At 38.5% G+C, this 51,364-nt stretch overlaps 3 protein-coding genes across 8 annotated transcripts; 1 reads left to right on the top strand and 2 right to left on the bottom strand.

Annotated features, from left to right (window-relative positions):
- Positions 1–15,344: 15,344 nt before the first annotated feature.
- LOC105698462 (fibrous sheath CABYR-binding protein) lies at positions 15,345–25,800 on the bottom strand. Of its 2 annotated transcripts, none has more exons than XM_012422747.2 (4): positions 25,370–25,800; positions 21,718–21,992; positions 20,582–20,639; positions 15,345–19,042 (listed from the first exon to the last, which is right to left on the bottom strand). In XM_012422747.2, the coding sequence occupies exons 2-4, from the start codon at positions 21,840–21,842 to the stop codon at positions 17,726–17,728; spliced, it is 1,500 nt and encodes a 499-aa protein (XP_012278170.1). In that variant the 5' UTR covers positions 21,843–21,992; positions 25,370–25,800; the 3' UTR covers positions 15,345–17,725. The 2 variants fall into 2 exon arrangements, with proteins under 2 accessions (XP_012278170.1, XP_012278171.1); XM_012422748.2 differs by having other exon boundaries at positions 21,863–21,992.
- Positions 25,801–26,670: 870 nt separating this feature from the next.
- LOC105698457 (KAT8 regulatory NSL complex subunit 3) lies at positions 26,671–41,101 on the top strand. 4 transcript variants are annotated; one of them, XM_023433154.1, is made up of 8 exons: positions 26,671–26,963; positions 27,624–27,950; positions 28,464–29,049; positions 29,134–29,415; positions 30,048–30,734; positions 32,249–32,615; positions 32,726–32,917; positions 38,296–41,101. In XM_023433154.1, exons 2-8 carry the CDS (start codon positions 27,649–27,651, stop codon positions 39,423–39,425), a joined length of 3,546 nt encoding a protein of 1,181 aa, XP_023288922.1. In that variant the 5' UTR covers positions 26,671–26,963; positions 27,624–27,648; the 3' UTR covers positions 39,426–41,101. The 4 variants fall into 4 exon arrangements, with proteins under 4 accessions (XP_023288922.1, XP_012278163.1, XP_012278162.1 ...); XM_012422740.1 differs by having other exon boundaries at positions 27,621–27,950; XM_012422739.1 differs by lacking the exon at positions 26,671–26,963 and adding an exon at positions 26,974–27,141 and having other exon boundaries at positions 27,621–27,950; positions 32,249–32,597.
- A 4,824-nt stretch (positions 41,102–45,925) lies between these two features.
- Positions 45,926–49,685, bottom strand: LOC105698472 (crossover junction endonuclease EME1). Of its 2 annotated transcripts, XM_012422760.1 has the most exons (4): positions 48,679–49,683; positions 46,905–48,011; positions 46,729–46,782; positions 45,926–46,542 (listed from the first exon to the last, which is right to left on the bottom strand). In XM_012422760.1, the coding sequence occupies exons 1-4, from the start codon at positions 48,904–48,906 to the stop codon at positions 46,426–46,428; spliced, it is 1,506 nt and encodes a 501-aa protein (XP_012278183.1). In that variant the 5' UTR covers positions 48,907–49,683; the 3' UTR covers positions 45,926–46,425. The 2 variants fall into 2 exon arrangements, with proteins under 2 accessions (XP_012278183.1, XP_012278182.1); XM_012422759.1 differs by having other exon boundaries at positions 45,926–46,782; positions 48,679–49,685.
- Positions 49,686–51,364: the final 1,679 nt, after the last annotated feature.

Below are 51,364 nucleotides of genomic sequence, written 5' to 3'. Positions count from 1 at the left end.
TAGAATGTCAAAATATTGGTGCTAGAAAGCTAGATTATCGTCAAAAGCGTTAATCTGCTACTATCGGATCGCGAGATATCTCGTCAAAAGCGTTGATCGGCCAGTATCGGGTCGCGAGATATCTCGTCAAAAGCGTTGATCGGCCAGTATTGGGTCGCGAGATATCTCGTCCAAGGTAACGAAAGGGTTAATCGGCCAGTACTGGGTCGCGAGATATCTCGTCCAAGGTAACGAAAGGGTTGAAGGTAAATATACCCTAGGTAGAATGATACCCCCTAGGCTCGGCCCAATGTTGAACCAATGCTGAGGATTAGGCCAATATTGGCTATTTATGCATAAAAAATTAATTTTGTGATAATAACGTTTGTTGTATGCGTGTGTTAGTGAGATTATTTTAACACGGTCTTATTTTAATTAGTGGTACGTTATTCAAATGTTCCCAAGTTTTGCTTCCATAATGAAATAGCGCAACGAAAATATTGCAAAACTTTTATCGTGCGCTTTAACATCAAATGAAGTGTTCGACAATACTCGAAAAGTAAAAAGTTTATATATATTATATGTTTATAAATTATTCAAACTAAATACGTCATTGAGATTTTTAGCAAATATTTTAGATATCTTCAAATTAAATCTACAAGATATCTTAAAAAATCGGTCGCTTGAAATATTTGGCAAAGATTTCAGCAAAATATTTATAAATTATTCCGTGCTCCTAGGGATCATTCTCTTCGAACAAGATATCAGTTTGTTGTTTCATACTTTGTCAGATCCAATATTCTGGTAATGTTAAATCTCGTTCCCATTTATCGCAATTTCAGAGAGCGTATTTGCACAAACTGTTAGGATTTTCAAGTCTTCTCTCTTGATCCAGATCCTTGATCCTAAGATTTCCGATCAAAGTATCGAGAATGGTAGGATTAAAATAACTAACAAGGAAGGTACCTGAGGTGTCCCCCTCCGATTTTGTTCATTTTTAAATATGTTATAGAGGACTAAAATCTAAGGGACCCGTGTTTTTTTTTATCGGCGGATAAACACTTTTACGGGTGAAATCAGGATTCAAAGTTGGCCGTGCAAGGGGGTGAGTTGGCTGTTTCATATAGAAGCACTCGACCGATTTTCATGAAACAACCGTCAAAATGTAGGGAATGAAGAATTATGAAACATGCATATCGAATTTTTCGAAAAAGACCAATTACTGCTCGCGTAAGGGGTAAAAGAAGTATTCAAAGGGGTGGCTCACCCCTTAAAAATGAATTTTTTTGAAAAATTCTAAATGCCTGTTTCATAATTCTTCATTCCGTACATTTAGACGGTTGTTTCATGAAAATCAGTCGAGTGCTTCCATATGAAACAGCCAACTCACCCCTTAAAAAATCATTTTTTCGAAAAATTCCACATGCACGTTTCATAATTCTTCATTCCCTACATTTCGACGGTTGTTTCATGAAAATCGGTCGAGTGCTTCTATATGAAACAGCCAGCTCACCCCTTAAAAATGAATTTTTTTGAAAAATTCCAAATGCCTGTTTCATAATTCTTCATTCTCTACATTTAGACGGTTGTTTCATGAAAATCGGTCGAGTGCTTCCATATGAAACAGCCAACTCACCCCTTAAAAAATCATTTTTTCGAAAAATTCCAAATGCACGTTTCATAATTCTTCATTCCCTACATTTCGACGGTTATTTCCTGAAAATCGGTCGAATGCTTCTACATGAAACAGCCAACTCACCCCTTAAAAATGAATTTTTTCGAAAAATTCCAAATGCACGTTTCATAATTCTTCATTCCCTACATATTGACGGTTGTTTCATGAAAATCGGTCGAGTGCTTCTATATGAAACAGCCAACTCACCCCCTTGCACGGCCAACTTTGAAGTCTGATTTCACCCCCTTAAAGTGTTTATCCGCCGATAAAAAAAAAACACGGGTCCCTTAGATTTTAGTCCTCTATAACATATTTAAAAATGAACAAAATCGGAGGGGGACACCTCAGGTACCTTCTTTGTAAGGAGAGCGTACCAAATAAATGTATGATATTAAAATTTGAATCCCATGCATTGTCGCAATTTCAAACGAGGTCCTAAACCTGCGAGAAGAAGTTTTCCTCTCTGATTTTCCGCCCGACGGATTCTGGGGGTCCTTTTCGTTGTTAGGCCAGAATCCCGAATATTTTTATTTCCCGGGAGAGATACGCCGGGATGAATGCAAACGAAATCCAGGTCGTGGAACAGGGAACAGGGAACATCGGGAACAGGCTTCGCCGACCAAAATGCCTGATTGCAAACCGGCCACCGTCTGCGATAATGTTTTCCTCGTTTTGCCCGACCGAAGGCACGTTGGGAATTTATCGGAGCACAATGTGCATCGATCATCGACCTACATCCTGACACATAAAACGTCCACGTTTACCCGAGGTTCGAATTGCAACGACCAACATCTAGCCTAATGTGTCCGCGTAAGATTATTTATAACATTTGTTCCGTGCACCCCAGTGCGATGGATCTCCCGCTAACTTTAAGGTGAAGTGAAACACCCTTCAATTCAGTCGGTACGAATACAACACTTTCTTTTTAAGGGAATTATACCAAACTGTCCGAAACTTTGACACATCACTCCTGATCATCTAAGAATTGTCCCGACACATTGAAAATTTGGATTCTTTAAAAATATTTTTTAACTCAGTCCAGGCCAGAACCAAAATGGCGTCGAGCTCTCATATTTCGATCAATATACAATTATCGAAGGCTCTGATATGAGAAGCGAAAGGGTCAGGACAATTTTACGACAATTTAGAACACTCTGGTAATCGATAAACTCGCATTTGAACGGGATAAAGGCAAAAAAAGTGTTTTATACGCTTCTATGATAAAACGATGGTAATACGAGGTCTCGGACTGAAGATTTAATTCACCTGGAAATCATAGATGGCGCAGGGGGTCCCTCTGCAGTCAATTAGGGCCCCAGAAAACATGAATCCAGAGGATTTCTGGAGTTTTACTTCGATTTCTTTATAATTATTATACGAAAACGACAGGTGGAGTATGCCATTTGGGACAATACCCAATATAATTCGACCCAGCTGTCAATATAAAAACGAACGCCGGCAACGTAGGCATTTAGAAAAATCTTTTTTATCGACGATGATCAAGTTCCTCGAGGTGTTTCACTTCACCTTAACGTTTTCGAGGTTCAGGGAGGCTCTGAATATTCCTAACGTCAGAGAACCAATTAGAGTCGATAGATCCAAAATTTCAGTATTTCAGAATTTGTTTATCCTTTTAAACAGCTCTGGTTTTTGTAAACAAAAAATGCCCGAAACAAAACTCAACGTGACAGAAACGTCTACATCACGGAAACGTTCCAATAAGCCTGTTAATTTTGTTTATGCCTCAAATTGGATTCCAGGTTCATACAGGCTAAAAATGTCCTAAATTCTTTTGAAAACTGTAAGTACACCAAGATTAAGGAATATTTTAGCTTTGCACGCTTTCGAGAAACGCTGCCTCATAAGAGCCTGATTTTCCGTGTATGATACAGCACTTTCGTGATAAGGCGGCAAGTGATAAAAGCGGTAGTCTGTCAGCCCGAGGCTATTACTTTGCATACATACAACTACCTTTCACGAGACCCTGGGAAATCGATGAACTAAAATAAGTAACCACACTGACACTTGAAAGCAGCTCCGACGTGGTCCACTTACTCTTCTCGTGCCTAGAGCTTCTTCCGATCTTAGCTGCGATCGCGTCCTCGATCTCGATATCTTCGGATCACGAATTTTCTATAAATTTATACTTACGATTTCTAAAGTTTCTCTCGCCAAACGATCGACATAAGCGCTTCAATCTTCCTGATTTCTGAGACACTTGAGTGGTACACAATATGAAACGTTGGTTATTTTGATGCCACAATTAAGGTGAAGTGAAACACGTCAAGGAACTTGATCGACGTCGATAAAGAAGGTTTTTCTAAATACCAATGTTGCCAACGTTGGATTCTATATTCTATCTAAATTCTCTTTCTGATTCTAAAGTTTCTCTCACCAAACGATCAACATAAGCGGGTCAATCTTCCTGATTTCTGAGACACTCGAGTGGTACACAATATAAAACGTTATGTACAGTGAAAAACACTTCCAATGTAAACCCTAGATCATTGGTTATTTCGATGCCACAATTAAGGTGAAGTGAAACACGTCAGAGAATTTGATCGACGTCGATAAAGAAGGTTTTTCTAAATACGTATGTTGCCGAGATTGGATTTTATATTGACAGCTGTGTCGAATTATATTGGGTATTGTACTAAATGAAATACAATTGTCGATTTAGTACGATAATTTTAAATTTTGGCATAGAAGCACATAAAACACTTTTCTTGTCTTTATCCTTTAGAGCTTCTTCCGATCTTAGTTGCGATCGCGTCCTCGATCTCGATATCTTCGGATCACGAATTTTCTATAAATTTATACTTACGATTTCTAAAGTTTCTCTCGCCAAACGATCGACATAAGCGACTCAACCTTCCTGATTTCTGAGACACTCGAGTGGTACACAATATGAAACGTTGGTTATTTTGATGCCACAATTAAGGTGAAGTGAAACACGCCAAGGAACTTGATCGACGTCGATAAAGAAGGTTTTTCTAAATACCTATGTTGCCGAGGTTGGATTTTGTATTGACAGCTCTGTCGAATTATATTGGGTATTGTACTAAATGGCATACTCCAATTGTCGTTTTAGTACGATATTCTACGAAAATTAATATAAAAATTGAATTTTCGCCAAACTTTGAGGGGTTGTTTCACCCCTTAAATGTGGACCATTGCAGATAAAAAGAAAACACGTGTCTCTTAGATTTTTGTGTCCTTCAACATACATGAAAACAATAAGATCGGTGGCGGACACTTGGGAATGTTTCCTTGTTAGGATTTCTAAACTGTCCCCCCGTTGAATGACCAGTCTAACAAATGAATTGATCTGAGATTGTTGTGTTCTTCAACATACATTAAAACAATAAGATCGATAGCGGACACTTGGGAACGTTTCCTTGTTAGGATTTTTAAACTGTCCCCCGGTTGAATGACCCGTCTAACAAATGAATTGATCTGAGATTGTTGTGTCCTTCAACATACATGAAAACAATAAGATCGGCGACGGACACTTGGGAACGTTTCCTTGTTAGGATTTCTAAAATGTTCCCTCCGTTGAATAATGAGTCTGACAAATGAATCGATCTTAGATTTTTGTGTCCTTCAACATACATGAAAACAATAAGATCGGTGGCGGACACTTGGGAATGTTTCCTTGTTAGGATTTCTAAACTGTCCCCCCGTTGAATGACCAGTCTAACAAATGAATTGATCTGAGATTGTTGTGTTCTTCAACATACATTAAAACAATAAGATCGGCGGCGGACACTTGGCAATGTTTCCTTGTAAGAATTTCTAAAGTTTCCCCCCGTTGAATGACCAGTCTGACAAATGAATCGAATGGAATCGATCCGAGGAAAAGGCGACCTTAAACGATCTCTCCTTTCGACTGTTCCAGCTATCCTGGCGATTAGCAGGGATCACCCAGGCGTCTAGAAGACTGGAGGCTTTGAGGGTCCTAAGCGGAGTCCCATCTCAGCAAATTGCCTCCTCGAACCTGACGACGTTTCCGGAATTAGAGGACAGCATCAGACGGCAATTGGCGACTTCAGGTTCCAAGAGTGGCACCCAGGAAGTGGCCGATCAAGTGATCAACCAACTCGAGAGGACTCTCTACGATTTTCCATGCCTGAAAAACTGTGCGGAGCTGAAGAGGTACGCCGAGGCGTCCTCCACCTTGGCTTGGGCCTGTCTGGCCAGGAGCACTCCTTTGGTCCTGGATGTCGCTCAGGGTGTCGAATTCAGGAGAGAAGTTCATGCCAGGCATCACGCCTCGACTCACCCAAATGGAACCAAGATCAAGACCGTACTTTGGCCGGGTCTTAGAGAGGGTTGCCAGGGGCCGTGCTTACACAGAGCGGTGGTATTGACTTCCTAAGCCATGTAGGCGACCCCTTTGATGGAGCTGGTCTAAAATATCGAAATATCAATCAAAGTACTAAGGTGGTATAAAAGGCGCTGAGAATCAACATCCATCAAATCAAATTCGTCTATACCCTGTTTCGTGGTAATGCTATTTTGAACACTCAAGTGGTAACATAAGTCGACGCGTTACCTACATTTATATTTATGTGAGCGCCCTTAACGGCGTCTTCGTTGGGATTGCCCCGTGCGAAAGCAGCGCTTCTACAAGCCGATCCGCCGTGGCGAAAAGAGTAACTAACCTAAAACAGTGAAAACGGTAACTAAAGATGCACATAAGAGACGTCCATCCTGCTAATTAAGAATAAATTACCCATGTGAAAAGCAGATAATAATTACCGTGAAACATCGGGAATAAAAGCAGGAGAGGAGCAACTCCCTGAAACATCAAAGTAATCCTGGGCTTGATGAGGAACTTATGCGCAGAGCGGCACAAATTATGCATCTTTCTCGCGCAGGTATTCCATGAACGGAGAGGAGCACCTTATGAAAGAATAATCAAAGTGCACTTTTTGCATACTTAAATCCTTTGCGAGCTCTGCTTTTCTGTCTTCCAACAGAGGGTGGAAAGGTAATGGGATGTTGTAAGAGAATTTGATTTGCGTTAGTGCGCTCATCAACGTATTTCGACCAGATTCTAATAGAGCGTGTTATTATTCCATTACCGTAATTGCACAGATATCCTCCATTTTACTCGGACGTGCCATTTCCGCTTCTGTATATCGATGCTCTGGAAATCCACGCTTCGATTTTCTTGATTACAATTGGCTATTGCTGTATCGTTTGCGAGATGGACGTGTTACGAATTGCTGGCCTGTTCCTGGCCAATTGCATATTACGGAAGGCAAGGTTTTACTGCGAGCGATTTTTTTTTTCCGTTTTACGCTGCTTTTTCTGGGGAGAGGAACAGATTTCCAGTGTATGACCAGATGAGGTAAATAGAAATTCATTTTTCAGAATGGTACTGAACATCTTTTCCGTATTTTTTTCAATTAAGGGGGCAGCCCGATGTAACGAGTCGAAGAAGATGATCTTGTTTTCTTAACATAACTCTTTAGGAGCTTATTTGAAAAATATATTCCCAGTTTTAAATAGAAATTCTACGCAATAACAACCCAGATATGTATTCATGATCATCATGTGATGAAGAAAATTAATATACAAAGATTTGTGGACCATTGCTGCGTGAAATGTCTGCAATGTATGTACATATATTACACAATAAATATCAGGCAAATTTGGTGCAAATTTGGCATCACTTTGTCTGCGTATTTTATCAACAGTCCCCAGACAGAAATTCATGATCATCATGTGAGGAAGAAAATCGATTTACAAACAATTTACGGAACATTGCTGCGTGAAANATTATTCTAACGACTGTTTAGGACCAACGTCGCCATCTGTGACGTTTAGCTGCAACTAAATTTTTGCTCTAAAACACGTGTTAGCCACAAGACAAGCCAGCATTCTCTTACAATCGTTGGTGAAAGTATTTTCCATATTTTCCCATCTGATTCTGTAATATTCCATTCCTACGGTATTCTAAATTGTTCGAGCTAGGTCCCACAGAAATCAAATGATGAAACTGTTTCACCTAAAATTCCATCAGAACAGAAATCAAATGATGAAATGGTTTCACCTAAAATTCCATCAGAACAGAAACTAAATAATGAAACGGTTTCACCTAAAATTCCATCAGAACAGAAACTAAATAATGAAACGGTTTCACCTAAAATTCCATCAGAACAGAAATCAGATGATGAAATAGTTTGAAGCTGTGTCGATTAGTCAACGGGTTGGCAAACTTCTCTCATGGCAGTCCGAGAGCTTTTCAACAACTTTACCATCTCGCCATATATCCTCCCACAACTTGACCAGCGACATTCTAGCGAAGTCCATCTCCTGTCGTGATAAGTGCTCCTCGGATAGCCGCAGAACTGATTGAGTTTCTCTTACTCGTGGCCCGAGAAATCGGATATCAGTTTAGTAGAAGCACCGTCGTGGTCGTGAAACTCACCCCAAAACTCATACCACAGTCCATGCGTCGAAGCGTCCATTAGAACTGGCTTGAAAGGACTTCAGCTTACTACCGTCATGTTAGAGGTGAGTAGGTCGGCCGCCATCAGACGTTAATGTCCACTCCCGGTAGTAAGATCCGTTAAGGGCGCCCACCACTCCAGCGATTTTGCAGGGTCTCACGGGGACAACGATTCCGGACGTATTTCTCAACCCATTGAATTCAACGAGTGCTCATATTAAAGATAAAAAGGTGACCTGTGTTTATACGGGAGCGATTTTCGATAAGTGGTCATTTTCATATAAAAAAGTGCAACGACATATTTGAATGCTCTTTTAACTAGGAAGGAGATGGGAGGAGAGTGGCAATCGACAATTTCATCAGAGTTCAATCGTTTGAATTGTCGACCCTGAACACTAGAGAAATCATAGATCTAGGCTGAAAATTAAGTTTGTTGCCGTTACAATGTCGGTTCAGTGGTTTGCGAACACAAAGGTGACAACCTCTCCCAGGGGGTCCAAATTAGCACCGCCAACAATAAGCAACGTTGGTTGTACCTTCAAAACGAACGGCCTCAAGTAGCAATCGACAATTTTATCAGAGTTCAATCGTTTGAATTGTCGACCCTAAACGTTAGAGAAATCATAGACCTGCATTGAACATTAAATTTGTTGTCGCTGCCTTATTACTTCAGTGGTCCACGAACACAAAGGTGACAACCTCTCCCAGAAGGTCCAAATTAGCACCACCAAGAATAAGCAACGTTGATTGAACCTTGAAAACGAATGGCCTCAGGTGTCCATCAACAATTTTATCAGAATTCAATCATCTGAATTGTTGGCCCTAAACGTTAGAGAAATCATAGATCTACGTTGAACATTAAATTTGTTGTCGCGGCCTTATTAGTTCAGTAGTCAACGAACACAAAGGTGACAACCTCTCCCAGAGGGTCCAAATTAGCACCACCAACAATAAGCAACGTTGGTTGTACCTTGAAAACGAACGGCCTCAAGTAGCAATCGACAATTTCATTAGAGTTCACTCGTTTAAATTGTCGACCCTAAACATTAGAGAAATCATAGATCTACGTTGATCGTTAAATTTGTTGTCGCTGCATTGTTGGTTCAGTGGTCCACGAACACAAAGGTGACAACCCGTCTCAGAAGGTCCAAATTAACACCACCAACAATAAGCAACGTCGCTGGCACCTTGAAAACGAATGGCCTCAGGTGGCAGTCGACAATTTCATCAAAGTTCAATCGTCTGAATTGTCGATCCTAAACGTTAGAGAAATCATAGAACTACGTTGAACATTAAATTTGTTGTCGCTGCCTTGTTGGTTCAGTGGTCTGCGAACACGAAGGTGACAACCTCTCCCAGGGGGTCCAAATTAGCACCACCAACAATAAGCAACGTTGGTGATACCTTGAAAACGAACGGCCTCAGGTGATAATCAACAATGCCATCGGAGATCAATTGTTCCAATTGTCGGCCCTAATTTCTAGAGAAATCGTAGTTATTGTCGCTGCCTTGTTAGTTCAGTGGTCTGCGAACCCAAAGGCAACAACCCCTACCAGGGGGTCCAAATTAGCACCGCCAACAATAAGCAACGTTAGTAGCACCTTGAAAACGAATGGCCTCAGGTGGCAATCGACAATCTCATCAGAGTTCAATCGTTTGAATTGTCGACCCTAAACGTTAGAGAAATCATAGAACTACATTGAACATCAAATTTGTTGTCGCTGCCTCGTTTTGTTCAGTTGTCCACGAACACAAAGGTGACAACCTCTCCCAGAAGGTCCAAATTAGCACCACCAACAATAAGCAACGTTAGTAGCACCTTGAAAACGAATGGCCTCAGGTGGCAATCGGCAATCTCATCAGAGTTCAATCGTCTGAATTGTCGATCCTAAACGTTAGAGAAATCATAGAACTACGTTGAACATTAAATTTGTTGTCGCTGCCTTGTTGGTTCAGTGGTCTGCGAACACGAAGGTGACAACCTCTCCCAGGGGGTCCAAATTAGCACCACCAACAATAAGCAACGTTGGTGGCACCTGAAAACGAATGGCCTCAGATGGCAGTCGACAATTTTATCACAGTTCAATCGTCTGAATTGTCGATCCTAAATGTTAGAGAAATCATAGATCTACGTTGAACGTTAAGTTTGTTGTCGTTGTATTGTTGGTTCAGTGGTCTGCGAACACAAAGATGACAACCCCACCCAGGAGGTCCAAATTAACGCCACCAACAATAAGCAACATTGGTTGTACCTTGAAACGATAGGCCTCAGGTGACAATCGTCTATTTCATCAGAGTTCACTCGTTTAAATTGTCGACCCTAAACGTTAGAGAAATCATAGACCTACGTTGAACGTTAAATTTGTTGTTGTATTGTTGGTTCAGTGGTCTGCGAAGACAAAGGTGACAACCTCTCCCATCAGGTAAAAATTAGCGCCACTAAGCAGCGTCGGATGGCTCTATTTACATACGCAAAATGTTCTCCCCTACATCGGTCTATCCCATAAACAGGTCATTAGGGACCCTCTTCATCTAACCTGCCCTATGCTCTGAAACTAAAAACATTTTCCCTCCGCACCGAGGAAAATCTCCCATCAAAGAGGGTGCAGTGCAGTGTCACAAGGGGGTTTTTATTGCGAACTCATGGTAGGTCGGTCGAGTGTTCAAACACGATGGCTACGAAGGCGTCGCCAACACAACAACGGGTAGCTTTTGCCGACAGAGAAATACCCGATTCCGCCGACATGGATTTTTGAGGGATCAAGGAGGTATATACGTTATAGGAAGGCGGCCAGATATCCGCCATTGCGGTCGCCGCGGTTTCATGGAAAATTCGTTGTATAAACTAACATTTGTTTTAAATGAAATACCTACACAACAAAAACCAGTGCATTAACCCTTTGCGGATGCTTCCCTTTAAGGTGAAGTGAAACACGTCGAGGAACTTGATCGACATCGAACAAGAAGATTTTTCTAAATACCTACGTTGTCGACGTTGGTTTTTATATTGATAGCTGTGTCGAATTATATTGGGTATTGTACCAAGTGGCATACTCCACCTGTCATTTTCGTACAATAATTATAAAGGAATCGAAATAAAACTTCAGAAATCCTCTGGATTCATGCTTTCCGGGGCCCTAATTGAATGCAGAGGGACACTCTGCGCCATCTGTGATTTCCAGGTCAATTAAATTTTCACTCCGAGACCTCGTATTCCCATCGTTTGAGCATAGAAGTGTATAAGCAGGTATAAGACACTTTTTTTGCCTTTATCCCGTTCAAATGCGAGTTTATCGATTACCAGAGGGTTCTAAATTGTCGTAAAATTGTCCTGACCCTTTCGTTTCTCATATCAGAGCCTTCGATAATTGTATATCGATCGAAATATAAGAGCTCGACGCCATTTTAGTTCTGATCTGGGCTAAGTTAAGAAAAATTAAAAAAAAATCCAACTTTTGAATGTGTCAGGACAATTCTTACATGATCACGAGTCATGTGTCAAAGTTTCGGGCAGTTTGGTCTAATACCCTTAAAAAAAAAAGTGTTGTATTCTAATCGACTGATTTGAGTGGGGTTTCACTTCACCTTTCCTATCTATTTCATGTTGATAGGAATTCTATTTCATGTTGATAAGAATTCTATTTCATGTTGATAAGAATTCTATTTCATGTTGATAAGAATTCTATTTCACGTTGATAAGAATTCTATTTCGTGTTGATAAGAATTATATTTTGTGTTGATAAGAATTCTATTTTGTGTTGATAAGAATTCTATTTCGTGTTGATAAGAATTCTATTTCGTGTTGATAAGAATTCTATTCCATGTTGATAAGAATTCTGTTTCACGTTGATAAGAATTCTATTTCATCACATTATTTAATATTTTACCATTATATGCTAAGAATTATTTAAAGTATACTGTTACCCCCTGAACGCACCATATAAAAAGTGCGTGGCAGTCAACGTGTTAACGGGACAAGAGAAAGACCAGTACAACTGTAGTTTCGCAATTTATTATAAATCTTATACTTCCTATGTACATGCTTTATACTTTTGCCTGACAGTTCTGTATCTATAAATTCAATGACGTAAAAAAGTAAGACGTCCTGTTCATTGTTTAGTCCAGAGCGATTTGCGGGCCTTATACCGCCCAGACAAATGGAACCGCGAACATTACCGAGGCTAATACTTGGCAATAATAAAATCACACATTCCCCATAGAAAAAATACACTCTCTTTTCTATGGACCGCGCGGGACTAAACGCAAAAAACGGCCGTTTGAAAATCTGGCTTTGGTCGAATAATTCACCCTCTACGCTTTCTACGCCTCTAACACGTAATCGCGGGATCGTATTGCAGAATTCGAAATGTGAGCTCGCGAGCTACACTTCCACTTGCTACAATCCAGTTACCGACTGTAATCACTCGTCATGATACCACGCAAGGATTCATATTATCAGCGCTCGACTTCGCAAAGGCTGAAACAGTATATAGTGAAATTTGGAAGGTCTTCTTACGAGCGAATCTTTTCAAACGTGTTCCATCAAATGCCTAAATGGTCGTATTATAAAATATCTACTTCATTTATCAGGATTAAGAAAGAATGGAACGTTTCAAAAAAGCCCGCGCTGACCGTGCTGCCACGTGACGGCAAGCAGGGGCAACACTCGTGACGTTTGAGTCAGTGAAGTTTTGAAAGTTTCCTTTTGAACGAATCTTTTCAAACGCGCCCTATCAAATGCCTAAATAGTCGCATTATAAAACATCTACTTCTTTTAACGAGATTAAGGGAGAATGGAACGTTTCAAAAAAGCCCGCGCTGACCGTGCTGCCACGTAACGGCAAGCAACGGCAACACTTGTGACGTATGGGCCAGTGAAATTTGGAAAGTTTTCTTACGAACGAATCTTTTCAAACGCGTTCCATCAAATGCTAGCTAACAATGGATCATTCACCATGTATAGATAACTCTGCCTTGAATAACAGATTAATAATAGTCACTTATCAAGTTCAATTCAAGAAAAAGGGCTGCTAGAATCGTTTATAGTATTATAACAGCATTTCGTCCTAAAACATTGTTAGCGAAAGGTGACTACAACGGCGTTTCACTTCGGAAGATCACCAAAGAGATAAATAAATGTAGCAATTACTCACTTCTCTATGTCCCATATCAAGTCAAGTACAATTATCTATCTGAAAATACTATCTCACATGAAACGTTCCAAACGGAAACTGTCCAATAATTGCTTCCACCAAAGTTTACACGAAATACGTTCATATCGATTATTTTCAAGACAGAAAGCCTTAATAATCTCAAAAGAAAACGAGAAAAACAGTTACTATCTCTTCACAAGGTAGATTTCCATATTCGTGCCACAAATTTATGAAGACAATACTACAGAAGATTGAAAAAAAATTCTTTCATCGAACATCCCAAATTTCATCTATACGTGCGGAATAATAGCGATCGGACCTCCCATCTTACTTAAAAGTAGAAAAAACTTAAGGTGATATGAAAGGGTTATTCTATATATAAAAACATAAAAATATATATAAAGCTTTTCTCCAAACCGGATGCACCGAATCATTTGAAACGTTAACACGTGATTATGGAGGCCCTAAGAAAAAACGCAATGCTCGTAAAATTTCATTTTTCAACCAAAAAATTTATTTCATTTAGCCCAGACTAGAACCAAAATCACATTTTCTTGTGAAAAATGAAATTTCACGAGGATCGCGTTCTTCCTTAGGGTCTCCATGATCACGCGTTAAAGTTTCAAATTATTCGACGCAGCCAGTTTAAAAAAAAGTTTTATAAACATTTTGACGTTTCATATACATGAAATGACACTTTAATATCGCCTTAAGCGTCTCGTTCTACCGTATAAATGTATAAACGTGGAGGCTGCGCCCTTAAGATGACATGAAAGGGTCATTCTACAAATATAAAACAAGAAAATGTTTATAAAACTTATCTGCAAACTGGGTGCATCAAACAATTTAAAACTTTACCACGTGATTTGTGGAGGACCTAAGAAAGAACGCGATGCTCGTGAAATTTCATTTTTGACGAAAAAAAAATGTAATCATGGTTCTGGTCCAGGCTAAATAAAAAAAAAATGTATTTTTTATTGAAATTTCACGAGCATCGCGTTCTTCCTTAAGGCCTCCCTAATCGCGTGAAGCTTCAAATTATTTCCTGCGCCCAGTTTGGAGGCAAATTTTATACATATTTTCAGGTCTTATGTATACATAATGGCCCTTTCATATAACCTTAAATTCGTGCATCGCAAGCGTTTCAAACTAGATCTGACTATGCGCAAATGAGCAGTCTTAAACCGCCTAATCTATAATCTCGATTAGATTTACTTTTACAAAAACTGTGGTACCATGTACGTCGCTACAATAATATACAGTACTGTAGTCCATATACAGAGGTATACATGAGAAACGACCTTTACACGTTTTACATTCTAAAAGGAAACGTTTAACGTTATCAAGTAAAAAACGGTATATCTAGGTGCAGTATTCGTGAAAGTTGACAAAATCATTCCGCCATTAACGCCTGCCTTAAGGGGGTACACCACTTTGACGCGCCCAAAAATTGCGGTTTTTCAGGAATTTTTTTTTTAACAGTTAAAACGTTTTTATCCAAATTAAAGTACAGTAAGGTATTGTACTACTATCAAACTCGCTCACTGGGAAAATCGGTGATCGTGCGGTGGGCAGGTGTATAGGTGTAAACGCGTTTTTCTTAAAACTGCATTTGAAAAATCGGTGGGCACTCTAGCTCCGCCAATTTTCAATCAATCGTCTCGATTCTTTTTTTTATTTTATTCGTGATATGTTTATCTAGCGAAATACGTATGGTTTTTTTTTTCAATGTATTGATATTCGCATTTTTTATACAACATTAATTAACGAAATTTAGGGCAAAATACGTATCTTTCCTTTAAAATCGACGCCATTTTGTGAAAAATGCATATTTTTGAAAACGGCTACGTATTTCGTTTGCTTTTGTGCTACAGAAACTAATTATTTTTCGTTCATTGATCTAGCTTAAACCTGGACCGAGTTATCGTGCCCACCGCACGATCATCGATTTTCGCAGCGCTCCGGTAAATCGCCTTTCAGCCGCCATTTTTGTGAATAAAAAAAAATACAAAAAAATATATTTTATTGTTTAATAGTAGCATAATACCTTACTGTACTTTAATTTGGATAAAAAGGTTTTAATTCTTGAAAAAAAAATTCTTGAAAAACCGTAATTTTTGGGTGGGTCAAAGTGGTGTAACCCCTTAAGAGAATGACAATGTCGTGAGAAAGGGTCTGATGATTGTTCGGAATCCTCGATACCTTCCGAAGGTCAGGCAGCCTTAATCAATCGATGAGGTATTGGATTTAAAATACAATTTCGACGTCAATGGGAACGTGGCTTAATGGTTCTACCGGCTAGTATTTGTACTTAGGATAAAAGAAAGTAGCGTAATGCATGTCTGTTTTTGTTCGCAAAAGCAAGAATTCGGGACAACCAGTCGACAAGGTCTTATCCTTAAATTAAGGGGCTATACCACTGTGAACGTCGAAAAAATTACACACTTTTGACCATTTTTTTTCTCTCAAAAAGTACTGCATACAATGGCACAAACTTTTGTTTCCCATGACAGGTGAAATGTAAGACAATATAGGAAAATTTTTCTTTTTAGTAAAAAATACATATCTATTTATTAATTATTACAAGCGTAGAGTAGTAAGAAAATATTGTTGCTGGCGCAGGTGATTGAAGCCCTCCTGATGATCTGAAACAAGAAATTCAAAAAGATTCCTATTCTGTAATGTCGCAATCGTCCGTCCCTCAATCATCGTAAAATTTTTATTTTAACTCATACTTTAACCTCAATTATAGTGCAAAAAAATGTATTTTTTTTAACTCTTTTGGAAAAAAAACGCCGCCATTTTGTTAATTCATTATATAAATCATTAATCGAAGTACAGACGATAGCGACGGCCTTACAGATTAAGAATCTTTTTGAAATTTTCCTTTCACATCACCAAGAGGGCTTCGATGGCCAGCGCCATCTACAATTTTTTTGTACTACTCTACGTTTCTAATAATAAATAAATAAATATGTATTTTTTACTAAAAGGAAAAATTTCCCTGTATTCTCCTACATTGGACCTTTCATGGGAAAAAGTAGTTTCTGCCATTATATGCAGTACTTTTTGAGAAAAAAAATTGTCAAAAGTGTGTAAGTTTTTCGACGTCCACAGTATAGCCCCTTAAAATAATAAGTTCACGTATTTACAGGTGTCACCGCGACAACTAAACACGAGCCAATTGCGGTTTTCCATACAAAATTTTACGACTTTGTTTAACAAAAGGAGAGGCTTTTGTCAAATGCATATTAAGGTGCGTGCTAATGTGCGCCGAGTTCCACGCATTTGGCAATTATTGATAGTGTGTTGATATTATACAAAACAATTTCGTATTTTTCTTCTTTTTTTTCTGTTTTAACTAAAAGCAACGTTAATGCATACCTTACACTAAGATGTATCTTTCGGTCAGAAATTAATAAAGGCTTAAAATGGTCTGTCGATAATCCCTTATTCAGTTTCATCGAAGTCATGGAGGTGAAGTCGAAGCGCTAAAGTGTGATTATCATTAAAGTATTCTTTTATACACTTGACCACAGCTAGTTTACACATGTTGCAATCAGTGCAATGCAATCATACGCAAAAAAAAATATATATATGTATATATATATTTTTTAAGTCAGCGTGAAATACGCAGCTTATTAAGTATAATGAAACGTTTGGACCTTCCTCATCGATTACCGATTACAGAATCACTAATCACCCCTCAAGCTATTGTACAATGTCTAGCTCACTTACTACTTCTCTCAAAGCGAGAAGCATACAGTGACAGTCAGAAGAAACATTTATTCCTTTGACTACAATAAACAATTTTCACTTTCCAAGAAAAAAAAAAAAGAAAAATTGCAAATATTTGTCCAAACGATCAAGCTCATTTTAACGTCATCAAATAAGAATATTCGTGTCTTCGTAACGATTGGAAACATCATCAGATTTAACATCTTCTAACGTCGAATCAATTCGACTTCTTGAATCCGTCAAAACAATATAAATCTTGTATGTTCATTAAACAGCAACTTGACTTTACCCTAAATTCCTAGTCACTTCTCCGATCCTTTACCCATTTTACACAATCTTAACATCAACTTTTGATTACTTGTCTTAGAATAAAACCTCAACTCTTGCAACCGCTAAACTTTAGTATTCATCCCCATCAAGCCGGAAGTATCCACAAGTATCATCTAACGATCACTAAAAAATAGTCTGCCTTTAAAATTACGTCTTACATTTTTTTCCTCACAATCCACAACTTTTTTACAACCTTCTGCCAGTTCGACAACCCTCGAGTGAAAATTGTACACTGCCGCCAAAAAGAAAAAAAGAAGAAATAGAAAAGTGTTCAACACAACTGTCACTAAACGCCCCCTACGAGAAAAGTACTAAACGAAACAGCGTACAATAAAAAAAAAGAAGAAAATAAAATAAAAGACTCAACCGTGGCATGTGCAATCCTAACGCTTACATTATACTGCACCACGAGTTCTTAACTTCCTGATCAACCAAGATATGATCAGCATCGCTGTCGATGCCGTCAAACTTCGACTTGCTCGACCGGAACGTGTAGGCTTCCCTGTTAGGCGTCGATTCCTGGATCGGCCTACGTAACCCTTTAAGTAAGCCAATCGAAGAATTGAGAAAATTCTCCGAGCCAGTTTTAGCCTTCTTGGCCGATTCCTCACTCGTTGAGTCGAGTTTGCGTTTACGATCCATGGGACTCCCATTGCAAGAGAGAGTATTCGTCAAGCCTGTGCGATGATGCAGGACCTTGTAATCGGTTAGTTCATCGGGAGCGATCGATGCCGAGGACGTGTTAACGTATAAAGAATTATTCGGAGATAGTCTGTAGTCTCGCAGAGTGACGTGTCTCATACGACTCAAGGAATGCCTGCCAGAGATATTCCTCAAAGCGCGTCCGAATGACTCCTCTCTGTGTCTTTCGGCCAAGCTGTTCTCAGTGGCGCTAGTGTCGTAGAGCTTCGAGTTATCCTTCAAGCAGTCGTTGAGCTTGATCTGTACATCTTTCAGCATTATCGAGGAATCGTAGCATACAAAGGAAGCTTCGTTAGCGGTCTTTTCCTTCTCCTTAGTGGCCTCGGAAGTAGTTACAGGCTCGATAGTTTCGCAAACCTCCGGTGGCGCTAGTTCCGTGACATCCGGCGAGCAGCTCTCAGTGTCCGTCGGTAGATCGTTCTGTAACTCCTCCTTCTCCCGCACCGCGGCGCTCTCTTCGACCTGATCCTCCACTTTCTCGGTAACTTTCTCGCTCTCGTTTGATACTTCTTCAGCCGGTTCAGCTTCTGGTTTCGACTGACTGTCATCGGTCTCCAGGCTCAACTTGATCTCGCATTCTTCGGCATCTTCTGTCTCTTTGGTCTTTTCCTTGGGTTCCTTTATCTTTGGGGCATTTTCTAGAGGCTCCGGTGTGTCTTCGACGGAGTCCTCTCTGCCATTCACTTCTTCGGGAGCTGCCTCCTCCTGAGGAGGTGCTTCTTCCGCCGTGTTTTTCACTTCGTCCTTAGTTGCTGTCGGTTCCTCCGTCTCGTTCGCCTTGCTGGTACTGCATCCCTCTACTTTGTCTTCCGTCTGAATCGATACCTTCAGCTGGACCTCTGGCTCCTCCGACTCGGGACGCATCTTCGACGCCTGACCCTTCGAGCTTTTCACGGATGAACCCAACTTCTTCTCTTCTTTCTCGGATGTGCTTGCGCTCATGGGGCGACTTGAGTGTTTCGGCATGTGACCCAAAACGGTCTTAGCCGGACTGCGTAGTTTGCTCTGTAATACATAATTAATATTAGTAGATATCCAACTGAAATGATTGTGGTAACATTTCAGTAGTCGCTTCTGACTTAAGGGATTACATGCAGTTGTCATTGGCGAAATTCAAGAATTTCTTTTCATAACTAAAATGCATTTCTTAATCGAAAACAGAGCGTGATTTCATAGTACAATTATTGAACGTAATATATCTTTTTTTTTGTCAGGATATATTAAAAAATTGGCGAGGTACAGCAATTCTCCGACGAAGTTTTTCTTTTTTTTTTTTTTTGCGGTGACCACGATATCTCAAAAAATATTTCACCAATTTCGACAGTTTTACATCGATCTCTTCGTCGTTATTTTACCGAAATGACATATGGAACGCTTCGGTTCGTATAATTCTCAACGTAGGCTGTAAAAGACTTCAATATAAATATAAATGTCGGAGACGTGACTCGCCAGCTTATGTTACCATTTGAGTATTCAAAATAACATTACCGCCAAAAAGGGTATAGATGAATTATAATTTATCAACCTCGATTAAATTTCTCAGTGCCTTTCATATCATCTTAACGTGATATGAAAAGGTCAGCCTATTTATATCTGAGAGGTCCAATGGTTGGTCCAAGTATTTTCCGAATTGCATGTACCGATTAGTTTCAAATTTTACCACGGGAATATGGAGGCCCTAAAGTAGGTCCTGAAGCTCATGAAATTTAATTTTTCATCAAAAATTTATTTATTTATCATGGTCTAGAACCATCATGGCGTGATCCGTACACGTTTTCGATGTTTTACAATTCTTGGAGGATTAGAATCGAAAATGAAGAGTTTTAGGACCTAGCTCGTATAATTTAGAATACCATAGAAATGGAATATTACAGAGTCAGGTGGGAAAATATGGAAAATACTATCACCAACGATTGCAAGAGAATGCTGGCTGGTTTTAGGGCAACACGTGCTCTTAGAGCATAAGTTTAGTTGCAGCCAAACGTCACAGATGGCGCCGTTGGTCCTAAACAATCGTTAGAATAATGAGCACGGGATTTAGACAGTTTTACATCGATCTCTTCATCGTTACTTTACCGAAATGACACATGGAACGCTTCAGTTCATATAATTCTCAACGTAGGCTGTAAAAGACTTCAATATAAATATAAATATCGTAATAAACATTGAATATAAATGTCGGTGACGTGACGCGCCAGCTTATGTTGCCACTTGAGTATTCAAAATGGCGTTACCACCAAAAAGGGTATACCCAATTCAGAGAATACTTTCCCCAACGATTTGCTTCTCAGATATATATATATAGGCTGACTCTTTAATATCACCTTAAAGACATGTAAGTTTCCTCAGGGCTGGACCTCCTCAGATACCAAAACAGCTATCGAAAATGTTTATTTGGCCGTTTAATAGGTGATAACACGCTGATGCAAGAGGTAAAGAGATACAGTAATCATTGCACCGTTGGTTATTAATTTTAACGTTACGTTATAATATTCTTTACGTATAATCAAATTCGTTGATGTAACAAATTATAAAGTGCCATACCTTAAATGCTTTTGCTGTTGGAATGGGTATTCGCTTTTGCACCCCGCTCAATCTCGGTCTGAAAGAAAAAACGATTAATAATTAAAGATAAGAGCGTATCGAGTCATTACATTCTACGGGAAGAGTTACTGGAGGTGATGAGAGGTTGTACTTCAATTAAGCTTACAAATAGGCCGAACCAAAGTTTCTCATATAGGTAATTCCATAAATTCATGCCTTTAAGCACTCCATATTCGCCACAAAAACATTCTCCGAAACATAACACCGAGATTTTAAGGTCGCTCGCGATATCCTATCCTACACCGAACGTCAAAATCAGGTATCAACCGTGAATTCATGAATAACAAAAATGAAAATCATAATTGATTATGGCTCGTGTCGACGTGTTCATAACTTGCGCGACATCTTGCTAGAGCAACATGCAATTTCAGGTACACTAACAATAAACTTGCAGCAAATTTCTTGCTGCAAATCGCTCTAGCAAGTTCTTGGCAAAACGACTTGCAAGAGTGAAACGACAGATGGAGTACGCCATTTAACAATATTCAATATAATTGGACACAATTGTCGGTATGAAAACATGTGCTCTTAGAGCATTACTTTAGTTCCAACTAAACATCACAGATGGCGCCGTTGGCCCTCAACAGTCGTTAGAATAATGAATTCACGTGATTTCAACAGTTTTACATCGATCTTTTCATCATTACTTCACCGAAATTACATATGGACCGCTTCAGTTTATATAATTCTCAACGTAGACTGTAAAAGAGACATCAACATAAGTATAAATGTCGGTAACGCGACGCGCTAGCTTATGTTACCACTTGAATATTCAAAATGACGTTACCACCAAAAAGGATATAGATGAATTATAATTTATCGAGCTCGATTAAATTTCTCAGCGCCTTTCATATCATCTTAACAGTGTATGTACAAGGAACAGCGTCAGGAAATGGACGTATCGGTACCTTCCTTCACCACAAAACAAACCAAATCGTTACGGTGCAAACCAAAGCACGCCGTCAAAGGGCAAGAATCGACCGAGTACCGAGGTACGAGACGATAACCAAAGCATCGAAAGAAGAGAAACTATGGTAAAGCTCTCGAGACTGGTTTGACGTGATTAAATTACAAACCTGTAGAGATTCTCGGACTCGCGTCGTTTCTCAGGCAAGCTCGACGCGGCGTTGGTTGATTTAAGTCTCCGAACGTATAAATTTCTCTCATCACCCCCAGGAGCCTTCTTTGGCGTCCTACCCATGGCTACGATGTAGACGTTACCTTGACCGAATAAGGGTGTACTTATGGAACAGAAAATCCTCCCAAACTCTGTCCCCTTTCCGTCGCTCTCTCGCTCTCTCTTCCTCCCTCTCTCTCCAGCTCGCACCCTGCTCTCTCCCTCTCAGGACTCCTGAAAAACCACCAGAGCATGACTATGATTCAAAGTGCTTACATTATTTATCTTATATTTACCTTATATTTAAAATAAAGAATATATCATCAATTGAAATTGTAATCCAATAAATGAAAGTCAATTTTAAAATTGTGTTGTTAGCGTCGCATGACTTTTGTAGACAACTGAATATATTATTATTACATGTACCTTCGATATATAATGAAGTTAGATAGTANATATATTATTATTACATGTACCTTTGATATATAATGAAGTTAGATAGTAAATATATAAGTAAAAGGTTTATAAGGTAAATGTACCAGTGGCGAACACTTAAGACGCAGTTCAGATTCATATAAAAATTAAGCACATAAAAACCGATATGCGGTACAGTTGACTTAAATCAACGTAAAAAACAATTTCTAGTTTCCAAAACACATACTATATATATGTAAGTATTGAGTAATTTATTATTTATGCTGCGATGACGATGGAAAAGTCGAATGTACCAGTGTTCGAACAGCCATTATTCGTGGAATGCTTAATAAAAGGAAATATTTAAGGTGGTGTTCGACCACTGGTACACTTACCTTACTCACATCTCAATTTTTAGTGTTAAAAGGTGTGGTTTTGCCATTTAAAGACTACAGCCAAAAGACGTCTTTCGACACTAATACGTATTATGAATACTACCAAAGTATTTAGTTATCGATGTACAATTTCATAAAATCATTTTGTTTAAACACATCCTTCTCCCAATAATAGGCATATGGTGCTACACAAAAATTTAAACTTACAATTAATTGTTAAAATAGGTTATCGCAGGATTTCATCATATCGCATTCAATGTTCCAGTTAACCTATTTAATTTTATATATTAAATTACCTCGAGATTTAAAAAACAGAACTATTCTTTTCAGACATACCTTAAGATTTTTACTATTACAATGGTTACTACAATGACAATGCTTCATGTATTTTTATTTAATTTGCCAAATGAAATTCATCTAGAAAACAGAATCTAATCATATTTTCTTCTATCGATGTATTAACTGCAAGTCATGAGTACAAATCTGCGTTCTTACACAAGTAGAATAAAACATCTACAGATAAACGAGCCTGAATTCGGTTATCAATGTCCATGTAAAAATAAATTCTTGAGCAACAATAATCTAAAACATTACATACTTCATTTAGCACATTAACGTTTGTCCTAGATAAATGATCTCCATTCATTAAAATACCGATAGTACAGTTATTTAAATAAAGTGTGTATTTCTTATATGCAGTAGTTTATTAACTTCACGGTACACTGAATGTTAATAACGAAGCAGATAAAGACATCACTGGACGATGTAATTTATCAGTAAGAATTGCGGATAACAGATTTTTCAACCAATAAAATAAACATATAATTGAAAAAAAATCCCAAAACTACCTGGACCGTAATTACATAATTGATTGTAATATTCCAGTCAGCCAGACTTTTTAGTAAGATGTCCGGAATATTACTATGTCATAAGATACCATTACGTTACTCAGACTTTGTGATAAAGTACGATAAGCAGTGGTTAGCACACTAGTGCAATATCTAAAGAATTCGACCTCGGCATTAAAATATATCATGTATCGATAACATCGAAATATCGCCATTACAAAATTTCAAAATTATCTTTCAGATCCTCAATTCGATACTCTCCAGAATGTACTTTTGTATCAAGAAACTTGGTAGAGCTTCGAGCTAAATATATTTTTCAGCGAAAAGCTTCTAGCGTCGAGTGCTGCGAGATAAATGAATACATGAATGACGTTATCAAACTGAAGGACACTGAATGCATTCTATGTAAAACTATTTCATTATAATTTCGTATTTTTTGGTATCCCATAGCGAAAGAAGACATACATTACAAATACATGTTTTATAATGCAAGTATACCGTTACAAGGCAAAGGTGAGACACATGATTCAAGGATTGTGATTTGTAACGTAAGCACATTCCTTGAAACATGAGCATATGAGCTTTGATTTCAGCTCTTGACCATTACATTCACAGTATAAACAATCTATAATACTTATGTGTAATTCTTTCACATATATTATAATTTAAAACTTTCCCCATACGCAAAGTGTACTCAAAACAGTCACTAACATAAATGCTTGATCGCGAATTGTTTCGACAGATATCATGAATATATAATTCATAACAGCATAAACATCATGTATTTATCCTATGTTATGAATCATGTATTCATAAAAAAGTATACATACATTCAAAGTCATCGAAAGTGTACATACATTTTTTTGGAGTACCTCATAGTTTACAATCTGCGATTTGAATAAAAAATATGTATTAAATGTTAAATATGCATTGTAACATGTATATGCAATCAACATTATAAAGCCAATTCAGTCGCTTCACAAAAAAATACTCATTAATTAATATAACATGAAATATGATAATCTTTTGAAACTGGAGCATTAGATGACGACGGCATCAAACGTAACCGAGTCTTAACACTCGTCAAAGCATTCAACATGTAGAAACTAAATATAAATCAATATTTATCAACTAGCAAATAGAATCAAAGTAAAATTAATTGTTCCTCTGCGTACTATAATCTAGAATGTAATCTAGTTTCTTTGTCTTGATTAAGAATTCGAAAAATTCATAATAAAGATACAAGAGCTGTACCGAAGTAGTAAAGAAAGTAACGCAAATTATAACTGAAGTTGAAAACACAACTATAGTTACGTCGACCTTCGCATTGCCTTTGACGCAACCCTTGTACATCATGCATCAATGTTTACAATGTGGCTCCGAGCAAACAGCTCTAGATGCATAATTTATAAGTATAAATATACCCCTCGTTTCTTTCGCGAACGCGAAACGTTATCGTTTATACATTCTTCACCTCGGCTTGCACCTCTAGCCTCTTTATCTGCAGTTGACGAACCTATTTCCCTCTGCATTTCGTTCTCCATTTTATCAAGTCACATTCAACACCGGTCACAAAATACAAAGATCCGTACTTACACCTCACTTTCGTCATTAAGACATCCATTACGTATACTCCAAATAGCCAAGACACCTTTTAACGCTAAAAGTTACGAATGCGAACCTAAAACAATATCATTACATACATAATTCTAAGCAATTCCCTTCGCCCTTACAAACTCAACGACACGTAACACAAGTTTGTGGTAATATAGTTACAAATGCAGTACGCAATGTACAACACTGGATACGTAGTCCACAATATAGTAAAGGTATACAGTTGCAGGTCTGCTGGATGTACCAAGAATGTGGAGTGTTATTACATAGAGTGTTAACGTGTGCGTCATTGGGCTCGGCTTGCGCCCTTAGCCTCTATATCTAGTCAACGGGCTCGTACCTTATTTTCCGTCTTTCTCTCTCTATTTTCCCTTTTGAGTGAATATCGAGCCAACGTCTTTCGCCGCAAGTAGGTGCGATCACATAATCGCGCGTCTGGTCAGGGAGGAACTAATTACGGTGGACGCGCCACGTACGCTTCGGGACCTCTGCGTAGATAATCGCGCCGAATTTCTCGTAGCGAATCGGCCGAGCGCGCTTCGCTTCGCGTCGCACCTCGCACCTCGGGGAATCGATCGCACCCGGCGTCCTGCTGCCGGCTCGCGCTACCTCCGTAATCGAATTGAAGACTTTACGTAACCGATAAATACACCCAAGGACGTATTCCGCCAAGAGCACACTATGGAGCAAACTCGAGAGCCGGCCGCTGGTCTGGGAGCTTCGTTGTCCCGGTACGTACTTCGCCACGAACACAGCCACACAACACAGAGCGGAGCGCAGGGACGCGCGAGGGCACGTAGGGCACGCGCAGCCACGTTCGCGGAGCTTCGGCTTTCTTCGGCTTCCTTCGGCTTCCGCCGGCCTCAGCGACGCATCGCCTACGCCCTGCCTAATACGGTTCCCCCACCCGTGCTAGTGGGAGACCGAGAGAGACCTATCCATCTTCCTTTATCTCGTACTGGGGGTAAAATACGTAAAGCAAATTGAGCGAAAATGTGAAAAATGAGTAGCTCACGGTATTAAGGAACGGTTTTGGTGGTGAAAATGCGAGACCACTTATATAGACTGGCTCGGCAGGAATTTTTAAACGAAATGATGAAGCATACAAGAAAAGATAGAAAAATAAGCGCCGTGAACGCCATCTTCCACGGATTTTCACATCGAAATTCAAAATGGAAAACCTCCTGGGTCTTTTGATTTTTGGCAACAATCGTATTCGGGGATGTAACAATAACCTTATTAGAAGAAGAAGCGAATTATGTGATGCCTCAGACCCATTCTCGTTAGAAGAAAGAGAATTTACTAGAATGTACATACAGGTTAGCTTTTGTTATTGCGAGGTTATATTACATAGATGGCGTTCACAGCGCTTATTTTTCTATCTTTTCTTGTATGCTTCACCATTTCGTTTAAAAATTCGTGTCGAACCAGTTCATATGAATGGTCTCGCATTTTCACCACCAAAGATGTTCCGTAATACCATGAGCTACTCATTCTTCACATTTTCACTCAATTTGCTTTACGTAATAGACCCCCAGTTTACTATATATTTCAGTGCACGTGACCTGCCAACAGCCAATAGGAGGCGTTGATGTCATTCGTGTCTGTTCGTGTTGGTTCGTGTCGCTTCGCCTTTAGAAAAGAAACCGTCGAGGGATCGTCTCACGCTCCGGTCCCACGTTTCCCCGCTATTCTTTTTGCGCGATCGACATTTTCTTATGCGCGTCGAGATGGGCACTAAAACGTAAAAATGGATTTCAACGTGCGCTACAAGTCTCCCTTTAATATCAGATCCAATTCGTGAGTGCCCTATGCATCCGAGACTGCGTATTACTGGGGAACAAACCGTGAATTCATGTCTCTATGCGATTATGCTTTGCGCACATCTCGCAAAAGGATGCGCACAGCGTCGCGTGATTACGTACTCCTGTGAGGTATGTGTAAATGCTTTATTTTCACTCTGGTGAGGTAACGCTCTAAAGTTCCACGTGGTAATGTGAAATGGGACGTTGGAAGAATTCCACACACACGTGTTCCCGGATAAAGAGTACGACACGCTCGTAAAAATGACCGTAAACACATGTGAACAACACCATTAATGAATCGTTTATTGTACGTAAACTATATATCAACTAAATACTTTTTATGTATTATATATACACCTAAATACATTTGTTACAGTATTTGTATTGCTTAATAACAACTTGTGAGAACTGTTGAAAATAATTCTTTTTTTATTACGTTTGTATAACTTATAAATAGACTAGTTTTGTATAATGTGCTCGAAACATTAACTTTCAATTGAACGTTATTCTTTTTAAGGATTATCATATTTTCATCCACAAATTGAACTCTTGAATGATGGGATCGTAACGTCAACTACGTCCACTTAATACACTACTAAAAATTTAAATGGCGATCAGTCGATCGCCAAAACTTGATCAATTTTGTTCCTTTGATTTTCTAAATTGGTTAGAACAGATATAATTTATCCCATATAAATAAATGTAAATTAGGACGTACGTGGGAAACAATTCATTTTTATATTAAATTTTGTTCCTAAGATTATTTAAGTATGAATTAAATTACAGCAGTGAACAGCAACGAACAACTTTGTCCATGAAAGACGTGGCAAAACCAGGTCGTGATATCATAATGAAGATGCCGCTATCCTCAGGACCTGGAACGTCGTCAACGGTGGTCTCTTCCAGGTTGCCCAGTCCCATTGGCGAATCATTCGATGAAAATCCAAACAGACTGACTACGTATTTACAGCAGCTGGCTGGTTGCAATGAGCTGGAAGTTGATTGCATCGTCAAAGATCATTGTTATTCCCGACCTTGGAATTGGAAGCCTGAAAATGTTTACGTCAAGCCGATGAAGAAACTTTTCTTCGTTAAGAATCAAAATACCCTCTCCACGTAAGTGAATAAAATCTCTTAAGATATCTTTATTACTGTATTAAAATATGTTCGGTGTAACCTGTTAGAGAAACCTCTCCACGTAATGTCATGATTAAGGTGGAGAGAGAAAAGATATTTCTACAAAAATTAAATGGTTAAGTACAGATCAAAATGTTTCCTGTGTGGAAGATATAAATTTATCTTCTTTACGATGAATTACTATTTTCAGTAAATAAATCTTATCTAATGACTATACATGCATTTCTGGCGAAGTCATTGATTACGATTCTGCTCGACTCCTTAGGAATAACTCATTAGTTATAAGGAATAAAAACGTAGACATAATTATCAAGCACGAAAGACTCCGATTGCAACCTAAAAGTCCTGTAAAAATCTAACGTTAAATTATAAAATAATCAGAGGAAACTCCTAAGTTAAACACGAAGTATAACTTTCATTTGGAATATCTTTTCCATGCAATTCTATCCGCTCTGTGAATCATCCTTAACGTGATTTCTCTGTTGAAATTAGGGAAAAAGAAAAGGACGACGAGGAGGTAGAGATCGAGAAAGACATCGGCGAACCACAGGCCCCTCCGTACGACTTGACGAAGAGTCGTCACCTAATGGACGAGTTTCAGAGGCTAGCGAATTTTGCTCGGCCCGAAGAGAGCGACGACTGGGAGGAGAAAATAGAGAAAACCCTGTGGTCGCCGGTGCAGAATCGGATTTTCACCAAGGTGGTTAGAATATTGACCTCCGAGAGGCTTGCCAGGTTAGCCAAGGCGAACAGCTTAATGGAACCGATTTTTCGACGGACATCGGTAGATACGGCGGCGAGAAGATTTCGGGAAACCCTGGCATCAGCCGGATGGGACTGGAGGGTGACGCAGTGGTTGCACAGTCTACTCTTCGACCGTCTTCCTCAAGAGTACCTGGCCATATATCTAGATATCCTCCAGACGCTGAGGTTGAAGATTCCCCAGCTCGTTGACAAGATGATTGCGGTACAGCCGAATATTAATGCAAAAGGTGGACCGATAACCTGGGAGACCTTGGGCTCACTTCTGAAAAGATCTTGGGATCCCATCGGTCCTGCGTTGAGTGCTAATAGACCAGTAAATACATCATGCTCATTTATTACAAACGTAGTGTCAGTGCTAGTTGGTTCGGTCTCGTAAAGTGAAATTACGTGCTTTCAGAAAAAGTTACCGGGCAATCCCATTTTAATAGTAGCTCCTTCCGGTATCGGGAGCAGTGTTTCCTCTCGACAACACAAGTGGATTTCTCAACTGGGCTCGCTGGGGATGGTGGTCAATGTGCACACCCACCTAGGCCTGGCTGCCAACAGAATGACGATGATGACTTGTATCGACCAACTGGTGCAAGCCACCAGGGCGAAGATTCAGGATGTCAGAGGAGATTGTCCTGGTAGACCTATAATCCTCATCGGATTTAATACTGGCGCTGCGCTTGCTTGCCAGGTACCAATTAATCATATATTTTCTTTTACTTTATTAAGGCTAATTTACACGGTGCCAGTAATTTGTACGAGTCACTAAAACCGAGTATTACTCGTCTCGGGTAAACTGCCATTCTAGTACTGGAGTGGAGTACTCACCTAATTGTAAATGCCATTGCGAATCGAGTGAATAGAAGAAAGGCAAAAAAAATGTCTTACGCGCTTTTATGCTAAAATGAAGGTAACACGAGATCTCGGAGAGAAAATTTAGTTGAAACTTAAATCACAGATGGCGCAGGATGGCACTTTGCAGTTAATTAAGGCATAAAAAGCCATGAATCCAGGGGGTTTCTGGAATTTTACTTCGATTTCTTTATAATTAATGTACGGAAACGACATATGGAGTATATCATTCAGTACTATACTCGATATAATACGATGTAGCTGTAAATATAAATACGAACGTCGATAACATAGGTCTTTAGGATCTTTTTTTTACCGATGTCGATTAAATGTCTCCTCGCTTCACCTGAAAGTCAACTCGGATGAACATTTTGTCGTATCTATGCACCGACAAATAGTAACTAGAAAACGACACGAAGGCAAATCCATTGTTACCCTTTTTTTCAATCATTCTTTCTTCTCTTTTTTTAGGTAGCGCAGTTGGAACACGTAACCGCAGTTATATGCCTTGGTTTCCCTTTTTTAACGGTGGATGGCAAGAGAGGCACTCCAGATGATACGCTTATGGACATGAGATGTCCCGTAATGTTTGTGATAGGACAAAATGCTACTCAAGTCCGAACGGACGATTTAGAAGAACTGCGCGAGAAGATGCAAGTGGAGACGAGTTTGGTGGTGATCGGCACAGCCGACGATCACCTTAGAATAACGACGGCTAAGAAGATATCCGATGGGATCACGCAGAGCATGGTCGACAGGTGCATCTTGGATGAGATCGGAGACTTCGTTGGCAGTATTTTGTTGCAACCTCATCCCATGCCTCTGCGTCCGACTGCCGTTTCGAATTTCGATAATAAAACTACGAAGAAGGAGGTCAGGAAGAGGAAGAACTCCACGAGTAGTTCCGTTGAAAGCGAACCAAACTCTCCTAACGTTAAGCGGTCTCGTCCTGGTACGCCGGTTGCTTCCACAACGTCGACTGGAGCGACGACGACTTCGATTTCCAAAGCTGGCACGATGGCCACGCAGTCGTCCTTGGTCTCCATTAATGGACCCCATGTCAATCACGGGAACCAACCTAAGCGAAAGAACAGATTGATTAATAGTCACAAAGCCAGCTTCTCCGAACACCTCATCACTTCGAGGATTCCTGGCCAAGTAAGGAATCCTTCGGAACATGTTGAACTCCTTAAGGTGATATGAAAGAGTTCGCCTGTATTCATCTGAGAAGTTAAATCGTTGGCGAAAGTAGTCTCCGAATTGGGTGTACCGATTAGTTTGAAATTTTACCACGGGAATGTGGAGGCTCTGAAGTAGGTCCCGAAACTTACGAAATTTCTTTTTTCATCAATGATTCATTCATTTATCAGGGACTAGGACCTACATGGCGTGGTTTGTGCACGCTTTCGATGTTTTACGCTTCTTGGAGGGTTAAAATCGAAAATGAGTTTCAGGACCTAGCTCGAAGAATTTAGAATACCATAGAAATTGAATATTACAGAGTTAGATGGAAAAATATGGAAAATACATTCACCAACGATGGCAAGAGAGTGCTGGCTTGTCCCGTGGCTAACACAGGTTTCTAGAGCAAAAATTTAGTTGCAGCTAAACGTCACAGATGGCGACGTTGGTCCTAAACAGTCGTTAGAATAATGAATTCACGGGATTTCGACAGTTTTACATTAAGGTGAAGTGAAACACGAGGAGGAACTTGATCGACGTTGGTAAAAAAAGTTTCTTCTAAATACCTACGTTGCCGACGTTCGTTTTTATATCGACAGCTGTGACGAATTATATCCAGTATTGTACTAAATGGCATACTCCATTTGTCGTTTTCGTACAGTAATTATAAAGAAATCGAAGTAAAACTCCAGAAATCCCCTAGATTCATGGTTTCTGGGGCCCTAATTGACCACAGAGGGACCCCCTGCGCCATCTGTGATTTCCAGGTCAATTAAATTTTCACTTCGAGACCTCGTATTCCCATCGTTTTAGCATAGAAGCGCATAAGACACTTTTTTTGTCTTTATCCCGTTCAAATGCGAGTTTAACGATTACCAGAGTGTTCTAAATTGTCGTAAAATTGTCCTGACCCTTTCGTTTCTCATATCAGAGCCTTCAATAATTGTACATTGATCGAAATATGAGAGATCGACGCCATTTTGGTTCTGGTCTGGGCTGAGTTAAAAAATTATAAAAAAACATCGAAATTTTGAATGTGTCAGGACAATTCTTAGATGATCAGGATTGATGTGTAAAAGTTTCGGACAGTTTGGTCTAATACCCTTAAAAAAAGTGTTGTATTCGAATCGACTGATTTGAAGGAGCTTTCACTTTACCTTAAAAGCTACGATTAATGTGTCGCATATATGTGCCCATAATTATAAAAGTGGTCTAAGTCATATATTTTTTGTTTCGAAATTACATTGAATTAATTTCGTTTGAAATAATATGGCGTGAAATAACTGATAAACTCATTTTTTTTTTTAATTTTGACTTAGACCACTTTCATAATTATGGGCACATATGCGTCAACCTTCATGATGCAGGATGTTTCATAATTTGTCACCTCACGTTCATATTGTAATTTTGAAATAGGGTGGTGAATTCTGGGACACCCTGCATTACCCGTATGTTTCTGGTTATAATTAATTGACTATTGTTCCCCGCAGACCAACGCCGGAAACGGAGGAATAACGCTGAACATAGGGTCCCTAGCAAGTTTATCACCCATCGGTCCAATTCGATTGGCTCCTGCACCTGCAAGTCAGCTCACATCCTCAACGGTGAAGTCTAACGGCATCTCCAGGAGTCAGGCGACATTATCAAAGGTGTCCAAGCTCGTGTCTACCGAAGTGAGTCCTCAGAGCAGCACCTCGAAGATGAAGACCATCGTGCCAGGTAGCAAGGGCTTCGCCAAGATGACGTCGAGTGGCTACAAACACGTCAACATCACCGACAAGGTCGGCGAGACGAAGCTCGTCAACGTCTTGACCACTGGTGGAAGTCAAGTCAGAGTCGGTACGTCGACCTCGGCAGGTAATCACTTGCAATGATATGGTGAACGTACAACATACGCTATCAATGTACATTGTGAAACCTGAAAGCGGAGCCTCGTGACCGATAATACCTTTTACTTATGTCCAAAGGTTTGCAGAGCAAGCCACCAGGGAACGCTAGTGGCACGTTCTCCACCCTCATACAAAGAGGCATTTGCACCAATAGGCTCGTCAGCGGGGCCTCCCCGGGGAGACCGGGAACCGCCTCCAGTATTCTATTAACTCCGAACAATTCTACCACGAATACCGTTACGTCAGGTGCTTCTGCAACTACGACCAAAGGTAGAATACTCTTAACTAGCCAAGCATTGAACAACGATACTTGATCGCTGCTCCGCTAGGTTGAAATTCGGCGCTTAGGTAGGCCCTGATGTGATCCATCGTTCCTGACGGAGGGACTTCGTTTAGTTTAGTGATGGGACTAGTCGAATACTTCATATGATTGAGTTATTTCACTTTCGGGAAGATTGTCCACTCGAGGGTACTCTTAACCCTCTATGGGCCGAATTTTTGTTTTAAATAGAAAAAAATTAGGGGAACGAAAAACCAGCAATTAGGAACCTATATATGCAAATGAAAAAAACATTTTTCATTTAAAATGTGACCTGAAAGTTACACGGGCCCATAGAGGGTTAAGGTGATATGAAAGTGTGATGTGAAAGTGGGGTCGAAAAGGTTTTGTTTATATAACTTTTCTCCCTACTCGGTTTACTGAATAGTTTGAAACTTTACAGCGTGAATAGGGAGACTATAAAGAAGGTCCTGAAACTCATGAAACTTCAATTCTTTTCAAATTTCTTTATAGGTATTTTAAAAATAGTTTATAAAAAATGAAATTTCCTGAGTTTCTGGACCTACCTTAGGGTCTCCATATTCACGCTTTAAAATATGAAACTATTTGAGATACTCAGTTCGTAGAAAAGTTTTATGAACAATTGAGCTTTCGGATGCCCCTTAAGGGGATGTGAAAGCGGCATCTATGTCTACCCTATTCACGTTGATCATTTCATCTATTGTCTACCCTATTCACGTTGTAAAGTTTCAGACTATTCGGTAAACCGAGTTGAGAGAAAAGTTGTATAAACAAAACCACTTCGACGCCACTTTCACATCACCTTAAGGGGATGTGAAAGTGGCATCCGAAAGCTCAATTGTTCATAAAACTTTTCCTAGAACTGGGTGTCTCAAATAGTTTCATACTTTAAAACGTGAATATGAAGACCCTAAGGTAGGTCCTGAAACTCGCGAAATTTCATTTTTTATAAACTATTTTTAAAATACCTACAAACAAANGTCCTGAAACTCGCGAAATTTCATTTTTTATAAACTATTTTTAAAATACCTATAAATAAATTTGAAAAGAATTGAAATTTCATGAGTTTCAGGACCTTCCTTATAGTCTACCTATTCATGTTGTAAAGTTTCAGACTATTCGGTAAATCGAGTTGAGAGAAAAGTTTTATAAACAAAATCTCTTCGACGCCACTTTCACATCACCTTAAGGGGATGTGAAAGCGGCATCCGAAAGCTCAATTGTTCATAAAACTTTTCTATTGGATTTTCCTTCTGGAAATTTAGGGGGTGTTCCTTTATTATAGACTTTCTCTGTATGCAGGAAAATTAGGAAAGTCATACGAGAGATAATTGTAGTGCATAGGAGTAGAATTCGTGTACATGTTTAATGTATTTTTTATTTTGTGCCATATGACTCACAAACGTCAATTCCAGTGATAGGGGAAAATTAAGATATTCAAATGTTTAATTACTGGTTAAGAGAAAATTTTCAATGTTCAATTTTTAATAATGTCTATGAACAAATTTTTAAAAGATTGAAATTTCATGAGTGTGAGGGCCGGCCTTATAGCCGCTGTATTCGCATTGTAAAGTCTGAAACAATTCGGTACATCCAAATTAGAAAAGAGTTTCATAAACGAGACCTATGTGGAGCCACTTTCGTATCACCTTAATATCAAAAGTACCGGATTTTAACAGTGGTTAATCCCTCAAGACACTTTCATCGCGAGAGAACAATCACGTATCTAATGCTTAGTGAATCTTTTTAATCCGTTTTCCAATTAACGTCGTGGGAGAGTAATCGATGAAAATTCCGATTCCCTTTCTTAAGATCCGTAGCTTAAGGTGAAGTGAAACACCCCTCAAGTTAGTCGAATGAACTTCATTTTCAATTAAAATAAATTTTTTAATTCGAATAAAACAGTTCATTTTCAATTAAAATAAATTTTTTAATTCGAATAAAACACTTCATTTTCAATTCGAATAAATTTATAATTCAAATGAAACACTTCATTTTTAATTCGAATAAATTTTTTTATTAGAATAAAATACTTCATTTTCAATTCAAATAAATTTATAATTCAAATGAAACACTTCATTTTTAATTCGAATACATTTTTTAATTAGAAAAAACCACTTCATTTTCAATTCGAATAAATTTGTAAAGAGAAAGAGAAAAGAAAAGTAACAGAAATAGTAGTTTTTTAGAGTGGTGCATGATGCAGCTTGCACTGGTAGAACGCTTTCGCTGTAAATATACATAATCATTGGTGGGCGTTTATGTTTAATATTTTTTACAGTAATTGTATATTTTTGATAAATCCCGACCAAGTACGTGCAGCATGTGTGTATATATGTATATGTTTTATTTAAGGACTGCACTCGTTTTTACATGTAAACGCTTGATTAGAAAGATAGACCAAGGGTGGTTTTTTAATCCCCTGGTGGAAGAAACCGATATTAATCGGATGAAAAGTTGATTCGCATTACTTATTGTAATTGCCACTTTATATATGTCTGCGGTGTACATGATTCCAGTATCTCTTATTAATTCCACTCTACGTAGCGGTTAGTGGTAATTTAGCAATAATTATTTGGTAGAAAATTAAGTGTCTCTGGTACGATGGAAAAAAATGAATTCAACTTGATACCTTACTTTTACGTAAGCGTTTGAACCAGTGTATTAATTAATAGAAAAATTGTACGTCAATCTCTCAACCGTGAGTTTATCAATGTGATCTTTAGACGTTTGTCAAGTTAGTATACATTTCTAGTGTAACATATATATGCCGGCGTAGTCTTTATTTTATGTTGAATAAATATTTTTTCTGTAATTCGAATTCTTTCATTCCTTATCCCCTATCCCGTTTGAATACGTTTGTGATAACAACTAGTGAGACGAGAAAGTTGACTTCATTTTCTTGCAGCAGAAATGATATTCTAGATAATAGTTGTAGTTGTTAAGGTGATATGAAAGGAGCTGAGCAATTTAATCGAGGTCGATAAATTATATTTCATCTGTACCCTTTTTGGTGGTAATGTCATTTTTAATATTTAAGTTGTAACATAAACTGGCGCGTCCTGTTACCGACATTTGTATTTATGTTGAAGTCTTTTACAGTATATGTTGAGAATTATACGAACTGAAGCGTTCCATATGTCATTTCGGTAAAATAACGATGAAGAGATCGATGTAAAACTGTCGAAATCCCGTGAATTCATTATTCTAACGACTGTATAGGACCAACGTCGCCATCTGTGACGTTTAGCTGCAACTAAATTTTTGCTCTAGAAACCTGTGTTAGCCACGGGACAAGCCAGCACTCTCTTGCCATCGTTGGTGAATGTATTTTCCATATTTTTCCATCTAACTCTGTAATATTCAATTTCTACGATATTCTAAATTGTTCGATCTAGGTCCTGAAATTTTAAAATTTCGATTTTAAGCCTCCAAGACGCGTAAAACATCGAAAACATGCCCGGACCACGCCATATTGGATGTAGTCCATGATAAGTAAATCAATTTTTTATAAAAATGAAATTTCCTGAGTTTCAGGACCTACTTTAGAGCCTCCATATCCCCGTGGTAAAATTTGGAACTAATCGGTACATCCAATTCGGGGATTACTTTTACCGACGATTTGACTTCTCAGATATACATAGGCTGACTCTTTCATATCACCTTAAAAGTTTTTACTAGCTATTAATAGTGATCGTAAGACATATTTCTCGGTAGGACGGAATCTTGATAAATGATTGAAAAATAATTATTCGGTATAAGGTCGAAGTAAGACTGATGGAGTTAAGTGATAATAAATACGCTAAACTATAAGGAAATCAATAAGCAGGGTATGTAAGAAAATATATTAGTATAGATTGCACATATGTCCTCGTTTCAACATAAATCACCGAGTTGTAAACTTTCTATTTTTATTCTTTTAGTTTAATTATTCGTCACGTATACATTCATCTCGAGATTATTTAATTTAAAAATGTAAAAGTAATAGTCCGTTTTTATTTTATTAGAAGACAAACTATCGTGAGAAGTCGGTAGAGTTTTGCGCCAAATGCATACGTACTTAAGGGGTTACACCACTTTGACCCACCCAAAAATTCCAGAATTTTTTAAGAATTGAAACGTTTTTATCCAAATTAAAGTACAGTAAGGTATTATACTACTATTAAACAATAAAATATTTTTTTTTGGTATTTTTTTTATGTACAAAAATGGCGGCTTGAAAGGCGATTTACCGGTTCGCTAAGAAAATCGATGATCGTGCGGTGGGCACCATAACTCAGTCCAGGTTTAAGTTAGAACAATGAACGAAAAAAAATTAGTTTCTGTAGCCCAAAAGCTAATAAAATGCGTAGCCGTTTTCAAAAATATGCATTTTTCACAAAATGGCGTCGATTTCAAAGGAAAGATACGTATTTTGCCCTAAATTTCGTTAATTAATGTTGCATAAAAAATGCGAATATCAATACATTGAAAAAACCATACGTATTTCGCTAGATAAACATATCACGAATAAAATAAAAATAGAATCAAGACGATTGATTGAAAAATGGCGGAGCTAGAGTGCCCACCGATTTTTAAAATGCAGTTTTAAGAAAAACGCGTTTAATGTATAAACGCGTAAAATAAAGCCGTAAACATTTTTTTAAAATTTCAAAGTGGTATAACTCCCTAATTCTATGTGAAGATTACTAAGTGCGTTTTAGGATATAGTATGAGTCTGATAAATATTAAAATCTTTATTCAGGGAATTTATTACTGAACCGAAGAACTGTAATGTGTCTTTTTTAAGCACTTCAGTTATTTCCGATTTATTATTGAATGCTTCATTCGAGATTTTCAAGGTTCGGTTTCTTTTACCAATTATTTATACACATTTTCTTGTACAAATTAAGGTGATGTGAAAATGGCGTCGAAGAGGTTTTGTTTATAAAATTTTTCTCTCAACTCGATTTACCGAATAGTTTGAAACTTTACAACGTGAATAGGAAGACTATAAAGAAGGTCCTGAAACTCATGAAATTTCAATTCCTTTCAAATTTGTTTATAGGTGTTTTCAAAATAGCTTATAAAAAATGAAATTTCCCGTGTTTCAGGACCTACCTTAGGGTCTCCATATTCATGTTTTAAAGTATGATACGATTTGAAATACCCAGTTCTATGAAAAGTTTTATGAACGATTGAGCTTTCGGATGCCGCTTTCACACCCCCTTAACTGGGTAAATAGGAGTGGACGAGTGGTCAGGAACACCCTCTGTAATATAACGTTTCAATAGAGTTCCACGTATCAACTCTAATTTAGATGCCCTCTTCTCCATCAGTTTTTGAGAAAGGTGTCTATGTTTTATAGTGCTGGACACCGTGGACACCGACAACACCATGCCTGATCGTCCGAGCACCATTCAATCCCTAGACGCCTCCAAACTCCCGTTGCACCAATTCGTCCAGCACATCTCCCAAGGTGCACTGTCCACCAGCAGCAAGAGCCACTCCGAGGTGTCCTGCAGCAACATCGTAGTCCTGGCCGACAGTTCCCGCAACCCCCGGAGCAACATCTCCTCGCTGATGCCGCCTAGTCAGACTCCGATCACGATCCTCCCATTGTCCAGCAAACTGAGGACATCCCAAAAGCCTACAAAATCCATGCCGAAGATTACAATGAACAACAGCAGCCTGCAGAGGACGAAGCCACAGTCCCCGCCGAAGAGGAAGCCGTCGACCGACCTGGACGACGACCTGGGGAACATCCTGGATATCCCCATCATCTTCGCCAAGGACGGGGAAAACTTGAGCAGCATCGAGAGGGCTCCTCCTTCCCTTATGCAGGCTCCTCCACCTCCTCTGGAGACGTTCGAAAAGAGCCTCCCCAAAGTCGGGACCAAGCTGGTCCTCATCAGCAATAAGCAGGACAAGGTCCAGCAGCAGTTCCCGAGGTTGCAGAACCCCATTGCGCAGAGCATCGTCAGGCCGAGTGGTTCCTCACAGCCCAGTCACGTTATCCTGCAGACAAGACCACAAAACCCTGTTATCTCATCCGTTAGTCGTGGCAATATTCCCATCCAAACCGCTCCACGTACCTCCCAGCCCACTATCAAGTACACCAAGATCATCCTGGCGAAGAGGAACACTGTCAGGACCAGCTATCAGGGGGACAGGAGTGAGCACGTCGTCCTGACGAAGACCAGTCAGCGTCTTTGTCCTCCGAAGGTCCTCGGACAGGACAAATCGGAACACAGATATGCCCAGGTTGTTCCTTCCAGAGTGCAGGACTACCTCCCCGATGATTCCATTGAGATCGAAGATGCTATAAAGAAGAACATTATCGAGAGGAAAATTGTGTCGATACCTGAGATCGATTTAACTTCACCTAAGAAGGGTGTCGGAGAGGAGAGCGCTAGTAAGGTGGATGGCGTTGATGATGGATCGGGGGATGCGAACAATCCCCAGTTGGGGAGGTGTCTTGAATCTAGTGATGTGTAAGAATGAAATGGATGGATGGAATGATCGTTCATGATCTTGAAGTCAGTTCATGGTGAGACTTTTGTAAAAGCAAGGTTTAACCTTTACTATACCCACCTTCGCTGATAGATTTAACTTCACCTAAGAAGGGTGTCGGAGGAGAGCGCTAAGAAGATGGATGGCGTTGATGATGGATCGGGGGATGCAAACAATCCCCAATTAGGAAGATTTTACCATTATGGTTTACCACAATGGTTTTACCATTACCATATCCATCTTCTGTGACCGATTTAACTTCACCTAAGAAGGGTGTCGGAGAGGAGAGTGCTAATAAAGTGGATGGCGTTGATGATGGATCGGGGGATGTTAACAATCCCCAATTAGTAAGGTTTTACCATTATGGTTTACCACGATGGTTTTACCATTACCATATCCATCTTCTGTGATCGATTTAACTTGACCTAAGAAAGGTATCGGAGAGGAGAGCGCTAAGAAGATGGATGTCGTTGATGGTGGATCAGGGGATGCGAGCAATCCCTAATTAGCAAGGTGTCTTGAGTCGAGTGATGTGTAAGAATAAAATGGTTGGGTTGGAAGATCATTAATGATCTTGCATTTAGTCCATGGTGAGAGTTTTATAGAAGCAAGGTTTGACCATTATGGTTGGCCACAATGGTTTTACCATTACCACACCCATCTTCGCCATTGATTTAACTCCACCTAAGAAGGGTATCGGAGAGGAGAGCGCTACGAAGATGGATGTCGATGATGGATCGAGGGATGCAAACAATCCCCAATTGGGGAGGTGTCTTGAATCGAGTGATGTGTAATAATAAAATGGTTGGGTGGGATGATTATTAATGAGCTTGCATTCAGTCCTTGGTGAGACTTTTGTAGAAGCAAGGTTTTACCATTATGGTTTACCACAATAGTTTTACCATTACCATATCCATCTTCTGTGATCGATTTAACTTCACCTAAGAAGGGTGTCGGAGAGGAGAGCGCTAAGAAGATGGATGTCGTTGATGATGGATCGGGGGATGCGAACAATACCCAATTGGGGAGGTGTCTTGAATCGAATAATGTGTAAGAATGAAATGGATGGGTGGAATGATCGTTGATGCTCTTGAATTCAGTTCATGGTGAGACTTCTGTAGAAACAAGGCTTTACCGTTATGGTTTACCACAATGGTTTTACCATTACCACACCCATCTTCGCCATTGATTTAACTCCACCTACGAAGGGTATCGGAAAGGAGAGCGCTAATAAGGTGGATATCATTGATGATGGATCGAGTGATGTGTAACAATGAAATGGATGGGTGGGATGATTATTAATGATCTTGAATTCAGTTCATGGAGAGACTTTAGTAGAAGCAAGGTTTCACCATCATGGACGTATCCATCTTCCATCCAGAGGGTTCCTCTCGATGCCGCTTCCCTGATGTAGGCTCCTCCACCTTCTTAGAGCCGCACAACAAGCGTCTCCTCAATATTAGGACCACCAAGCTGGTCTTCATCGGCAATAAACAGAACAAAACCCAGCAACAATTTCCAAAGTTATAAAACTTAGCTGCAAAGTACATCGCAGACCAAGTGATTCGCCCCAGCCCTATCACGTTATCATGCAGGCTAGACCACAAAATTCAGTTATCTCATTCATTTAGGTGATGTGAAAGTGGCGCGAAAGAGTTCTTGTTCACGAAACTTTTCTCCAAATTGGATGTACTGAATCGATTCAAACTTTACAGTATAAATATGGAGGCTATAAGGAAGGTCCTGAAACTCAGGAATTTTAATTTTTTTTTTTTAATTTGTTTTCCCGCGTTTGGAAATTTTTGTATAAAAAATGAAATGTCCTCAGGTTTGGTACCTTCCTTGTAGCCTCCATATTTATGTTGAAATGTGTGAATCAATTCAGCATACCCAGTTTGGAGAAAAGTTTTTTCAACAATTGACTCTTTAGATGCCGCTTTCACATCCCCTTAATCGTGGCAATGGTCCTGTTCAAATGGTTCCATGTACCCTGGTGGACATGAATGCCTTCCTCGCGGATATTAGTGCCAGGGTAAAAAAAGAAGGCATTCATGTACAATGGCGGACATGAATGCCTCCCCTGTGGATACGACATCGCCTGTGCAGGATGGGAGGGCATTGATGTCTCCCGGTATACGCTAGTGTAACTCAGCCTACTATCAAGGCGATGTGAAAGTGCCGTCAGAGATATCGTTTACGAAACTTTTCTCTAAACTAGGTGTACCTAATCGTTTTAAACTTTACAAGGTGAATATAGAGGCTATAAGGAAGGTCCTGACACCCATGAAATTTCAGTTTTTCTTTAATTTCTTTGTAGGGATTTTCAAAACTTATTGTAAAAAGTGAAATCTGATGAGTGTCAGGACCTCCCTTAAAGCCTCTGTACTCACCTTGTAAAGTTTGAAACGATTCGGTAAATCTAGTCCGGAGAAAAGTTTCATAAATGAAACCTCTTCATCGCCTTAAGGTGATGTGAAAGTGGCGTCGAAGAGATTTGTTTATAAAACTTTTCTCCCAACTCGGTTAACCGAATAGTTTGAAACTTTACAACGTGAATAGGAAGACTATAAGGAAGGTCCTGAAACTCATGAAACTTCAATTTTTTTTAAATTTGTTTATAGGTATTTTAAAAATAATTTATAAAAAATTAAATTTCCCGAGTTTCAGGACCTACCTTAGGGTCTCCATATTCACGTTTTAAAGTATGAAACGATTTGAGACGCCCAGTTCTATGAAAAGTTTTATGAACAATTGAGCTTTCGAATGCCACTTTCACATCCCCTTAAATAATTATGCGATTAATATGTTGGAAGTTCCTGGAGGCGATAGTCCGTTTTAAAGTCCACGTATTTATAAGACAGCTAATTATGCTCAAAAGGGTCGAATTCTTAAATTATGTGGTTAGATGTTACCGAAGCAGTTTTTCTTTTCAAGTTACACGGAGCTCTCTAAAATCCACTCATTTGTTTTACTTTTTATGCGCATCTGGGAAGTTGAAAGTGTTGAGGCTATGCCATTAGTGCAGTAGAAATGTTACAGGGGCGCTAGTATATATATATTTTTTTTTTAATTAAATTGCTGTGAGAATTTCATAATGTAGTAGAGTCTGTGAGAGAGATGCCATTAGTGCAGTAAAAATATTACAGAGGCGCTAGTATTTTTTTTTTTTTTTTTAATTAAATTGCTGTGAGAATTTCATAATGTAGTAGAGTCGCATGGAGGCAGAGATAAGTAGTAATTAAATACGACATTTAAAAAACGACTCTCAGCTTTTGTATCAATACTCCGAAAGCTCTGAAATTCACACCGTTGTGAATTCCGTACAGTAAAAGAAGAGGTTGTAAAATATAACGATGTAGAAGGAATGTAGAAAAGAGCTTCTTTTATTAATACTCTGATGAGAGTGCCCAGACTTAACAAAAAAAAAAAACATCTGAGATCTTTGAAGAATTAAGAAAACATTTCGGATGTTTACTGAAATTCAGTAATGCTTCGTAAATTTTCAACGTTGTGAACAATTCTACAAATTCGTATTACGGCGCGAAAACGAAATCACACTCTGTAATGGCGAAAACGAAATTGTTTTGTTAAAATTTAATTTAATACTTGGTTTCTTATGATAGATATAAATTATTACCATGAGTTTGAAATTAAATCAACATTGTAAGATAAATTTTCGTTTAGCCTTTTATCAGATTATCTATAAGATCAATTGATTGTTTTGTTAAAATTTAATTTAACATTTGGTTTCTTATGACAGATATAAATTATTACCATGAGTTTCAAATTAAATCAACATTGTAAGATAAATTTTCGTTTAGCCTTTTATCAGATTATCTATAAGATCAATTGATTGTTTTGTTAAAATTTAATTTAACACTTGATTGCTTATGACAGATATAAATCATTACCATGAGTTTCAAATTAAATCAACATTATAAAACGATAATATAAAATCATCCAGTAATCTAGCTAGAGAAGAGATCCAAAACTGTAAAATAAATTCCTACTTTTAAAACAAAGGAACTTCAAATTCGTAGTCGAACACTGAGAGAGCTTAGAGAATAATAAAAGTTGCATTTGCTGTTTATACATGAAGAAAGCAACATTATAAAACAATAATATAAAATCATCCAGTAATCTAGTTAGAGAAGAGATCCAAAACTGTAAAATAAATTCCTGCTTTTAAAACAAAGTATCTTCAAATTTGTAGTCGAGAGAATGATAAAAGTTGCGTTTGCTTTTTATATACGAAGAAACGAACATTACAAAACGATAATATAAAATCATCCAGTAATCTAGCTAGAGAAGAGATCCAAAAATGTAAAATAAATTCCTGCTTTTAAAACAAAGTATCTTCAAATTCGTAGTCGAACACTCTGAGAGCTTAGAGAATGATAAAAGTTGCTTTTCTACCGAGATTAAATACTCAAATTCCCAACACATGACAATAGAGGAATATAAATTCAACAAGGCGGGTTACAACAAATAAATAACAAACAAATATACCCTAGCCACCGTTATTCAACTAATTCGTCATGCTAAATGTAGGAATTTCGTTAAGTCAGCAATAGTCGTAACCCACGATAAGGAGAGAATGTAAAAAACCAGATAATCGTTTATTTTTTCCTTCTTAATCGAAAAGTCTGCCGACGCGAACGCGTATGTGATATTCGACTGAACATCATTACTTTATATTATATAATAATATCGAAGGGTCTAAAGTCAGAAAGACGCTATCGAAGGGAAGAAACAATTTACGTTTTTCTAACTTTAGACCTACGTTGTAATTCATTGCCATTGGCTGATTAGTTTCTGTGATTACAACCGTACTAAGCTAATTACAGGATAATGATTCCCTCGTTTTTTCTTTTTTCTTTTTTTTCAATTTTTGTAGTATTAGCTTGCGTGATATTAATATCGGAATGGTATGTCAAGGTGTACAATGTGTTCTGGTGATCAATCGTAGGATATTGTTTACCATTTGTTCAGGAAACTCGGTAGAGTTTCGCGCCAAATACATTTAAAAGCATTACAATTAACCCTTTGCACTCGAGGCCTTTTTTCGCCCGGACGAGCCAGCGACTTGAAACGATTTTCCGCATACTTGGGGAATTATGTCCAGCTAACTTAAAATGATTTCCCATACAAATTGACGCATAAAACTATTACATTTCAATTTCTTATGTATCCTTACATGTGAGAGAAGAAAATTTGTTGAATATTAAGATGAAATAACCCTTTGCACTCGAGGCTTTTTTCGCCTGGACGAGCCAGCAACTTGAAATTATTTTCCGCATACTTGGGGAATTACATCCAGCTAACTTAAAATGATTTCCCATACAAATTGACGCATAAAACTATTACATTTTAATTTTTTATGTATCCTTACATGTGAGAGAAGAAAATTTGTTGAATATTAAGGTGAAGTAACCCTTTGCACTCGAGGCCTTTTTCGCCCGGACGAGCCAGCAACTTGAAATTATTTTCCGCATACTTGGAGAATTACTTCCAGCTAACATAAAATGATTTCCCATACAAATTGACGCATAAAACTATTACATTTCAATATCTTATGTATCCTTACATGTGAGAGAAGAAAATTTGTTAAACATTAAGGTGAAGTAACCCTTTGCACTCGAGGCCTTTTTCACCCGGACGAGCCAGCGACTTGAAATTATTTTCCGCATACTTGGGGAATTACTTCCAGCTAACTTAAAATTGTTTCCCATACAAATTAACGCATGAAACTATTATATTTTAATTTCTTATGTATCCTTACATGTGAGAGAAGAAAATTTGTTGAATATTAAGGTGAAGTGAAAGACCTCTCAAATCAGTCGATTCGAATACAACCTTTATTTTTAAGGGTATTCGCCTAAACTTTGACACATGACTCGTGATCATCTAAGAATTGTCCTGACACATTCAAAATTTGAATTTTTTATCTAAATTTTTTAACTCAGCTCAGACCAGAACTAAAATGGCGTCGAGCTCTCATATCTCGATCAATATACAATTATTAAAGGCTCTGATATGAGAAACGAAAGGGTCAGGACAATTTTACGACAATTTAGAACCCTCTGGTAATCGATAAACTCGCATTTGAGCGGGATAAAGGCAAAAAAAGTGTCTTATGCGCTTCTATGCTAAAACGATGGGAATACGAGGTCTTTGAGTGAAAATTTAATTGACCTGGAAATCACAGATGGCGCAGGGGGCCCCTCTGCAGTCAATTAGGACCTTCACGGTCACTGTTCATCATATCAGGTTTTCCTTTTCTCTTTTTCTTTGTTCTCAGATTAACAGTGCAGAATGTATTGCACAATTTAATGTTCCTTGGAGATTTCAAAGGTGGAAGAGTAAATTTAAACGATGGGAGATTTTAAAGGTCTGAAAGCAGCGCTGAATGAGTATATTTTCTGCGTAGATCTTATCCATACTAAATATTGGAATAGGACATACACGGTTCTAATAAACAATTATTGGCATTATAAATAAAATAATTATTACTGTTGTATAAAGTCACGGCATATCGATATTGCTTACATTTGCTCCAATGATTTGGACCTTCTTTATAGCTTCCATATTCATATTGTCAAGTTTGAAACGATTCGGTATAATCAGTTCGAAGAAACGTTTCATAAACAGGACCTCTTCACGCCACTTTCACACCACCTTAAGGTACCTTTTCACTTGCTGCAAAATTACATGTAAACGTTTCGTTTGGTTAAAAATGGGCAGGCAGCTATCATGGATGACACAGAAAGAATTTAAGTAAACAGAGCGTTTGGCTGCATACAATTTTACAGGCATGCAGCAGGTATAAAGGTATCTTTACGGTGCCATGACTGTCACGGCACAACGGCAATGGCACTTGCAACATCCCATGTAGTTCCACTGCTTGCTGTTACGCGGCAGCACGATCAACTCGGAGTCTGCTGAGTACAGAGATTGCTGGGTATCATTCCCCCTTAAATGGGTTTCACTCGTTACCTAACAAGGCCTCTCCATCTTCGGATGTAAACATCGTGTATATTTTCTTACTGAGTTCAGGGCCAATTTTTCTGGCCGTTGTAAGGGGGCCAGCTGCTCTTCTAACCTATAAAAAAGGAAACATCTATGTATAGGACAACCTTTGCTAAAATGTCTTGCGTTCCGATCCCATTCACACATTAATAGCTAATGTTGCATCGCCAAGAAGTCCTCTAGAGTCGCAGTTAGATAATGAATGCCAAGAAAATGCCAAATAATTAATTTTAAGACACCGAGTGAATGCTATACTTACAGGAATGTCTTTTAATAGCTTCTGTCCTTCCGTTGGGGTACACTTCATGTATGCCTAAAAAACAGTAGAGGTTATTTAGGCTCATCGATGAAACACCATGATTTTATAAATAATCTGTTGAGACATTAAAATTGCCCGATGCTACTGTTAAATCTGTGTTTTATTTGGGATCTTACGTCCATGAGCTGCAGAGGACTTCCATACACCTTAGAAATTGCTTCGGCTGTCTCCAATGTTGCTAAATGAAACTGACATAGCTGCTGTTGCCATAACCGTTTCAGTCCATTACCTTCTTTGTCCACCTGAACCGTATCACGATTATCACACTTAGCGTACCAGTCCAATTTGTCTTCGACATTGTTCTTCCTCTCCAATTTTAAAGGCCTTTCAGCGATCGATTTCGTGTACTGATAAATCATCATTGCTAAATTCTCGGGATTTTCCATCAGCCTACTATTGCAATTCATTGTTAACTGAGCTTCGGTCAGACACAACTCCAAGTCGCTTTTAGATATTCTAGGCAGTCTTCCAAAAATATTATCTTGCTTACTGGAACGTTTATTCCTTGACTTTTCCGGATGTTTGTTTCCATCCGATTTTTTCTTACAGCTTTTCTGGTATTTGAAATATTCCTCTATGCCATAAATTATTAACGTTAACTTCTTCTTATCGATAGAGGCTTGCATTGTTGCGACCGATGCACAAAGATCACCATTAGCTACTTTTGTCACCGCTTCGTCCCAATTCCAGATGACCACAATTTGATCCTCATCCAGAACCCTTGATTTTGTACAAATGCTATTGTCACTATCTACATAATATTCCTCTGCAGTCCTCTTCCATGTAACACTGCGTGGAATTACCTGTGATTTCACAGTAAATAATAATTCGCTGCTTCTTAACTTACTGATAATGTCGCTGTAAAAAGGCTCATTTATCAAATCTTCACCTATAATAACTTCCATAAACTTCATGCATTCGCCTGGTTGCATATTCTTCAAATTTTGTATGGCTATTGTTTTCAATGCTTTTTCTTTCGCAGCCTCTTGTTGTTTCGCCGCTCTCTCTGCATTACCTGTTTTTTTACTCCTATTGGTTGTTCGTTTACCTTTATTATTTTTTGCATGTGCAGTGTTACCAGATAATGGATATTCCTCAGTGGAAAAATGACTTTCATGAGAATAATGTTCAGACAAACTGCTCGATAGCATAACATTTGCTGGCTCGTTGTCTCCGTGGTAGTCAGGTTCCGAGGAGTATGGTTTAAGTGAACTTCTTCGTACCTGAAAATAATGATAAAATACTTCAGTTATCAAAGAATAGTATTATTATATTAACCACTAGTTTGTTTACTATACATTAAACTTTATATGCAAGCATGAAATACATTTACATATAAATCAAAATCAATTGTTCGAGCCAGAACATAATTTCTTCAAGGAAATGAAAGTTAATTCATTCGCTAAAATTTGTTTCGAGCTCTCCATATTTTATTTGAATGGAATCATTGAAACGAGAGATGAACTCAAAACATACAAATATGACCAGCTGATTCAAATAAATATTCAATATATTCTATCAAATTCTGATAATTCGATAAACATTTCTATTGAATTAATTTGCTGCATTTATTAACACATTCACGTCATTTTAAATTCTATCCCTGATTGCCGCTTACATGAATCACGTCCATAACGATACGCGATACAAGTTTGCGGCAACCAGTTTCATAATTTCATTATTTTCACCGGTACTCAGTATTTGAAACAGAAAAAATTTGCCGGTCGCGAATGTGTTAATTTAAAAGCAATATTAATTAAGTGCATGTAGTTCAGTTATAATAAATTTGAATTTATTTAGCAACAAATTTTGATATATTTACAATCTACAGACTGAAACAATTTATGTTGTATAAAAAAAATGTTAAAACCAAAAAGAGATATTACTTACATTCTTGCGTGATTCTGTATTAATCTCATCTCGCGTACTTTCCTTTTCCCTATTATTTATGTCAAGAACGTAGTCGAAGGGCACCTCAGGAAAACTAAAGTCACTCGTAGCATTCCGCGCAGATGGAAAATAAATCTCATCGATAGCTCTCGGTTCCTCGTCTTCGCATCGCAATACAGAATCGCTTGAATCACTTGAATCGCTCAAACATACTACATCGTCTGACATTTTTCTGCTTCTTATACATTTACTAATTACTACTAAATACTGCCTCTACTCTTCAACCATAATCGCCGTAATTTTTTTATCAAACTTGAAAACTGATAGTTTCTGCGACTGCGCACGAAGGCGCGCAAATTTCAAACATTTCGAAATTATTTCTTGAAGCCATTAAAACAAGTTACGGTTTGCAAAAATATTTTCCCAGCAACATTGTTTTAATCGTGAAACCAGGATCGAAAAAATGATCCAGTTGATCGAGGTCCATGACAAGTAATACACTTTTCTCGGACTGGTACCGACATTTGAGGTTAGAATCAACAGTATTTCTCATTCAACTTCTCACATTCCAAATTAGAAATTAATCTCATTTAAAACACGTGCTCGCCACATGCTTCTTTAAATCACATGACGAATTAAATTACAGCATTCCTCACAACTTTCTTTTATTTGAATCAAAGGGAACTTTTGATTTCTGAAAATTCAAGATTTGTCGCATCGTTATGGTCCATTAGTTCCCAATGCATGTGTCTTGATATGCAATTATCCATCCCAAAGTTCATGGTATCTCGAGTTTTTTAATAAAATTTACACTCTAATAAATTATTTATCCACTGTTTACAAAATTGTTAAATATTTCATGTGTTCAATTTAACCTTCTTTTTTTGTGGACCATTTTTAAAGGCAACTGTAGGTCAGTGTTGCCACCGTCACGATTTAAAGGGTAGTAGAAATCAGGGGGTCTATTACATAAAGCAAATTGAGCGAAAATGTGAAAAATGAGTAGCTCACGGTATTACGGAACGTTTTGGGGGTGAAAATGCGAGACCATTCATATGAACTGGCTCGGCACAAATTATTAAGCGAAATGGTGAAACATACAAGAACAGATAGAAAAATAAGCGCCGTGAACGCCATCTTCCACGGATTGTGACACCAATATTCAAAATGGAAAACCTGGGTATTTTTATTTTTGGCAACAATCGTATTCGGGGATGTAATAATAACCTTATTAAAAGAGGAAGGGAATTACGTGATGCATCAGATCCATTTTCTTTAGAAGAAAGAGAATTTATTAAGATGTACAGGTTAGTTTTTGTTATTGCGGGATTACATTACGTTATTAAACATTGAAAACTGTTAAATAATTCATACTTCCATGACATGATAAGAAAATTATATTATTGAACTTCTAATTATAGTACATGTAAATATGAATATAATACATATTTAAAAAATATATATAGACTCGAGTCCTCTTCTTTACTTTTAACGGCTTTCCATCTTCCCGCCTTTCCTGCCTATAACCCACTACCTCTCAACAATTTTCGATTTACAAGGTATGTACCTTTATTTGCAATATTACTAGACCGGAAGTGCTAGTGATCTCGTTCTTTCATATAGCGAATACGTAAGTCGCGAATAAACCCACGTGAGATGAAAGTGCGAAAAGTGAGCGCTCTCGTCAAAAATACGTAATAAACGCCCAGAGATGAGTTGGGAGATAGCTCACGGGCAGAGTAGAGTTCTAAATCCAGTAAGTTACGTCAGAAACGAAGAGAAATTCCCGGTAACTTATCGGTAATTTCTCCAAAGCCTTTTTTATCGAGAATTATGAGAATTTGAATTTTTCAACAGATCGAACGAGAGGTTTCGATTAGCTATAGAAGAAACATCGTAGAGGGGAATTTCCGTTGTACGTTCTCCGTAGCCAATCAAAACCTCCCATTCGCTTCGTCGCAGAATGAAATATTAGTTCATTTGAAACAAATCGCACGGAATGTTCCGTGAAGTTGTAGATACGTGAATATTTTTAGCTGGAGGTAAATACGACCCTATAATCAATATTTTCTAATAGTAATTATTACTCTATAGCTTGAACTTTGAAGTTGATTAAAAAAAAAAGTTATTTAAACGAAGAAACTTAAAGTATAAATAACAAAATTAACGTTCTCTTAAATTCTCAATGTTCCCGGTAACTTACGGTATGTTTCACAGTTACCTTCTCCAATTTAATGTTACCGAGAATTTTCGAACTCTAGATGAAAGTGCGAGAAGTGAGCGCTCTCGTCAAAAATACGTAATAAACGCCCAGAGATGAGTTGGGAGATAGCTCACGGGGAGAGTCGCGCGATCGCGTCCTCTGCTGACCCCTGGTGGTTAGTGAGGGCGGCTAACGTACTTGCCACCTGTTACCTCTCAGTGGCGGCGCAACTCATCTTTGCCAGAAATGAGTAAACCCCATGGATGTAAGAATGTATGGACGGAGTTCAAGTCAGAGGGCTGAGTGCATGAGTAAGTAAGGGGGAACAGAGATGAGTTGGGAGATTGCTCACGGGCAGGGTCGCGCGATCGCACCGTGTGCTGCCCTCTGATTTCGTACGTTAGCTTTCACCGTTTTTTGCCCCCAAGGGCGGCGCAACGAATTTCTGGTAGGGGCCCGCGCAATCGCGATGGCTGTGCCATC

This window comes from Orussus abietinus, unplaced genomic scaffold (assembly GCF_000612105.2).
Source record: "Orussus abietinus isolate OABI.00-Male unplaced genomic scaffold, Oabi_2.0 scaffold545, whole genome shotgun sequence".
Lineage (NCBI taxonomy): Eukaryota > Metazoa > Arthropoda > Insecta > Hymenoptera > Orussidae > Orussus > Orussus abietinus.
This window is presented reverse-complemented; position numbering and strand designations above follow the sequence as displayed.

Bases quoted from the DNA above. Each gene is read 5' to 3' on its own strand.
- LOC105698472 (XM_012422759.1), bottom strand. From the start codon at position 48,906: ATGTCAGACGATGTAGTATGTTTGAGCGATTCAAGTGATTCAAGCGAT. The intron at 48,012-48,678 runs GTAAGTAATATC...CATTATTTTCAG, and splicing joins ATACAGAATCACGCAAGAAT to GTACGAAGAAGTTCACTTAA. The intron at 46,783-46,904 runs GTAAGATCCCAA...ACTGTTTTTTAG, and splicing joins GTCCTCTGCAGCTCATGGAC to GCATACATGAAGTGTACCCC.
- LOC105698457 (XM_012422738.1), top strand. The intron at 30,735-32,248 runs GTAAGGAATCCT...TGTTCCCCGCAG, and splicing joins CTTCGAGGATTCCTGGCCAA to ACCAACGCCGGAAACGGAGG. The intron at 32,616-32,725 runs GTAATCACTTGC...TTATGTCCAAAG, and splicing joins CGGTACGTCGACCTCGGCAG to GTTTGCAGAGCAAGCCACCA.
- LOC105698462 (XM_012422747.2), bottom strand. From the start codon at position 21,842: ATGGGTAGGACGCCAAAGAAGGCTCCTGGGGGTGATGAGAGAAATTTA. The intron at 20,640-21,717 runs GTTTGTAATTTA...TTTTTCTTTCAG, and splicing joins GAGTCCGAGAATCTCTACAG to ACCGAGATTGAGCGGGGTGC. The intron at 19,043-20,581 runs GTATGGCACTTT...TATGTATTACAG, and splicing joins CAACAGCAAAAGCATTTAAG to AGCAAACTACGCAGTCCGGC.